The sequence below is a fragment of the Somniosus microcephalus genome, chromosome 6 (assembly GCF_052327205.1).
Source record: "Somniosus microcephalus isolate GS21.2 chromosome 6, FLI_Smic_1.0, whole genome shotgun sequence".
Classification (NCBI taxonomy): Eukaryota; Metazoa; Chordata; class Chondrichthyes; order Squaliformes; family Somniosidae; genus Somniosus; species Somniosus microcephalus.
Window position 1 is genome coordinate 113101951 of NC_140992.1, and position 72089 is coordinate 113174039.

The 72089-nt window shown below is 48.3% G+C and overlaps 1 protein-coding gene across 1 annotated transcript; it reads right to left on the minus strand.

The window, feature by feature from the left end:
* Window positions 1-11083: 11083 nt before the first annotated feature.
* Window positions 11084-21730, minus strand: LOC147116003 (uncharacterized). Its single transcript, XM_085990713.1, has 4 exons — window positions 21215-21730; window positions 20837-20997; window positions 20646-20734; window positions 11084-12480 (listed from the first exon to the last, which is right to left on the minus strand). Exon 4 carries the CDS (start codon window positions 12353-12355, stop codon window positions 11915-11917), a length of 441 nt encoding a protein of 146 aa, XP_085846839.1. The 5' UTR covers window positions 12356-12480; window positions 20646-20734; window positions 20837-20997; window positions 21215-21730; the 3' UTR covers window positions 11084-11914.
* Window positions 21731-72089: the final 50359 nt, after the last annotated feature.

Below are 72089 nucleotides of genomic sequence, written 5' to 3' on the forward strand. Positions count from 1 at the left end.
TCTATTTTATTTACTTTCCAGTTTTGAAAAAGGGTTTTGACCCGAAACGTCAACTCTAATTTCTCTCCACGGATGTTGCCTGGCCTGCTGAGTTTTTCCAGCATTTTCTGTTGTTATTTCGGATTTCCAGCATCTGCAGTATTTTGCTATCATGTTAAGGATAGTATTGGATTATAATGTTGTGAAGAATAGTAGTAAGCCTGAGGATTGGGAGAGTTTTAGAAACCAGCAAAGAAGGATCAAAAATTGATAAAAAGGGAGAAAGTAGAATATGAGAGTAAACTAGCAAGAAATATAAAAACAGATTGTAAGAGCTTCTACAAGAATGTAAAAAGGAAGAGAGCAGCAAAAGTAAGTGTTGGTCCCTTAGAGGCTGTGACAGGAGAAATTATAATGGGGAATAAGGAAATGGCAGAAACTTTAAACAAATATTTTGTATCTGTCTTCACAATAGAAGACAGAAAAAGCATACCAAATATAGTGGGGAACCAAGGGGCTAATAAGAGAGAGGTACTTAAAGTAATTAAGATCAGTAGAGAAAAAGTACTTGAGAAACTAATGGAATTAAAAGCCAACAAATCCCCTGGACCTGATGGCCTACATCCTAGGGTTCTAAAAGAGGTGGCTGCAGAGATAGGGAACTACAGGCAAGTTTGACTGACATCAGTCATTAGGAAAATGCTGGAATCCATTATTAAGAAAGTGATAACAGGGAAGTTAGAAAATCATAATACGATTAGACAGAGTCAACATGGTTTTATGAAAGGGAAATCGTGTTTAACAAATTTATTAGAGTTTTTTGAGGATGTAACTAGCAGGGTAGTTAAAGGGGAATCAGTGGATGTAGTATATTTGGATTTCCAAAAGGCATTTGATAAGGGCCACATACACGGTTATTACACAAGATAAGGGCTCATGGGGTTGAGGGTAATAGCATGGATAGAGGATTGATCAACAGACAGAAAACAGAGAATAGGGATAAAGTCATTTTCGGGTTGACAGGTTATAACTAGTGAGAGGCCACAAGGATCAGTGCTTGGGCTTCGGATATTTACAATTTATATTAATGGCTTAGATGAAGGGACTGAGTGTAATATATCCAAGTTTGCTGATGATACAAAGCTAGATGGGAAAGTAGGCTGAGAGGAGGGCACAAAGAGCCTGCAAATGGATATTGACAGATTAAGTGAGTGGGCAATAAGGTGGCAGATGGAGTATAATGTGGGGAAACGTGAGGTTATTCACTTTGGTAAGAAAAATAGAAAAACAGGCTACTTTTTAAATGGTGAGAAAGCATTAAATGTTGGTGTTCAAAGAGATTTAGGTGTCCTCGTACAGGAACCACAGAGTTAGCATACAGGTACAGCAAGCAATTAGGAAGGCAAATGGCATGTTGGCCTTTATTGCAAGGGGGTTGGAGAACAAGAGTAAGGAAGTCTTGCTACAATTGTACAGAGCTTTGGAGACCACACCTAGAGTACTGTGCACAGTTTTGGTCTCCTTACCTGAGGAAGGATATACTTGCCTTAGAGGCGGTGCAACGAAGGTTCACTAGGTTGATCCCTGGGACGAGAGGGTTGTCCTATGAGGAGAGATTGAGCCTATACTCTCTGGAGTTTAGAAGAATGAGAGGTGATCTCATTGAAACATACAGAATTCTGAGGGGGATTGACAGGGTAGATGCTGAGAGGTTGTTTCCCCTGGATTGAATAGTCTAGAACTAGGAGGCATAGTCTCAGTATAAGGGGTCGGCCTTTTAAGACTGAGATGAGGAGGAATTTCTTCACTCAGAGGGTTGTGAATCTTTGGAATTCTCTACCGCAGAGGGCTGTGGATGCTCAGTCGTTGAGTATATTCAAGGCTGAGTTAGATAGACTCAATCAAGGGATATGGGGGTTGGGTGGGAAATGGAGCTGAGGTCGATGATCAGCCATGATCTTATTGAATGGTGGAGCAGGCTCAAGGGGCCATGTGGCCTACTCCTGCCCCTATTTCTCATGTTCTTACCCACCGCCTGCCCGCCTAATATGGGCAAATGTTGAAAATTGCCTTCCATCTCTTTAGATTGCAATCAAATGTAATATGGACACGCACCAGGGTCAAAGGTCACTCACTAGGGTCAGATGTTACTTTGCCCTTTTTTGTGATTTCTGAGGCAGACAAGTCCAAAGTAACCCTCACGGGATTTAAAACATTTTTTTCACTTACCAGTCTGCTGTACACAAACTCCTCACAGGGCACAAGAGTCCAACACCTCGCATATCTGCAAACATTATAATGTGGGATTTCGTGAAGGCGGGCGTGAGCTCGGAGAGGAGCCAGAGGCAGCGGGAGGACGTGCCAGGCGTTGTCAGCCAGCACTGTCAAACGCTGGCGGTTGGCACCGCACGCCCTTCGTGCTTTCTTTCACATTCTCTTCCACTGACTATTACTTTTTTCCCGCCACCGGCTTCACGTTCCCAATGCGGGGAGTCTTGCCCAGCGCGAGTCATCCTGGCCGACCGTTAATTTAAACGGCTATAAAATCGCGCGCTGCCGCCCGTGACCGTATTTCTGGTGCGTGCTCGCAGGCAGGGCAGGTGGGTGAGCAAGGGTGCCCAGTCTTGTTCGGTTTATATATATAAAACTAGCTGGGGGAGCCCGGCGGTGCCGAGGCTTTCTCGAGGGCATGTTGTTGGAAGAGAGAGAGAGAGCGAGTTGGGGGGAAGAGAGAGAGAGAGAGCGTGAGTTAGGGGGAAGAGAGAGAGCAGGGGAGGCAGGGAGGGGGGTGCGGGAAGGAGAGAAAAGGATGGGGGGGGAAAGCGGTTTAGGAGAGAGGGGGTACTCAAGAACCCTGTGCCATGTTTATAAAGCTGTTTATAAAACTGTTGGGATTGAAGAACTCTTCCCAAGCACCAGGAGTGATATTACATTATTCACAAAGATTCAGTGAATGAGTTGAATAGTGAAATAAAAGATACAATCGCAGACATTTACAGGTCAGTTTAGAAATCAACAGTGAACATTTATTTCAATAATGTAGAACAATAGAACATTTTACAATATGCTGGAGTTACAACCAAAGTCTAAGTGAATACTCCTTCTGGTAAAAGTTTGAAAACCTTACAGGTTTGGTATTGTACAGAGTGTACAGAGTGATTTTATAATCAATAAGAGTTCTGTTGAGTGCTTCAAGTGCCCTCTTGTGGGCCTTTGTACTCATCCCACACAATGAGCTTAAACTTTTGAAGCAGCTAAGCAGCACCAGTTCCTTTGCTAATGTTACACACTGGGTGTTGTTGTCTTGTCAGATCCAGAGGGAGAGCAAAGGTTGAGTGGGCAGTGTGACCTCCTTGGAGAAAAGTTGCAGCGGGTCCTGATGAGGCAACAGCCAGTGCAATGAATCTTGTCAGATCCAGAGGGAGAGCAAAGGTTGAGTGGGCGATGCGACCACCTTGGAGCAGAGTTCCAGCGATTCCTGATGAGGCAACATTGAATGTTTGATTAAGCAAGGAGAAAATCATACACAAAAAGGGGAAAAATACGTTTAAGGCAGTGAAATTACTTGGTGGGATATATTGGTGTTATTTTACACCTTTCTCTTTAGTTAAAGTTGAGATTAACCGTGCTGGTGTGTGTTAAAGTGTATTATCTGCTATATAGCATGCTGTACAGGATAACACTGCATCTTACCTGAAAGCATTCAGCTTTCTATTTGAGTGGGCAGTGCGACCTCCTTGGAGAAGAGTTGCGGCGATTCCTGATGAGGCAACATTGAATGTTTGATTGAGCAAGGAGAAAATCATACACAAAAAGGGGAAAAATACTTTTAAGGCAGGGAAATTACTTTGTAGGATATTTGTGTACAAACAATTAGTGAGTTTGAGGAATTAGACTATTTATTTTAAATGGGCTAAGGCATAATTTCAGGTCCCAAAAGGCTACCCAGAGATCACATGCAGTATGTAATAATAAATTACCAGTGACGGAGAATTGGTGTTATTTTACACCTTTCTCTTTAGTTAAAGTTGAGATTAACCGTGCTGGTGTGTGTTAAAGTATATTATCTGCTATATAGCATGCTGTACAGGATAACACTGCATCTTACCTGAAAGCATTCAGCTTTCTATTTGAGTGGGCAGCGCGACCTCCTTGGAGAAGAGTTGCAGCGATTCCTGCTGAGGCAACATTGAATGTTTGATTAAGCAAGGAGAAAATCATACACAAAAAGGGGAAAAATACATTTAAGGCAGTGAAATTACTTGGTGGGATATATTGGTGTTATTTTACACCTTTCTCTTTAGTTAAAGTTGAGATTAACCGTGCTGGTGTGTGTTAAAGTATATTATCTGCTATATAGCATGCTGTACAGGATAACACTGCATCTTACCTGAAAGCATTCAGCTTTCTATTTGAGTGGGCAGTGCGACCTCCTTGGAGAAGAGTTGCAGCGGTTCCTGATGAGGCAACAGCCAGAGCAATGAATCTGGTCAGATCCAGAGGGAGAGCAAAGGTTGAGTGGGCAGTGCAACCTCCGTGGATAAGAGTTGCAGCGATTGCTGATGAGGCAACATTGAATGTTTGATTAAGCAAGGAGAAAATCATACACAAAAAGGAGAAAAATACTTTTAAGGCAGTGAAATTACTTGGTGGGATATATTGGTGTTATTTTACACCTTTCTCTTTAGTTAAAGTTGAGATTAACCGTGCTGGTGTGTGTTAAAGTATATTATCTGCTATATAGCATGCTGTACAGGATAACACTGCATCTTACCTGAAAGCATTCAGCTTTCTATTTGAGTGGGCAGTGCGACCTCCTTGGAGAAGAGTTGCAGCGGTTCCTGATGAGGCAACAGCCAGTGCAATGAATCTTGTCAGATCCAGAGGGAGAGCAAATGTTGAGTGGGCAGCGCGACCTCCTTGGAGAAGAGTTGCAGCGATTCCTGATGAGGCAACATTGAATGTTTGATTAAGCAAGGAGAACATCATATACAAAAAGGGGAAAAATACTTTTAAGGCAGTGAAATTACTTTGTAGGATATTTGTGTACAAAAAATTAGTGAGTTTGAGGAATTAGGCTATTTATTTTAAATGGGCTAAGGCATAATTTCAGGTCCCAAAAGACTACCCAGAGACCACATGCAGTATGTAATAATAAATTACCAGTGACTGAGAATTGGTGTTATTTTTCACCTTTCTCTTTAGTTAAAGTTGAGATTAACCGTGCTGGTGTGTGTTAAGGTATATTATCTGCTATATAGCATGCTGTACAGGATAACACTGCATCTTACCTGAAAGCATTTAGCTTTCTACTTGAGTGGGTAGTGCGACCTCCTTGGAGAAGAGTTGCAGCGGTTCCTGATGAGGCAACAGCCAGTGCAATGAATCTTGTCAGATCCAGAGGGAGAGCAAAGGTTGAGTGGGCAGTGCAACCTCCGTGGATAAGAGTTGCAGCGATTGCTGATGAGGCAACATTGAATGTTTGATTAAGCAAGGAGAAAATCATACACAAAAAGGAGAAAAATACTTTTAAGGCAGTGAAATTACTTGGTGGGATATATTGGTGTTATTTTACACCTTTCTCTTTAGTTAAAGTTGAGATTAACCGTGCTGGTGTGTGTTAAAGTATATTATCTGCTATATAGCATGCTGTACAGGATAACATTGCATCTTACCTGAAAGCATTCAGCTTTCTATTTGAGTGGGCAGTGCGACCTCCTTGGAGAAGAGTTGCAGCGATTCCTGATGAGGCAACATTGAATGTTTGATTAAGCAAGGAGAAAAACATACACAAAAAGGGGAAAAATATTTTTAAGGCAGTGAAATTACTTTGTAGGACATTTGTGTACAAACAATTAGTGAGTTTGAGGAATTAGGCTATTTATTTTAAATGGGCTAAGGCATAATTTCAGGTCCCAAAAGACTACCCAGAGACCACATGCAGTATGTAATAATAAATTACCAGTGACTGATAATTGGTGTTATTTTTCACCTTTCTCTTTAGTTAAAGTTGAGATTAATCATGCTGGTGTGTGTTAAAGTATATTATCTGCTATATAGCATGCTGTACAGAATAACATTGCATCTTACCTGAAAGCATTCAGCTTTCTATTTGAGTGGGCAGTGCGACCTCCTTGGAGAAGAGTTGCAGCGGTTCCTGATGAGGCAACAGCCAGTGCAATGAATCTTGTCAGATCCAGAGGGAGAGCAAAGGTTGAGTGGGCAGCGCAACCTCCGTGGATAAGAGTTGCAGCGATTTCTGATGAGGCAACATTGAATGTTTGATTAAGCAAGGAGAAAATCATACACAAAAAGGAGAAAAATACTTTTAAGGCAGTGAAATTACTTGGTGGGATATATTGGTGTTATTTTACACCTTTCTCTTTAGTTAAAGTTGAGATTAACCGTGCTGGTGTGTGTTAAAATATATTATCTACTATATAGCATGCTGTACAGGATAACACTGCATCTTACCTGAAAGCATTCAGCTTTCTATTTGAGTGGGCAGCGCGACCTCCTTGGAGAAGAGTTGCAGCGATTCCTGATGAGGCAACATTGAATGTTTGATTAAGCAAGGAGAAAATCATATACATAAAGGGGAAAAATACTTTTAAGGCAGTGAAATTACTTTGTAGGATATTTGTGTACAAACAATTAGTGAGTTTGAGGAATTAGGCTATTTATTTTAAATGGGCTAAGGCATAATTTCAGGTCCCAAAAGTCTACCCAGAGACCACATGCAGTATGTAATAATAAATTACCAGTGACTGAGAATTGGTGTTATTTTTCACCTTTTTCTTTAGTTAAAGTTCAGATTAAGCATGCTGGTGTGTGTTAAGGTATATTATCTGCTATATAGCATGCTGTACAGGATAACACTGCATCTTACCTGAAAGCATTCAGCTTTCTACTTGAGTGGGTAGTGCGACCTCCTTGGAGAAGAGTTGCAGCGGTTCCTGATGAGGCAACAGCCAGTGCAATGAATCTTGTCAGATCCAGAGGGAGAGCAAAGGTTGAGTGGGCAGTGCGACCTCCTTGGAGAAGAGTTGCAGCGATTCCTGATGAGGCAACATTGAATGTTTGATTAAGCAAGGAGAAAATCATACAATAAAAGGGGAAAAATATTTTTAAGGCAGTGAAATTACTTTGTAGGATATTTGTGTACAAACAATTAGTGAGTTTGAGGAATTAGGCTATTTATTTTAAAAGGGCTAAGGCATAATTTCAGGTCCCAAAAGACTACCCAGAGACCACATGCAGTATGTAATAATAAATTACCAGTGACTTATAATTGGTGTTAATTTTTCACCTTTCTCTTTAGTTGAAGTTGAGATTAACCGTGCTGGTGTGTGCTAAAGTATATTATCTGCTATATAGCATGCTGTACAGAATAACACTGCATCTTACCTGAAAGCATTCAGCTTTCTACTTGAGTGGGCAGTGCGACCTCCTTGGAGAAGAGTTGCAGCGGTTCCTGATGAGGCAACAGCCAGTGCAATTAATCACTTAGAGCGAAGTATGTTTCTGTCATTGTTGCATGTCAATGAATGTCATCCTCAAAGATTACTCTCCTGGGGCAAGCTTTTATAAAGGAGGTACAGAGATGGCCAGTCAGAGTTTTGAGGTCATGAAATGATGTTCGGCTAGCAACCTCATGGAGGAGTAGATGAAAGTGAAAGTACTGTGTATTATTGCAGAGCCAGATCATAGACAACATTTTCTGTTTTCCCTGAGGGTGTTAAAAGGAACAGATTTCTTGATGTGCCAACTCTTGAACATGCCATGTACAACTGGCCATGTGAAAAACAGGACGTCAGTAAGTTGATGCCAGCAACCTTCAAAGTCTGCCCTTGTGCCTTGTTTATTGACATTGCGAAACAAATTCTCACAGGCAACTGTTGCCTTCTGAATTGAAATGGAAAGTCAGTTGGTACCATAGGAATTGGAGGAATGAGAACATCCTCCCCTCTGGCACAGCCTGAGATGATGGTAGCCTCAATTACATGTGGCATGAGCTTTTTGACTACCAGTCTGGTTCCATTGCACAACTCCAGTGCAGATAAGTTTCTTAGGAGCATGATGGGGGTGCCTTCCTTTAGTACCAGTTTGTGAGCAGGCGTTCCGGAAGGCTGCAATGAGTTCAATAAGTCAGTGGTGTAGTTTACCCCATCAGCACGGTCACAAACAGTATCAACGCTTTTATAGATTTGCTCTTGGCCAGGGAGTTTTTCAAGAAGCAGCGTGTTGATGTCGTTGACAGTATCATTCCTGGGTGCAAGTATTGACCGTTCACACAGCCAGTTGTGATCTTTCAAATGATTGAGGAGGTTTGGATACACGTTTGAGATCAACTCATCAACTGTTTTTACTTGACAGGCAAAGTCTGGAGGAATTGTGAGTTGTCCACTGCTGTCAACGGGCAACTTTCCTTCTCCTAATTGTAGTAAAAGTCGCGCAAAGGATTCTGACATCTCGTCACCATGCATATGAACACGCATGTTTGTGGTCAAATGGACTGTTTGCACATTTCGCCACAGATGGGATGCCTTGAGACATGCATTGATTTCATCCACTGGTGTTCCTCTTGGGACAACTGGCAGGATTTGGCGGAAATCACCTGCCAGCAACAGGGGGATGCCACCCATCAGGATATCGTTGCCTCTCAGATCTTTAAGAGTTCTGTTGACTGCTTCAAGTGACCTCTTGTGGGCCATTGTACACTCATCCCACACAATCAATCGAGACTTTTGAAGCATCTCAGCAGCACCAGTTCCTTTGCTAATGCGACACACTGGTTCTTCTTGTGTTGTCAGATCCAGAGGCAGAGCAAAGGTTGAGTGGGCAGTGCGACCTCCTTGCAGAAGAGTTGCAGCGATTCCTGATGAGGCAACAGCCAGTGCAATGAATCCCTTAGAGCGAACCGTGGCCAGCAAAAGATTGATCAGGAATGTCTTTCCTGTTCCACCAGGGGCATCGAGGAAGATAATGCCAGGAGTGTTGTTTTACACCATATCGAGAACCAACCTGTAAGTCTGTTTCTGCTCTGGAAGCAATTTAGGCTCAGTGACTGTGACAAAGGAACTCAGTTCCTCAACATTGTAGGTGGTTTCTCTGAGGACCTCTCTGCTGAGACCTAGAGAATCATTCCTATTGGGAGATGTAAGGTTCAACTGAGTCAGAGACTTGCCAACCAATTTCAAAGTCTGGTCCTCCAAAAGGATCAATGCCTGATTGTACATCGCAGCAGTGTAGTTGAGTGCCATTGTGGGGTTGGCTCTGGCGAGTTGGCGTAAGATGTCTTCTGTGAGGCAGTCTTTGTGATCTGCCCACAATTGCTTTGGATTGGAAGGTGTGCAGAAGGCAATTATAAGGGCAAAGAGTTTCCGTAGGCGATTGGCGGGGTAACACAGAGCAGCTTCTCTCATCGCTGCATCCCAATGAGTGTCACCCTCAATGAGGCCTCTCATGCGGCAAGCTTCTTGAAAAGAGTCACACAGATGGCCATTGACAGTCTTGAGGTCATTAAATGATGTCGGGCCAGCAACGTCATGGAGGAGCAGACGAACGTGAAAGCACTCTGTGTTGTTTGGATGGACTGTGTAGACTCTGCCAAGTGCATCCGATGAGTACACCCCTGTATGACCAGGAACTTCCTTTTGACCTGCCCCAGGGCGGCGAGCCCGCCATGTCTTGTTTGGCTGCCAGGTGTAGTACTTGGGCACCTGATAATACAAAAGTGTCTTGGCAAAGTCATTTGTTTGGCACAACTGAAAGAATGCTGTAAGTTTTGTCTTTGGATGTTCCTCAGGACATTGCCTGGCATCTCCTGGTCGGAATAAAACCCTTTGTCCATTTTCCAAGTGAACATCTAATTTAGTGATAGTGGGGTAACGCTTGTGGATGTCAAATCCAAAAGTTCGCCAGGCTGCCTCATTGCTGCAGATGTAACGGCCCATCAAATGTGTGGTGATCTCATCATTTTGATTTTGTTGTCCAGCCATTTCAAGATCAAAGACAGCTTGGTCACTGCCCTTATGGATGTACTTGCACACATATTTGATAGACTTAACTGAGTGGCAGTACTCCACATTGATGTGACATTTGAAGAGCCTGGATAGGAGTGGACAATAAGGAACAATCCAACGGTTGTCAACTTCAAATGTCTGTCTTTCCTGTGTTGTCTCAGTTGACGGACCAGGTTGAGCTGAGTCGCTAGATTTTCTAGTTCGCATTTTAATGTGAGTGCTGAAACCGCCACTCTCTTTGCACCTTCTCCTGTAGGAAGGATAGCCATCCTCGCCATGCTGAGTTTGTTCGCACAGTGGCTTTGGGTAGCCTTTTGTACATGCATTGTTTTTCATGCAGGGAGAAGAAGGGTTGTGTCGGCCACAAGGACCATGAATCATATGTTTTACAATAACATTAAACAGGATTGGATCCTTGTCCTTATCGGGTAGCTCTGCAGAGGTGAAAGAATCAAGTTGATTGGGGTGAATCTTTGCCTGAAGCCAGAGTAAAAGATGAACATGAGGAAGTCCTCTCTTCTGCCACTCAATGCTATAGATGTAGCAATGGTGTGCACCAAAAAGTTTGCCCATAATCACGAGTTTCATCAGGTTTTTAACTTTGAGGTTGAAGACCCGTGCTATCAGGTCATGCCTTTCAGTACCAGCTTTGGGTGGGAACTCCTGCCATTGGGGATTGCAAGTCATGGTGATGAAGAGGTCAGGTCTGCCATAGTTTCTGACATAGGTCATGGCATCTTGCGTGTGCTCATGCATGTACCTAGCACCTCCAACGAAGGTGGATGGTAGGATGACCAGTTGACCAATGTCCTCAGTGTTGCCATCATTGGCCACAGCATCTCGTAAGTGTATATAGTCTGCGACTCTCAAATGATTTTGGTTATGCCGGAACCAATTAAGCCGCTCTCCTTCTATTTTCGCAAACATGTCAGTGAGGAACTGCTGCAGAAGTCGTCCAGAGTGAAGCAGGTGGTTTGAAGCAGTTTGTCGTTCCATCAGCCTGTATGAATAGAATTCCATGGCAGAAACCATCTTTTGCCTTCGGGCTGTAGGTGGCACACCAGTTTCGGGGTCAATATGTGGGATCTTGTTATAGACATCGTATCCATCTTCCCCATGGCAAAACAAAAGTGGGTATTGCAGAGGATCATATGACCTGTGAAGCTCAGAAATTCTTTTAAGTGGACCACCTCTCATATGCAAGACAATGTCCCGTTGTTCAAATTCTTGGCCCACAATGACAATGGCTACTTCATTGGTGGTCGGAGCATTGAAACGTCGCTCATGTTCACCTGCAGGAGTCTTGTTAGCTTTGATGACAATTTTGAGGTCTTGATTTGTAATTTGTTCCATAGCTGTTTTGAAACTCTGAATGTATGGGTTTTGCTGATGAAGCATCCACTGTAACGCAAGCAAAATATCCATTTTGATGTGGTGTTGTTGTGCGGGGAGAACAGCAGCTTCCCTGCGGCGATTGGCTTGCTCTTCATCATCACCCAAGAAGTAGATCTGCAGAAACTGAGGTCTTTCATTTGGTAGAGGAAGTAGAGAGCCAATTGTATGGTACACCTGTCCATGAACTTTAAAAGTTGGGCAAAATCCAGATTCACGCACTCTGTTTGCACCAAAAGAGGTCATTGCAAAGCAGTTGTTATACTTTCTGATGTGAGTGAGGAAATGTGTTGAAGCTGCAGTTTGGCCAAACAGAAGTGAGTGCAGGGGTTCAGGTGGAGCTGTTAGTGTTGCAAGTTTAACCTTTCCTCCATTGCAGCATATCCCATGAGTTTCCTCCTTCCACTTGAGAGCGCCACAGTGAGGGCAAATGATGGTCATCTTGCCAATGATGATTGTGTGGTCGGCTTCATAATTGATGGTGGGTGTATAGGAGAAGGCTGCTCCAACCCAATGATTCAAAATGTCAGATGTGGCAATGCCCCTGTGTCGACTGTCGGCTTGGCGACGTGACTGAGTCTGGTCAGGAGTCTCAGCTGATCTGGCTGTGGCATGTCTTTCTCTGTTAGCAGCAAGACGTCCCTCAGATTGTTCGGAAGTCTCAGCTGATCTGGCTGTGGCATGTCTTCCTCTGTCAGCAGCAAGACATCCCTCAGATTGTTCGGAAGTCTCAGCTGATCTGGCTGTGGCATGTCTTCCTCTGTCAGCAGCACGACGTCCCTCAGATTGTTCGGAAGTCTCAGCTGATCTGGCTGTGGCATGTCTTCCTCTGTCAGCAGCAAGACGTCCCTCAGATTGTTCGGAAGTCTCAGCTGATCTGGCTGTGGCATGTCTTCCTCTGTCAGCAGCAAGACGTCCCTCAGATTGTTCGGAAGTCTCAGCTGATCTAGCAGTAGCATGTCTGTCGTGGTCAGCCTGAAGGCGAGCCTGTCTCTGCTCCTCAGTTTCAGCAGCTCTTTGATCCTTTCGCCGGGAAGCAGCAGAAGTGTTGCGGCCAAGTCTTGGATGTTTCCTTGGTGGCATTCTGTTATGGAAAAAGAAAAATTAATTCTTCTATATGCAAATGAGTGTGTGTCTGTCTGTGTGGGAAGGACAGAGAAAGAGGGGGAAGCACAGACACACAGCAGGGGAAGGAGAGAGACAGACAGACGGAAAGGGAGGTGGGGGGAAAGGGAGGTGGGGGAGGGAGGGAGACTGGTGGGTGGAAGAGAAAGAGAGAGACTGGGGGGGAGGAGAGGAAGAGGAGGAGGAGGAGGAGGAGGAAGAAGAGGAGGAGGAAGAGAGAGAATCAGACTGGGGAGAGAGAGAGAGAGAGACGGGGGGAGAAGAGGAAGAGGGAGAGGGAGAGAGAGAGAGAGAGAGAGAGAGAATCAGACTGGGGGAGAGAGAGAGAGAGGGAGAGAGAAAGAGATAGACTGGGGGGAGAGAGAGAGAGAGACAGAGACAGAGAGAGAGAGAGAGACTGGGGGGAGAGAGCGAGAGAGAGAGACTGGGGGGAGAGAGAGAGAGACTGGGGGGAGAGAGAGAGAGAGAGAGACTGGGGGGGAGAGAGAGAGAGAGAGACTGGGGGGAGAGAGAGAGAGAGAGAGACAGAGAGCTTGCCATAAACAGAGGGACAACCATTAAATCTAAGAATAGAGTATATACAAATTGTAAGAGCCATAAAAGCTTAAGAAAATACTTTAAAATAGTGGTTAAATGGCATAATACAGTTAATTTACCTGACCGACTTATTGTATTAAGAAACCCCCTATGTTCTTGCTCCAGTAGTATAGTCCGAGACACCCCCTTCATTCTTGCCACAATGGAACAGTCCCTAAGCCACACATGGGTGCAGCCATTTTACAGTTTAAACTGCACGTGGTTGAAGGAGGCAGAAGCTGTGAGGTTTGGAGCAGTACAGTTTTTGACCGTGTTCGTTTATACGTGTTTGCTTTGTAATTCCGTTTGTTAAGTGTTATAGTAAACAGTTTAAAAGACAAAGCTACGTTTGGGAACGTTTTATTTCGACACGCGTCTACTCGTTGTTAAAAACCCCACAGCTCAGTGGCTGCCTGTTTGGAAACTAAGAAGCGCCACTACATTAGTCAAAAACTTGCTCCCTAAGAAGGAAGGGACGGAATCGTCGGCGAACGTATACCCGAATGGTCACGGAGCCAGACGACAATATAAGAAAGCGAAGGTACAGTGACTGCTACTTGCTTTGTTCATTCTATTGAGAAGCTAAATAAGAGCTGCGGGTAAAATGGCCGAGGCCTTACGGAGCCAGGAGCTTCCATCAGCCAGAAAGATTGCTGGCCAAAAGAGGGAAATAAAGCTCACCCCAAAGGCAATGGAAGAGAAGTTACATAGAAGCATAGGCGCAAGGAAGGCTAAATTAGCTCAGATAACTGGAAAAATGAAGATAATTGATCGTCTCATGGAAGATAATGCTAATATTAAGAAAGCTGAAGACATAATGTATTACGATTTCTCCAAGCTGCATGAAGAATTTAATGTACTCAATGAAGATGTATTAGCACTTCTGTCTGAAGAAGAGGGAAACGCTGATCAGCACAACTGGTTTGATCTTAAATCAACCAGCATTAAGGACTATATCAAGGCCACGGAACAGTGGATGTTAAAGATTCGTCAAGATGCTGATACAGCAGAGAAAGATAAAGTTGACGATGAAGTCGGACCAGACGATAGCATTTCAGAGACTTCCGCCAGACCGAGCAAAAATCGAAAAGAAGGTAGCTCTGTTTCTGGACGCAGGTCAGCCGCTTCTACCACAAGCTCGTCGCGACGCATGAGAGCGGAGGCTGAACGGGCGGCATTGATGGTGCGTGCAGCATCTTTAGCGGAGAAGCAAGCTCTTGAACGGGAAGAGGCCCAACTGCAGGTCCAAGAGGCACAACTGCAGGCCCAACGGGCCCAGGTGCAGGCAAAGAAAGAACAGCTGGAGATAAAAACAGCTATCGAGGTCTCAGACGCCAGGTTGAGTGCGTACGAAGATTATGAAGGCTCACGGGACGGCGGGAGCCACTGCCAGTCAACGTCATCACATAGAGTTGGATCCAGGGCACCTTCAAGAGTTACAACAGAGCCCGAAGGCAATCCCCTGGCATTACAGCGTGGAAGAGTGGCCTCTCCACTAACAGGAGCACGTGATGCTACCCCAGGCATCAGACGGTCTAGACTAGACCCTGCTGATGACCACCAGAGGCCTGAAGACACAGGGAGAAGCCTATACCGAGTGATGCAACGTCAGAACGAAATTACAGAGATGCTTGTAAAACAACAGAATCTGTTTCGACTCCCTCAAAGAGACATACCAGTGTTCCAAGGCGACCCACTCAAGTATAAGCCCTTCATCAGATCCTTTGAACAAGCCATTGACTCCAAAACAGAGAGCAGCAGTGATAAGTTGTACTACCTGGGACAGTACACCAGTGGTAAACCACAAGACCTGGTCAGAAGCTGTGAACACATGAGACCGGACCGGGGATACATAGAAGCCAGGAAGTTGCTGCAGGAGCACTATGGTAACGAACTGAAGATAGCCACTGCATATATCGAAAAGGCTACCAAGTGGCCACAGATCAGATCGGAGGATGGAGAGGCATTGAACGCATATGTTCTTTTCCTCATAGGATGTCGCAACACCATGGAGGATGTTGAATTCATGGAAGAGATGGACAATCCTACGACTATGAGAATCATCATCTCCAAGCTTCCTTACAGGATGAGAGAACAATGGAGAAGAACAGCCTTTGAGATAATGGAGAGACGGAAAAGTAGAGCCAGGTTTGCAGACTTAGTGAACTTCATAGACAAACAGGCTAAAATTGCTAGGGACGCATTGTTTGGAAACATCCAAGATGTCAGCCCGACCACCGATGGAAGAGTGAAAGCCAAGCCTGTTGAATCAAAGACTCGCAGGAAAGGTGGTTCCAGGGGAAGCAGCTTTGCAACTATCGTCACCCAGGCCGAGGAAGAAAGGCCCCAGAACTCATCTCCCAAAAAGAGCAGCACAGTGACGTCTGCTAATGCCTTTCAGAAGCCATGCTTATTCTGCCAGAAGAATCATACATTGGATTTCTGCAGCGACATCAAAGCACAGCCACATAAGGACAGAATCGAATTCCTGAAGTGCAACGGCCTATGCTTTGGATGTCTCTCTCAGGGGCACCTGAGTAGAAACTGTAAGCAAAGAACAACATGCAGAGAGTGCACTCGGAAACATCCCAGTCTGCTGCATATCCATAAAGAAGAACAAGTCTCTAAGAAGAGTGAAGAAAACAATACCGACGAGAAGGTTGTTTCAAGTGCTCTGGTGTCGCTAGAACCAGAGACTTGTGGACTCACTGGGGCCGGTGACAGTGATTGTATTCTTGCCATCGTACCAGTAAAGATCAAGTCTAAGAGGAGCGAGAAGCTTGTGGAGACTTACGCCTTCATGGATCCAGGTAGCTCAGCAACGTTCTGCACAGAATCACTCATGCGACAGCTGAACGTTAGAGGCAGAAGAACAGAAATCCTATTACGCACCATGGGTCATGAGAAGTCAATGCAAAGTTATATCCTGTCAGACCTAGAAGTGTGTGGACTTGAAGAGAAGGACTTCATAGACCTGCCTAATGTTTTCACACAGAGGGAGATTCCTGTTAGAATAGGGAACCTAGCCCTGCAGAAGGACGTGGATAGATGGCCTTACCTAGAAAAGGTGCGTCTCCCATACATTGAAGCAGAAATTGGCCTATTAATTGGAACCAATGCCTACAAAACTATGGAGCCATGGCAGGTGATAAACAGCAAGGATGACGGACCCTACGCCGTCAGGACAGCCCTTGGATGGGTAAGGAGAGATGATGGCCACAAGTCGAACAAGGAGGAACGACAAAACGTCACAGTTAATCGCATCTCTATTGCAAGCATTGAAGAGCTGTTGATACAGCAGTTCAACGCAGACTTCTCAGAACGCAGCTGTGAGGAAAAGACAGAGATGTCACAAGAAGACCATCAGTTCATGGGTTTGATGACAAGGTCTACACAGTTCATCGATGGCCACTATCACATTGGTTTGCCACTGAGAAGACAGACCGCGAAGATGCCGAACAATCGCCGCATAGCAGAGCAACGCGCCATCAGTCTAAAGAGAAAGCTGAACAAGAACCCCGACTTTCACGAAGACTACAAAGACTTCATGAGAAACATCATAGCGAAAGGCTATGCTGTAAAGGTGCCCGAGGAACAGTTGAACAGAGACGATGGAAGGGTCTGGTACATTCCTCATCACGGGGTGTATCACCCAAAGAAGAAAAAGATCCGTGTAGTGTTTGACTGCGCCGCCTCATTCAGAGGAACTTCACTGAATGACCAGCTGCTTCAAGGTCCTGATCTTACTAATACCCTCATTGGCGTCTTGACTAGGTTTAGACAAGAGCTCGTTGCCATGATGGCAGACATAGAATCAATGTTCTACCAAGTTAGAATCCCTGATGAAGATGCTGATCTTCTGCGCTTCCTTTGGTGGCCAGATGGCGACGTTAGTCAAGCGATGGTGGAATGTAGAATGGCCGTACACTTGTTCGGAGCCACATCATCTCCCAGCTGTGCAAGCTACGCTCTCAGAAAAACTGCAGAAGATGGCAAAGGCAAAGCACCATCAGAGGCTGTGGAGACAATCTTCAGAAACTTTTATGTCGACGACTGTCTGAAGTCCGTGTCAACAAAAGACGATGCCATCGCACTGTCAAGAGACCTTAGAACTCTGTGTTCGAATGGAGGATTCCATCTGACTAACTGGATAAGCAACAGCAGAGCAGTTCTAGCTTCTATCCCAGAAAAGGAAAGAGCCACCGAAGTCAAGAGATCAGTCACAGTAAATCTCATAAATACGAAAGAGTACTTTGACACAGTGAACAAGCTTGTTAACCATTTCTCAGGATGGCACCAGTTGAGGAAAGCAGTTGCATGGTTTCTAAGGTTGAAAGAGTTGCTGCTACACCTGAGCGGTAAGAGGAAAGAGTACCGAGCCACTATCAGTCAGTCTGAAAGTAACCCTGATAAGCAGAGAATGCTTCTACAGCAGTATATGCATCATCACAAGGCCACATTGGGCAAGAATTCATTGACCGTGGAGGATTTGGCCAAGGCTGAGAAGGAGATAGTTCGCTTCAGTCAAAGACAAAGATACCCAGAAGAAATCGAAGCTCTACAGCGAAATACTCCAATCAAGAAAGGTAGTCATATCTACAAGCTGGACCCTACACTGCAAGATGGAGTACTGAGGGTGGGAGGGAGACTAAACAAATCTGCTATGCCAGAGGAGGCCAAGCATCCTGCTATCCTTTCTAAGGACCTCCGGGTTGCTACCCTCATTCTTCAGCATATACACCAGAGTATTGGACACAGTGGGAGGAATCACGTGCTTGCGAAGCTAAGACAAAGATACTGGATTCCAGGAGCTAATTCCGTAATAAGAAAAATACTCTCTGAATGCATTGTTTGCAGACGGTTACACGCTAGAGCTGGGGAGCAGAAAATGGCAGACCTGCCTGAAGACCGTTTGTTACCAGACAAGCCCCCATTTACAAACGTAGGGGTGGACTATTTCGGGCCTTTCGAGGTAAAGCGAGGACGGAGCCTTGTCAAGAGATATGGTGTGCTTTTCATTTGTTTGACCATCAGAGCTGTTCATATTGAGGTGGCACACACGCTTGACACTGATTCCTGTATTAACGCCTTGCGGCGCTTTGTCTGTAGAAGAGGACAGGTGTCCATTATGCGTTCTGATAATGGCACTAATTTCGTCGGAGCGGAGAGAGAACTACGGGAAGCTATTGAAGGTTGGAATCAACTTAAAATACAGGAAGCCATGATGCAAACAGGAATTAAGTGGATCTTCAATCCTCCGGCTGCATCCCACCACGGAGGTGTCTGGGAAAGACAGATACGCACCGTAAGAAAACTACTCAGTTCTGTACTGAAGCAGCAAGCGCTTGACGACGAGGGACTCCAAACCGTTCTGTGCGAGGTCGAAGCCATCATTAATGACCGACCGATAACTAAGACATCAGATGATCCCAATGACCTCGAAGCCCTGACTCCGAACCACCTGTTGTTGTTGAAAACACAGCCAGCCATGCCCCCGGGAGTCTTCAAAAAGGAAGATCTGTATGCCCGTCAGAAGTGGAGGGAAGTTCAGTATATGTCAGACCTTTTCTGGACCAGATGGACAAGAGAATACTTACCTCTGCTACAGGAGCGTCAAAAATGGTCCAAAATAAAGAGGAACTTCATTGTCGGAGACATTGTCTTAATTGTGGATGATTCAGCCCCTAGAAATTCTTGGTTGATGGGAAAAATAATTAAGACCATGCCAGACTCCAGAGGCGTCGTTCATCGCGTTTGTTTGCAAACCAAGACCAGTACCCTGGAAAGACCGATCACAAAGCTCTGCCTGCTACAAGAAGCAGCGTGAAAGGTTCCCGAACGAAAAAAGTGGACACTTATATTGTAAATATGTTGAACTCATTAGTTTATGACTCTTAATGTTTGAGTAATTGATATGCTTCATGTGCCTAGTCAATTAGGGGCCGGAATGTAAGAGCCATAAAAGCTTAAGAAAATACTTTAAAATAGTGGTTAAATGGCATAATACAGTTAATTTACCTGACCGACTTATTGTATTAAGAAACCCCCTATGTTCTTGCTCCAGTAGTATAGTCCGAGACACCCCCTTCATTCTTGCCACAATGGAACAGTCCCTAAGCCACACATGGGTGCAGCCATTTTACAGTTTAAACTGCACGTGGTTGAAGGAGGCAGAAGCTGTGAGGTTTGGAGCAGTACAGTTTTTGACCGTGTTCGTTTATACGTGTTTGCTTTGTAATTCCGTTTGTTAAGTGTTATAGTAAACAGTTTAAAAGACAAAGCTACGTTTGGGAACGTTTTATTTCGACACGCGTCTACTCGTTGTTAAAAACCCCACAGCTCAGTGGCTGCCTGTTTGGAAACTAAGAAGCGCCACTACACAAATTATATGAATGTATATTTATACACTCAGGGATATATCTGTTTATACACTGTATGGATAGGTCTGCGTTTATGTGTTCAACCATAAATGTTTTTTTGATGCTAACAGAGGGACAACCATTAAATCTAAGAATAGAGTATATACAAATTATATGAATGTATATTTATACACTCAGGGATATATCTGTTTATATACTGTATGGATAGATCTGCGTTTATGTGTTCAACCATAAATGTTTTTTCGATGCTTTGGCAACATAAGATGTACCTTGTCATGCCAATAAAGCGATTTGATTTTGAATTTGAAGAAAGAGAGAGGGAAGGAAAGAGAGAGAGAGAGAGGAAAGGAGAGAGGGAGAGAGAGAGAGAGGGGGAAGGAGACAGGGAAAGAGAGAGAGGGAAGGAGACAGAGGCAGAGACAGAGAGAGAGAGAGAGAGACGGGGGGAGAGAGAGAGAGAGAGAGACTGGGGGGGAGAGAGAGAGAGAGACAGACTGGGGGAGAGAGAGAGAGATGGGTGAAGGGAGAGAGAGACTGGAGAGAGAGAGAGACTGGGGAGAGAGAGAGAGGGGGAAGGAGACAGAGAAAGAGAGAGAGGGAAGGAAAGAGAGAGAGAGAGAGAGAGAGACTGGGGGAGAGAGCGAGGAAAGGAGACGGAGAGAGAGAGAGAGAGGGGGAAGGAGACAGAGAAAGAGAGAGGTAAGGAAAGAGAGAGAGAGAGAGAGAGAGAGACTGGGGGGAGAGAGAGAGAGAGACTGGGAGAGAGAGAGAGAGAGAGACTGAGACTGGAAAGACAGAGAGAGAGAGAGAGAGACTGGGGGAGAGAGAGAGAGAGAGATGGGTGAAGGGAGAGAGAGACTGGAGAGAGAGAGAGAGAGACTGGGGAGAGAGAGAGGGGGAAGGAGACAGAGAAAGCGAGAGAGGGAAGGAAAGAGAGAGAGAGAGAGGGAAGGAGAGAGGAAAGGAGAGAGAGTGAGGGAAGGAGAGAGGTGATTGCCCAGTGGTGGGGGGAGGAAGGAGGAAATGGCGCTGAGTCTCTCTCACACACCCCGAGCCCCCTGTAATAGAGCCAGCTTCCCGCTCTCGGATTGCACAGTTGAGAACGCGGGGAAGGGGTAGGAGCACCCGTACGCGGCGGCTCCCGCTCTGGACTGCAGCCGCCACTCACCTTGCTTTCGGTTGGGCTGACCCCTGATAAGCTCCTGCTCCGGGCCCCCAACAACCGTCCCCTGCTAGATTTATTTCTAGCTGTCAGGCCTACGAAAAAAAATTAAAATTAATATCTTATTTTTTTAAAGGAAAAGACTGAAGTAAAAATTTTTTTAAACGGTAACTAAATCGGCGAGAAATCCGTTAAACCTTCTCCCCCTCATCTGCCTCCGAATGAAAACCGCAGCGTCTGTCAGAAAATGCTCCCAGTTTAAGCCTCTTGTAGCACCAGCCCGGCAACGGCGGGCTGACCCCTGATGAGCTCCCGCTCCAGGCCCCTGACGACGGTCCCCTGCTCGATGTATTTCTACCTACGGAAAAAAATTAAAAATAATCTATTTAAAAAGTTAATAAAAAAATAACCGTAACTCCTAACTACATCACCCGGAATTTTTTTATTTAAAAAAAAACATAAAAACCCGAGAGAAATAAGGAGCTATTAACAGAGAGTTTTTTTATGTTTTAAGGAAAAGACTGAAGTAAACTTTTTTAAAAACGGTAACTAAAGTGGCAAGAAATTCATTAAACCTTCTCCCCCTCGTCTGCCTCCGAATGAAAATGGCGACGTCTTTGGCAGAAAGTGCTCCCGGGTTGAGCCTCTTGTAGCACCGACCTCAGACCGCCAATTGCGTCTTTCTGGCTGTCAGGCCTACGGGAAAAGTGTTAAATAATCTATTCAAAGATTTTTTGAAAAAATAACCGTAACTCTTAACTACAACACCGGAAAAAAAAATTTTAAAAGATAAAACCCCGAGAGAAATAAAGGAGCTATTAACAGGGAGTTTATTTATATTTTTAGGAAAAAAATGAAGTAAAATATTTAAAAATCGGTAATGAAAGCAGCGAAAAATCCTTTAAACGTTCTCCCCCTCATCGGCCTCCGAATGAAAACCGCGGCGTCTTTGTCGGAAAGCGCTCCCGGGTGGAGCCTCTCGTGGTGCCGGCTTTAGACCACTGATGAGTCTTTCCTGCTGTCAGGCCTACGAAAAAAAAATTAAAATACTCTATTAAAAAGTTTTTCAAAAAATAAACATAACTCTTAACTACAACACCCGAAATTTTTATTTTTAAAAGATAAAGCCCCGAGAGAAATAATGAGCTATTAATGGAGAGTTTATTTATTTTTTCAGGGAAAGACTGAAGTAAAATCTATATATAAAGAGAGAATAACACACCATGTGCCGCCACTCACCTGCTCGCTTCCCTGTCCCCTGGGATCCCTGCAGTTCCCGGTATTAAAGTTTAGGTTTTTAAGAACAGTAGAGAGCTTTACTCGGTAAATAACCAGTGCTGTGGTTGCACTGGCAGTTTGATTGTGCAATGCATCAGCAGATTTACTCTAGATCTAACCCAGGCCCCGCCCACTAATGAGCGTTAGGATTGGTCAACAGCTAATCAGCGGATTTAGTCTGTTTTTTGAACATTTTTTTAAAGTAAACACGACTATGACACTCCCCTGATTGGTCAACGGCTAATGAGGATTGCAATTCAACTCACTGTTTCTCTCAACAACAGCGAAGCTCTCCTGATTGGTCAACGGCTAATGAGGTTTGCAATTCAACTAACTGTTTCTCTCAACAACAACATAACTCCCCTGATTGGTCAACGGCTAATGAGGTTTGCAATTCAACTCACTGTTTCGCTCAACAACAACAAAACTCCCCTGATTGGTCAACGGCTAATGAGGTTTGCAATTCAACTCACTGTTTCGCTCAACAACAAAACTCCCCTGATTGGTCAACGGCTAATGAGGTTTGCAATTCAACTCACTGTTTCGCTCAACAACAACAAAACCCCCCCCCGATTGGTCAACGGCTAATGGGAATAGAGAGCGACTGGTGGGGGGAAGAGAGAGAGAGAGACTGGGGGGGGGGAAGAGAGAGAGAGAGACTGGGGGGGAAGAGAGAGAGCGACTGGGGGGAGAGAGAGAGAGAGAGAGAGAGAGACTGGGGGGGAGAGAGAGAGAGACTGGGGGGAGACAGAGAGAGAGAGAGAGAGACTGGTGGGGAGAGAGAGAGAGAGACTGGGGGGAGAGAGAGAGAGAGAGAGACTGGGGGGGAGAGAGAGAGAGACTGGGAGAGAGAAAGAGACAGACTGGGGGGAGAGAGAGAGAGAGAGAGACAGAGACAGAGAGAGAAAATGCTAAAATGCGAAAAATTCAACACATCAAGAAACATATTATTCAACAAGCTAAGCCAAACAACCCCAGATTTCAAGGAATTGGATGATCTGTCAAAATTGAGATTAGTCCTAGGAGAAGGAGACAGACCATACCTTGGGGCTAAATATGTAACAACATGTCACAACCTGAGGACTGTTTAAAAGTAAGACTGTTTAAAATTAATATTGAACGTACCAAATGAAGTAGAAAGACTGTTTAAAATTAATATTGTTTAAAAGTAATATTGTATATACCCAACAAATGTCAAATCGATTGACACCTACAGAATGTTGGAAAACTGTACCTTTTTGCAATGTAAGCTTTGGCAATATGGTTCTCTGTAAACTTTCATGCCAATAAAGCATTTGAACTGAACTGAACTGAGAGTCTTAGGAGAAGGAGACAGACCATACCTTGGGGCCAAATATGTAACAACATGTCACAACCTGAGGACTGTTTAAAATTAAGACTGTTTAAAATTAATATTGAACGTACCAAATGAAGTACAAAGACTGTTTAAAATTAATATTGTTTAAAAGTAATATTGTATGTACCCAACAAATGTCAAATCGATTGACACCTACAGAATGTTAGAAAACTGTACCTTTTTGCAATGTAAGCTTTGGCAATACGGTTCTCTGTAAACTTTCATGCCAATAAAGCATTTGAATTGAATTGAATTGAATTGAATTGAGAGAGAGAGACTGGGGGGGAGAGAGAGAGACAGAGACTGGGGGGAGATAGAGAGAGAGAGAGAGACTGGGGGAGAGAGAGAGAGAGACGGGGGAGAGAGAGAGAGAGAGAGAGAGAGACTGGGGGAGAGAGAGAGAGACTGGGGGGGGAGAGAGAGAGAGAGAGACTGGGGGGAGAGAGAGAGAGACAGAGACAGAGACAGAGACAGAGAGAAAGAGAGACTGGGGGGGAGAGAGAGAGAGACTGGGGGGAGAGAGAGAGAGACTGGGGGGGAGAGAGAGAGAGACTGGGGGGAAAGAGAGAGAGAGCGAGAGAGAGAGACTGGGGGAGAGAGAGAGAGAGAGACTGGGGGGGAGAGAGAGAGAGAGACAGAGACAGAGAGAGAGAGACAGAGAGAGAGAGAGAGACTGGGGGTGGGAGAGAGAGAGAGAGACTGGGGGGGAGAGAGAGAGACAGAGACTGGGGGGAGATAGATAGAGAGAGAGAGACTGGGGGGGAGAGAGAGACTGGGGGAGAGAGAGAGAGAGGGAGAGACTGGAGGGAGAGAGAGAGACAGAGACAGAGACAGAGAGAGAGAGAGAGAGACTGGGGGGGAGAGAGAGAGACTGGGGGGGAGAGAGAGAGAGACTGGGGGGGAAAGAGAGAGAGAGAGAGAGACTGGGGGGTGAGAGAGAGAGAGAGAGAGACTGGGGGAGAGAGAGAGAGAGAGACAGAGACAGAGAGAGAGAGAGAGAGAGACTGGGGGGGGTGAGAGAGAGAGAGAGACTGGGGGGAGAGAGAGAGGGACAGAGACAGGGGGAGATAGAGAGAGAGAGAGACTGGGGGGGGAGAGAGAGAGAGAAAGAGACTGGGGGGAGAGAGAGAGAGACAGAGAGAGAGAGAGAGAGAGAGAGACTGGGGGGAGAGAGAGAGAGACTGGGGGGGAGAGAGAGAGAGACTGGGGGGAGAGAGAGAGAGACTGGGGGGAGAGAGAGAGAGACTGGGGGGGGAAGAGAGAGAGAGAGAGAGAGAGACTGGGGAGAGAGAGACTGGGGGGAGAGAGAGAGAGAGAGAGAGAGACTGGGGGGGAGAGAGAGAGAGACTGGGGGGAGAGAGAGAGAGACTGGGGGGGATGGAGAAGTGAAGTCCCTGTTCTATGCGGATGACCTGGTTCTGCTGTCTCCCACAGAACAGGGATTACAGCAACAACTAGACCTACTCGACAAATACTGCCAAAATTGGGCCCTAACAGTAAATCTAAAGAAAACCAACATCATGATTTTTCAAAAAAGGCCCAGGTGTCAGGAAAACAAATACCAGTTTACTCTCAGTGATACCATCATAGGGCACACTATGAGCTACACTTACCTTGGTCTAGCCATTACAGCATCAGGGAGCTTCAGCATAGCAGTGAATGCACTAAAAGGAAAAGCCCGAAGAGTCCTATATGCAATAAAAAGAAAATTCTACAACATCCAAATCCCAATCAAAATCTGGCTCAAAATATTTGACAGCATAATCCTGCCCATTGCGCTGTACGGTAGTGAAGTATGGGGCCCGCTCAATCACCATAACTACACTAAATGGGAAAAACACACAATAGAAGCCCTACATGCAGAATTTTGCCGAAGCATTCTTCGCACCCAAAGGAAAACACCAACAAATGCATGCAGAGCCGAACTAGGCAGATACCCACTGATAATATACATCCACAAACGAGCACTAAACTTCCTAAATCACCTCAAATCTAGCTCCCCAGACACCCTTCATTTTAAAGCCTTTCAGACCCAAGAGCTAAACCCAGAAAAGAGTCCCCTGAGTCAGCTGCTACTGAAACTAAGTACTCCTACTCAGCCGGACCCTGACCAGTCCCAGACCAACACTGCCGTCCAAACACCAATCCGAGTGAACCAAATCATTAAACAATGCAAAGAAACCTACCTGGAACATTGGAACAAAATAACCAAAAGCCAAAGCAGATTAGAATGTTACCGGGCCCTAAAAAGAGAATATAAACTGGCAGACTATCTCTCGACCATCAGAGACACAAAACAGAGACAGACCCTCACCAGGTACAGACTAAGCGACCACCAACTAGCAATTGAAAAAGGAAGATACAAGAAATCCTGGCAGCCTAGAGAGAATACAATATGTGATCAATGTCTGGCCGGGCGAGGTTGAGACAGAGATGCATTTCCTCCTAAAATGCGAAAAATTCAACACAACAAGAAACATATTATTTGACAAGCTCAGCCAAACAACCCCAGATTTCAAAGAATTGGATGATCTGTCAAAATTAAGATTAGTCCTGGGAGAAGGAGACAGACCATACCTTGGTGCCAAATATGTAACAACATGTCACAACCTGAGGACTGTTTAAAATTAATACTGAATGTACCCAACGATGTTCAATGACTGTTTAAATTAATATTGTTTAAACTAATATTGTATATACCCAACGAAGGTCAAAATTGTTTGACACCTACAGAATGTTGGAAAAATGTACTTTTTGTTATGTAAGCTTTGGCAATATGGTTCCCTGTAAACTATCATGCCAATAAAGCATTTGAATTGAAAAATTGAATTGAATTGAGAGAGACTGGGGGGGAAAGAGAGAGAGAGAGACTGGGGGGAGAGAGAGAGAGAGAGACAGAGAGAGAGAGAGAGAGAGAGAGACTGGGGGGGGGAGAGAGAGAGACAGAGACTGGGGGAGATATAGAGAGAGAGAGAGACTGGGGGAGAGAGAGAGAGAGAAAGAGAGAGACTGGGGGAGAGAGAGAGAGACAGAGACAGAGAGAGAGAGAGAGAGAGACTGGGGGGAGAGAGAGAGAGACTGGGGGGGAGAGAGAGAGAGAGAAAGAGAGAGACTGGGGGAGAGAGAGAGAGAGAGACAGAGAGAGAGAGAGAGAGACTGGGGAGAGAGAGAGAGAGAGAGACTGGGGGAGAGAGAGAGAGACAGAGACTGGGGGAGATAGAGAGAGAGAGAGACTGTGGGAGAGAGAGAGAGAGAAAGAGAGAGACTGGGGGGAGAGAGACAGAGACAGAGACAGAGAGAGAGAGAGAGAGAGAGAGAGACTTGGGGGGAAGAGAGAGAGAGAGACTGGGGGGGAGAGAGAGACTGGGGGGGAGAGAGAGAGAGACTGGGGGAAAGAGAGAGACAGAGACTGGGGGGAGAGAGAGAGAGAGAGACTGGGGGGTGAAGAGAGAGAGAGAGAGAGAGAGAGAGACGGGGGGAGAGAGAGAGAGACTGGGGGGGAGAGAGAGAGAGAGAGAGAGAGAGACAGAGACAGAGAGAGAGAGAGACTGGGGGGGAGAGAGAGAGACAGAGACTGGGGGAGATAGAGAGAGAGAGAGAGACTGGGGGAGAGAGAGAGAGAAAGAGAGAGACTGGGGGAGAGAGAGAGAGACAGAGACAGAGACAGAGAGAGAGAGAGACGGGGGAGAGAGAGAGAGACTGGGGGGGAGAGAGAGAGAGAGAAAGAGAGAGACTGGGGGGAGAGAGAGAGAGAGAGACAGAGAGAGAGAGAGAGAGACTGGGGGGGAGAGAGAGAGAGAGAGAGACTGGGGGAGAGAGAGAGAGACGGAGACTGGGGGGAGATAGAGAGAGCAAGAGAGACTGGGAGAGAGAGAGCGAGAAAGAGAGAGACTGGGGGAGAGAGAGAGAGACAGAGACAGAGAGAGAGAGAGAGAGAGAGAGAGAGAGTGAGACTGGGGGGGAGAGAGAGAGAGAGACTGGGGGGGAGAGAGAGACTGGGGGGGAGAGAGAGAGAGACTGGGGGGAAAGAGAAAGAGAGAGAGAGAGAGACTGGGGGGAGAGAGAGAGAGAGAGACTGGGGGGGAAAGAGAGAGAGAGAGAGGGAGAGACTGGGGGAGAGAGAGAGAGACTGGGGGGGAGAGATAGAGAGAGAGAGCGACTGGGGGGGAAGAGAGAGCGACTGGGGGGGAAGAGAGAGAGAGACTGGGGGGGGAAGAGAGAGAGAGAGACTGGGGGGGAAGAGAGAGAGTGACTGGGGGGAGAGAGAGAGAGAAAGAGAGACTGGGGGGGAGAGAGAGAGAGAGAGAGACTGGGGGAGAGAGAGAGAGAGACTGGGGGGGAGTGAGAGAAAGAGAGAGACTGGGGGAGAGAGAGAGAGACTGGGGGGGAGAGAGAGAGAGAGACTGGGGGGAGAGAGAGACTGGGGGAGAGAGAGAGGGAGAGACTGGGGGGAGAGAGAGAGAGAGAGATAGAGACAGAGAGAGAGAGAGAGAGAGACTGGGGGGAGAGAGAGAGAGACGGGGGGAGAGAGAGAGAGACTGGGGGGGAAAGAGAGAGAGAGAGAGAGAGACTGGGGAAGAGAGAGAGAGAGAGAGACTGGGGGGGAGAGAGAGAGAGAGACAGAGACAGAGAGAGAGAGAGAGAGAGACTGGGGGCAGAGAGAGAGAGAGAGACTGGGGGGAGAGAGAGAGAGACAGAGACTGGGGGAGATAGAGAGAGAGGGAGACTGGGGGAGAGAAAGAGAGAGAAAGAGACTGGGGGGAGAGAGAGAGAGACAGAGAGAGAGAGAGAGAGAGAGAGAGACTGGGGGGGAGAGAGAGAGAGAGACTGGGGGGGAGAGAGAGAGAGACTGGGGGGAGAGAGAGAGACTGGGGGGGAAAGAGAGAGAGAGAGAGAGAGCGAGAGAGAGAGACTGGGGGGAGAGAGAGAGAGAGAGACACCAACGGGGTCTCGGTCTTCAAAAGGGAGATGGACCGGATGGTTGACCCGAACGCGCTGCAGGCCACCTTCCCCTATCTAGACAACGTCAACATCTGCGGCCATGACCGGCAGGACCACGACGCCAACCTAGAAAAATTCCTCCGTACGGCCCAACGGCTGAATCTGACATACAACAGAGAAAAATGTATGTTCCGCACCGCGCGCCTCGCTATTCTTGGCTGCGTGGTGGAAAACAGAGTCATCGGCCCCGACCCCGACCGAATGCGCCCCCTCCTGGAACTACCCCCCCCCACTGCCTAAAAGCCCTGAAGAGATGCCTAGGGTTCTTCTCTTACTACGCCCAGTGGGTGCCCAACTATGCGGACAAAGCCCAGCCCCTCATCAAGTCAACCTCCTTCCTCCTGACGGCAGAGGCCCGTGCGGCCTTCACCCTCATAAAAGAGGACATTGCGAAGGCCACAATGCACGCAGTGGATGAGTCCATCCCTTTCCAAGTGGAGAGCGATGCATCCGTCTTCGCCCTAGCCGCAACCCTTAACCAGGCGGGGAGACCCGTGGCCTTCTTTTCACGGACCCTCCAGGGCCCCGAAATTCGACACTCCTCAGTCGAGAAGGAGGCCCAGGCGATAGTGGAGGCTGTACGGCACTGGAGGCATTACCTGGCCGGTAAATGTTTCATCCTGCTCACTGACCAACGGTCAGTAGCATTTATGTTTAACAACAGACAAAGGGGGAAAATCAAAAATGATAAGATATTGCGGTGGAGGATCGAGTTATCCACCTACAACTATGATATCTTATACCGGCCCGGGAAACTTAATGAGCCCCCAGACGCCCTATCCCGTGGGACATGTGCCAACGCACAAGTCGATAGGCTACGGACCCTCCACAATGATCTCTGCCACCCGGGGGTCACCAGGTTCTTCCACTTTATTAAAGCTCGCAACCTGCCTTACTCCATCGAGGAGGTCAGGACCATAACCAGGAACTGCCAGGTCTGCGCCGAATGCAAACCGCATTTTTATAGGCCAGACAGGGCACACCTGATTAAAGCCACCCACCCCTTCGAACGTCTCAGCGTCGATTTCAAGGGGCCCCTTCCCTCCTCTGACCGCAACACGTACTTCCTCAATATTATTGACGAGTACTCCCGTTTCCCCTTCGCCATCCCCTGCCCGGACATGACCAGCGCCACAGGCATCAGGTGCCTCCACGACCTGTTCGCCATATTTGGCTTCCCCAATTACATCCACAGCGACAGGGGCTCGTCGTTCATGAGCGACGAGCTGCGCCAGTACCTGCTCGAGAAGGGCATAGCCACGAGCAGGACTACCAGCTACAACCCCCGGGGTAACGGACAGGTAGAGAGGGAGAACGCAACGGTGTGGAAGACCGCCATGCTCGCCCTAAAATCCAAGGGCCTCCCAATCTCCCGCTGGCAAGATGTCCTCCCCGATGCGCTCCACTCCATACGATCACTGCTCTGTACTGCCACAAATGCCACCCCTCACGAGAAGATGTTCGTCTTCCCCAGGAAATCCACCTCGGGGACATCACTACCGCCATGGCTGACGTCTCCGGGTCCCGTCCTGCTCAGGAAACACGTGAGGAGCCATAAGACGGACCCCCTGGTCGAAAACGTTCACCTCCTCCACGCCAACCCACAGTACGCCTATGTGGCGTATCCTGACGGGCGGGGGGACACAGTCTCAATTCGAGACCTCGCACCCTCAGGTACCACCCGAAACACCATCGATCACCATCCACTACCTCCACCCACCACCACTACCCACGACGCACCACCGGGGTGTCTACCACGAACTGACGACATGCCGGTGCCATCCCTACCCCGAGAGGACGACACGCCAGTGCTCCGTCCCATGCGAGAAGCGGCCGCGGGCAAAGAACCGCCGCAGCCGGCACCACGAAGATCATTACGGCAGACAAGACCCCCAGAGAGACTTTCGTATACGAACTTTTGAAACACTTCACCCCGCCGGACTCTTTTTTAAACGAGGGGTGAATGTGGTAAACCACTGTTAACCTGTACATGCCTGTGTGGTAAACCACTGTTAACCCTGTACAAGTCCAGGCATGTCTCAGCCCCTGGCTCCACCCCTAAGCCCGGGTATAAAGGTGACTCACCGCCCTTCCCCCGGGAGCTCTTCGGATGGATTCACTAGCAGAGGCATGCTCTAGTTCTTAGTCAATAAAAGCCTACTTCAAGTCCATCTCGTAGCCTTTGGTATTGTTGATAGCGCATCAGATAGGTTTAAGGGGGTGGGCATTTTGGGTATAATTAACATGAGTTGTTGTCCCTCGATGTTCCGTGTGTTTCCCCATTTCATGATGACTTTTGTAAAGTGTAATATGCCTGTATCTATTTTAGTTAGTACTGTATTGTTATGATTTGTTTTTCCCTCCCATGTACCCTCTTATTTGCTTGCATTTGATTTGTTTTTCCATATGCAATAAAATGTCATTTCGTTTCATTAAACTTGGTCTATCAGAGTATTCTCTGCATTGTAGTTCCTGCACCTAAGTCCAGTGTCTAGAACCTAAGGGGCGAGTGGGTCGAACCACTCAAGGTTTTACTGTGCAAAAGAGAGAGAGAGGCCTCTGGTGAGAGAAACCTTTGCGATCTCAGAAAGAAAACCCCTTACAACGTGATTGAGATATTTAAGATTATGAAAGGATTTGATAGTGTAGACATAGAGAAGATGTTTCCACTTGCTGGGGAGACCAGAACTAGGGGCCAAAAATATAAGATTGTCACTAATAAATCCAATAGGGAATTCAGGAGAAACTTCTTTACCCAGAGAGTTAGAATATGGAACTCGCTACCACAGGGAGTAGTTGAGGTGAATAGCATAGATGCCTTTAAGGGGAAGCTAGATCAACACATGAGGGAGAAAGGAATAAGGTTATGTTGTTGGGGTTAGATGAAGAAGGGTGGGAGGAGGCTTGTGTGGAGCATAAACACCGGACCTGTTAGTATTTACAGCACAGAAACAGGCCATTTAGCCTATGTAACTACTATACTATGTAACTACTACAGAATCAGTTCAATGTGTTATATACAATTATGGCTATTTTACTTAGTGTACCTATTCTTACAGCCCTGAGTACTAGAACCGAGTCAGGCTCTGAGTACTTGTACTAAATCAGGCCCTGAACATTGCAGTTGAGTCAGAACCAGAGTACTAGAACCGAGTCAAGCCCTGATCACTAGAACCGAGTCAAGCCCTGATCACTAGAACCGAGCCAAGCCCTGATCACTAGAACCGAGTCAAACCCTGATCACTAGAACCGAATTAAGCCCTGATCACTGTATTGATTTCCTTGTGGGTTCAATGATGAGACATTTCTAAAAGAGAATGACTTTTAATCTAAGGTTTGTTCAAGAATTCATACAGCTTTTCAGGACACACCATGCTTGAGCTGTAGCTAAAGTGAAACTAAAAGCTCAGCCTGCTTGTCTGCGTCACATGACCTCTGCTGCTCAGACACAAGCAATCGAACACAGACAAACATGCTGTAAGGCATAAGTAATCAAACACAGACAAATATCATCACTATTTGCTGATATCATTACATCTCCCTTTCTTAAAACAAAAGTATTTTACTTTTAACTAACAACATGTTTTCTTTGTATTAATCTGCATTTTAACTGTAACATTTAATGAACTTACATTATCATTATCATGATCAAGGTTTTTTACCCTTGCTTTGTATGTTCACATGAAGTATGTCAATACACTAGAACTTGAAGAAAGAATAAGATAACATTACTTCCTTCTATAACAATAGTCCTTAAATTTGCTCAATGAGTCTCTCAGGAGGCTTCACGTGTCTTGAGGATTTTCTGATTGATTGTCCTTGAATCTGAGTTGTTGCCTCAGATGATTGGTTCTCAGCTGTGTGATCAGGTTGTTCAACAGTATCAGTCTCTTGACCTGCTGTGGCTGGTTCCATGAGAAGATCTCGACGATTTCTTCTCAGAATAGCACCCTCATCTGTCTGAATGGTGTATGATCTTGGTTGAACTTCACTCAGGACAGCTCCCTTCTCCGTCCATGTGTTTGTTTTGTCTTTGAACCTTACTTGGTCACCAGTGTGGCTTTCAGGTAGGTTTTGTGTTCCTCTGTCATAATAGTACTTTTGCTTTTCTTTCTGTTGTTCTTTGAACTTCCTCACTTTCTCCCCCTCTTTTGTTTTCAGGAGGTTCTCCGGGATGGGTAGGTTTGACCTTAGCCGACGTCCCATCAGGAGTTGGTCTGGTGACATACCACACTCGAGCGGCGTTGTGCGGTATACAAGCATGCTTTGGTAGAAGTCAGTTCCACTGTCTTTTGCCTTGTACTTCAGTCTTTTCACTGTGTTTGCGGGCTCTCCTGGGTCAACAGCTCTGGACAACGTGTCTGCTGTATACCTCAGCTTACCCGGTGTGTACGCAACATTCAGTTCATCATAGACTGTCTCTCCTTCGCTTTCCACAACGAGGACTCTCTTTACCAGGTTCAGTCTCTCACAGGCTTTTAAACCTAGTATGGCTTGCACATCCTTTGGCACCATGATTAATGCTAGCGTGTGCTCTCTGTCCTTGTGTGTTACTTTGACAATGCATTTTCCTTTCACTGGTATATCAATACCTGAGTATCCGGTCACTTTCACTTGTATTCCATGTAACTTTAGTCTGGGTCTAATTCTCTTAAAATCCGTCTCTGATATCACATTAACTTGTGCTCCAGTGTCCAATTTAAATGGAATGTGTATGTCATTCACTTTTAGTGTCAACATCCAGTCTCTTTCTTCTTTTTTTTTCGATTTTTTTTTTTTTCGATTTTTTTTTTTCCGATTCTCTTTCAGCCACTTCTGACACCATGTATTGATTTCCTTGTGGGTTCAATGATGAGACATTTCTAAAAGAGAATGACTTTTAATCTAAGGTTTGTTCAAGAATTCATACAGCTTTTCAGGACACACCATGCTTGAGCTGCAGCTAAAGTGAAACTAAAAGCTCAGCCTGCTTGTCTGCGTCACATGACCTCTGCTGCTCAGACACAAGCAATCGAACACAGACAAACATGCTGTAAGGCATAAGTAATCAAACACAGACAAATATCATCACTATTTGCTGATATCATTACAATCACTAGAACCGAATTAAGCCCTGATCACTAGAACTGAATCAGGTCCTGAATACTGCAGCTGAGTCAGGGCCTGTGTATTAGAACTGTCAGACCCTGAGCACTGGAGGTAAGTCAAGGCCTGATTATTGGAATCAAGTCAGGGCCTGGGTACTTAAGGAAAGCAGGCCCTGAATACTGGAGCTGATGTGAGGAATGATTACTGCAGGTGAGTCAGGGCCTGAGTACTGGAGATGTGATGCTCTAGGGACATTGAGCCCAATTGTAGCAATCCTTCTGCCAACCCTATTGAAGGCAATACCCCTGCACAGACTGGGGATGGAACCTAGGGCCTACTGGTCAGTCTGGCTCTGTTATTCAGTAATTGGGAGCTGCTTTGTTATCCTTTAGTTGATTCAGAGAGACATTACAGTTAGATTCATGTTTCAGAATTTCTTTTAAAAAGGTAGTGGCCTAAACGAAATGGTGAAGAGACACAAACAAAAATGTGCACGTTCAAATAAAGACACAGCAGATGATTTGTAAAACCAGGTGGCACTCTACTCCGACATTTGGGAGACATATTGGTCACCTTTGTCTCAAACGGCCATAATGTCACGGTTGTGTCAAATACTCCAAGGACAGAAATGCTTAATTAAATATGGAAGAAACAACAAATGGTTGCCTAGGCATGCCGGTTTTCCCATACGAGTAGGTGAGGCTGCGCAAGCCCAGGTGTCCTTGGTCTGTTTGTCAGATGTGTGGGCTGAGATCAGCACTTGGCATCTTTGATATTCTGGACCATGAATGGGAGTTTTTCTGAATTCAGGTTTAATACTCCTCCCCTAGTTTGGAGGAGGAAAAGTAGGGAAATGAAGCAGTCCATAGTGTTTGCAGAAATAAAAACAGAAAATGCTGGAAATACTCAGCAAGTAGAGGGAACCGTAGCACAGTGGTTATGTTACTGGACGAGTAATCCAGAGACCCGGAGATGTGAGTTCAAATCCCACCATGGCAGCTGGGGAATTTAAATTCAGTTAATTAAATAAATCTGGAATAAAAAGCTAGTATCAGTAATGGTGACCATGAAACTATCGGATTGTCTTAAAAACCCATCTGGTTCACTAATGCCCTTTAGGGAAGGAAATCTGCCATCCTTACCTGGTCTGGCCTACATGTGACTCCAGACCCCACAGCAATATGGTTGAATTTTAACTGCCCTCTGAAATGGCCTAGCAAGCCACTCATTTGTAAAAAAAAAAAAAACTGCTACGAAAAACAATAAGAATAAAACCGGACAGACCACCTGGCACCGACCTCGGCACCAGCTACAGACACGACAATGGCACACCCAGCCTAGTCGACCCTGCAAAATCCGCCTCACCAACCTCTGGGGACTTGGGAAATTGGAAGAGCTGTCCCACAGATTAGTCAGGCAACAGCCTGACATAGTCATACTCATAGAATCATACCTTTCAGCCAATGTCCCAAACTCCTCCTATCACCATCCCTGGGTATGTCCTGTCCCACCGACAGACCCACCAGGGGTGGCGGCACAGTGATATACAGTCGGGAAAGAATGGCCCTGGGAGTCCTCAACATTGTCTCTGGACCCCATGAAGTCTCATGGCTTCAGGTCAAGCAAGGAAACTTGCTAATTACCACCTACCGCCTCACTCAGCTGATGAATCAGAACACCACTTGGAAGAAGCACTGAGAGTAGCAAGAGCACAGAATTTACTCTGAGTGAGGGACATGAATGTCCATCACCAAGAGTGGCTTGGTACCACCACTACTGACTGAGTCCTGAAGGATATAGCAGCCAGTCTCGGCCTGCAACAGGTGGTGAGAGAACCAACAGGAGGAAAAAACCTACTTGACTTCGCCTCACCAATCTACCTGTCGCAGATGCATCTGTCCATGTCCCATCTTCACACTGAGGACACCCTCCATCGTGTTGTGTGGCACTACCACTGTGCTAAATAGGATAGATTCAGAACAGATCTAGCAGCTCAAAACTGGGCATCCATGAGGCGCTGTGGGCCATCACCAGCAGAATTGTATTCCACCACAATCTGTAACCTCATGGCCCAAAATATTCCTCACTCTACCATTGTCATCAAGCCAGGGGACCAACCCTGGTTCAACAACGAATGTAGAAGAGCATGCCAGGAGCAGCACCAGGCGTACCTAAAAATGCGGTGCCAACCTGGGGAAGCTGCAACACAGGACTACATGTATACTAAAAAGCGGAAGCAGCATGCTACATACAGAGCTAAGAGATCCCACAATCAATGGATCAGATCAAGGCTCTGAAGTCCTGCCACATCCAGTCATGAATGGTGGTGGATCTTTAAACAATTAACAGGAGGAGGAGGCTCCATGAATATCCCCATCCTCAATGATGGTGGAGCCCAGCACGTGAGTGCAAAAGACAAAGCTGAAGCATTTGAAACCATCATCAGCCAGAAGTGCTGAGTGGATGAACCATATCCTTCTGAGGTCCCCACTACCACAGAAGCCAGTCTTCAGCCAATTCGATTCACTCCACGTGAGATCTAGAAACGGCTGAGTGCGCTGGATACAGCAAAGGCTATGGGCTCCAACAACATCCAAGCTGTCATGCTGAAGACTTGTGCTCCAGAACTAGCCGCGCCTCTAACCAAGCTGTTCCAGTACAGCTACTGTATAACACTGGCATCTATCCGACAATGTGGAAAACTGCCCAGGTATGTCCTGTTCACAAAAAGCAGGACAAATCCAAACCGGCCAATTACCGCCCCATCAGTCTACTCTCAATCATCAGCAAAGTGCTGGAAGGTGTCATCGACAGTGCTATCAAGCGGCACACACCAATAACCTGCTCACTGATGCCCAGTTTGGGTTCCACCAGGACCACTCGGCTCCAGACCTCATTACAGCCTTGGTCCAAACATGGACAGAAGAGCTGAATTCCAGAGGTGAGGTGAGAGTGACTGCCCTTGACATCAAGGCAGCATTTGACCGAGTGTGGCATCAAGGAACCCTAATAAAACTGAAGTTAATGGGAATCGGGGGGGAAAACTCTCCACTGGCTGGAGTCATACCTAGCACAAAGGAAGATGGTTGTGGTGGTTGGGGGTCAATCATCACAGCCCCAGGACATCGCTACAGGAGTTCCTCAGGGCAGTGTACTAGGCCCAATCAACTTCAGCTGCTTCATCAATGACCTTCCCTCCATCATAAGGTCAGAAGTGGGGATGTTTGCTGATGACTGCACAGTGTTCAGTGCCATTCGCAACTCCTCAGATAATGAAGCAGTCCATGCCCGCATGCAACAAGACCTGGACGATATTCAGGCTTGGGCTGATAAGTGACAGGTAATATTCACGCCACACAAGTGCCAGGCAATGACTATCTTCAACAAACGAATGTCTAATCACCGCCCCCCTGACATTCAACGGCATTACCATCGCCGAATCTCCCACCATCAATATCCTGGGAATCACCCTTGACCACTGATGCACTATCAACAACACCAAAGAATACGAGTTGAACTTATACGAAGTAGGCTTTTATTGACTAAGAACAGGAGCATGCCTCTGCTAGTGGATCCATCCTAAGAGCTCCCGGGGGAAGGGTGGTGAGTCACCTTTATACCCGGGCTTAGGGGTGGAGCCAGGGGCGGAGACATGCCCGGACCTGTACAGAGTTAACAGTGGTTTACCACACAGACATGTACAGAGTTAGCAGTGGTTTACCACATTCACCCCTCGTTTAAAAAAGAGTCCGGCGGGGTGAAGTGTTTCAAAAGTTCGTATACGAAAGTCTCTCCGGGGGTCTTGTCTGCCGTAATGATCTTCGTGGTGCCGGTTGCGGCGGTTCTTTGCCCGCGGCCGCTTCTCGCGTGGGACGGAGCACTGGCGTGTCGTCCTCTCGGGGTAGGGATGGCACCAGCATGTCGTCAGTTCGTGATAGACACCCCGGTGGTGCGTCGTGGGTAGTGGTGGTGGGTGGAGGTAGTGGATGGTGATCGATGGTGTTTCGGGTGGTACCTGAGGGTGCGAGGTCTCGAATTGAGACTGTGTCCTCCCGCCCGTCAGGATACGCCACGTAGGCATACTGTGGGTTGGCGTGGAGGAGGTGAACCTTTTCGACTAGGGGGTCCGTCTTATGGCTCCTCACGTGTTTCCTGAGCAGGACGGGTCCCGGAGACGTCAGCCATGGCGGTAGTGATGTCCCCGAGGTGGATTTCCTGGGGAAGACGAACATCTTCTTGTGAGGGGTGGCGTTTGTGGCAGTACAGGGCAGTGATCCTATGGAGTGGAGCGCATCGGGGAGGACATCTTGCCAGCGGGAGATTGGGAGGCCCTTGGATTTTAGGGCGAGCATGGCGGTCTTCCACACCGTTGCGTTCTCCCTCTCTACCTGTCCGTTACCCCGGGGGTTGTAGCTGGTAGTCCTGCTCGTGGTTGTGCCCTTCTCGAGCAGGTACTGGCGCAGCTCATCGCTCATGAACGACGAGCCCCTGTCGCTGTGGATGTAATTGGGGAAGCCAAATATGGCGAACAGGTCGTGGAGGCACCTGATGACTGTGGCGCTGGTCATGTCCGGGCAGGGAATGGCGAAGGGGAAACGGGAGTACTCGTCAATAATATTGAGGAAGTACGTGTTGCGGTCAGAGGAGGGAAGGGGCCCCTTGAAATCGACGCTGAGACGTTCGAAGGGGCGGGTGGCTTTAATCAGGTGTGCCCTGTCTGGCCTATAAAAATGCGGTTTGCATTCGGCGCAGACCTGGCAGTTCCTGGTCATGGTCCTGACCTCCTCGATGGAGTAAGGCAGGTTGCGAGCTTTAATAAAATGGAAGAACCTGGTGACCCCCGGGTGGCAGAGATCATTGTGGAGGGTCCGTAGCCTATCGACTTGTGCGTTGGCACATGTCCCACGGGATAGGGCGTCTGGGGGCTCATTAAGTTTCCCGGGCCGGTATAAGATATCATAGTTGTAGGTGGATAACTCGATCCTCCACCGCAATATCTTATCATTTTTGATTTTCCCCCTTTGTCTGTTATTAAACATAAATGCTACTGACCGTTGGTCAGTGAGCAGGGTGAAACGTTTACCGGCCAGGTAATGCCTCCAGTGCCATACAGCCTCCACTATCACCTGGGCCTCCTTCTCGACTGAGGAGTGTCGAATTTCGGGGCCCTGGAGGGTCCGTGAAAAGAAGGCCACGGGTCTCCCCGCCTGGTTAAGGGTTGCAGCTAGGGCGAAGTCGGATGCATCGCTCTCCACTTGGAAAGGGATGGACTCATCCACTGCGTGCATTGTGGCCTTCGCAATGTCCTCTTTTATGAGGGTGAAGGCCGCACGGGCCTCTGCCATCAGGGGGAAGGAGGTTGACTTGATGAGGGGCCGGGCTTTGTCCGCATAGTTGGGCACCCACTGGGCGTAGTAAGAGAAGAACCCTAGGCATCTCTTCAGGGCTTTTAGGCAGTGGGGGAGGGGTAGTTCCAGGAGGGGGCGCATTCGGTCGGGGTCGGGGCCGATGACTCCGTTTTCCACCACGCAGCCAAGAATAGCGAGGCGCGTGGTGCGGAACATACATTTTTCTCTGTTGTATGTCAGATTCAGCCGTTGGGCCGTACGGAGGAATTTTTCTAGGTTGGCGTCGTGGTCATGCCGGTCATGGCCGCAGATGGTGACGTTGTCTAGATAGGGGAAGGTGGCCTGCAGCGCGTTCTGGTCAACCATCCGGTCCATCTCCCTTTGGAAGACCGAGACCCCATTGGTGACGCTGAAGGGGACTCGGAGGAAGTGGTAGAGGCGACCGTCGGCCTCGAAGGCCGTGTACTGGCGGTCCTCAGGCCTGATGGGGAGCTGGTGGTATGCCGACTTCAGATCAATCGTCGAGAATACCCGGTATTGTGCTATCTGGTTGACCATGTCAGATATGCGGGGAAGTGGGTATGCGTCTAATTGCGTGTATCGATTGATCGTCTGGCTGTAATCAATAACCAGGCGCTGTTTTTCGCCGGTCTTCACTACCACCACTTGGGCTCGCCATGGGCTGGTGCTGCCCTCGATAATCCCTTCCCTCAGGAGTCTTTCTACTTCTGATTTAATAAAGCTCCTATCCCCGGCACTGTACCGCCTGCTTTTAGTAGCAATTGGCTTGCAGTCTTTGGCGAGGTTAGCGAACAACGGGGGGGTTTGACCTTCAAGGTGGACAGGCTGCATACTTTGCGCGGCGCCGTGTTTAAATTCTGCTGGCTGCAGACTGTAAGTGGGGGCAGGGGCCCGCCATATGCCATCGTGACGCTCTCCAGATGGCACTGGAAGTCTAATCCTAGCAGTACGGGAGCGCAGAGCTGTGGCAGGACGAGGAATTTAAACTCTCTGTACTCCACGCCGTTCACTGTCAGAGTCGCTACAGAGTAGCCGCCGACGTCCGCCGTATGGGACTTTGATGCCATAAAGACCTGGTGGCGTGTGGGCATAACCGATAGGGTGTAGCGTCGCACCGTGTCGGGGTGGATGAAGCTCTCCGTGCTTCCGCAGTCGAAAAGGCAATTTGTGGCATGGCCATTTACCTTTACGTTCATCATGGACCTGGCTAGTTGATGGGGCCTAGATTGGTCCAGGGTGATGGAGGCCATCGTCGAGGTCGGTGGGTCACTGTAGTATTCGCCCGCGCCGGGGGCCTGGTCTCGAATTGGTGTCCAAGATGGCGGCTCCCCCGCGGCTGGTGGTGTCCAAAATGGCGGCCCGCACGGCTCACACGTTGTTGGTGGGGTCCAAAATGGCGGCCTGCATGGTTCACATGCGGCGCTGCTGGAATTGGGGGTCGATTTCGCCCTGCACACTCTCGCGTAGTGGCCTTTCTTGCCGCATTTGGAGCAGGTCACGTCCTTTGCTGGGCATTGCTGTCTGGGGTGCTTGGCCTGGCCGCAGAAGTAGCATTTCTGGCCTCTGGTCATTGCAGCTGTAGTTGGGCTGCTGGCAGCTTGTGGCCTTACCGGGTCCCAAGATGGCTGCTCCCGTGACATCCACGTGGCCATCCGGTCAGGGGGGTAGGCGTCCATGTTCTGGAGGGCCACGTCTAACGAGTTAGCGAGGGCCACCGTCTTCTGCAGGTCGAGCCCCCTCTGTTCCAGCAGCCTCTGCTGAGTATAGTTGGACCTGATGCCGGCTACGTAGGCGTCTCGGATCAGGTCTTCCGTGCATTCCTTGGCCGTCACCACTTTGCAATTACAGGCCCGGCCGAGGACTCTCAGTGCCAGTAAATATTCGGCGCCCGATTCCCCGGGGCGCTGTTTTCGGGTAGCCAGGAGGTGTCTGGCGTAGACCTCATTAACAGGCCTCACGTATTGTTCCTTTCGCGTCGCGATGGCGGCCGCGTAATTTGTGGCGTCTCGGATGATCGAGTAGACTCGGTGGCTCACCCGTGAGTTCAAGACAAGCCGTTTCGCGTCATCTGTAGTGACAGTAGTGCTGGAGGCCTCCAGGAAGGGTTCGAAACAGCTCAGCCAGTGTTCAAAGTTATTGGCTGCATCTGCTGCTTGAGGATCCAGGTCTAAACGTTCCGGCTTCAAGATTTGCTCCATGTCGAAAATTTAGTCAATAAAATTGATGCACTATCAACAACACCAAAGACTACGAGTTGAACTTATATGAAGTAGGCTTTTATTGACTAAGAACTGGAGCATGCCTCTGCTAGTGGATCCATCCTAAGAGCTCCCGGGGGAAGGGTGGTGAGTCACTTTTATACCCGGGCTTAGGGGTGGAGCCAGGGGCGGAGACATGCCCGGACCTGTACAGAGTTAACAGTGGTTTACCACACAGGCATGTACAGAGTTAGCAGTGGTTTACCACAACCAGAAACTTAACTGGACCAGCCACATAAATACTGTGGCAACAAGAGTATGTCTGTAGGGGGTTTCTCTTGCTCGTTCTGGTCTCCTGCCAGGCTTCGTGCAATAATTACCCTTGAGTGGTTCGACCCACTCCCCCTACGGTTCTAGACCTTGGACTTAGATGCAGAGAACAGTAGTGCAGAGAAAGAACTCAGTAGACCAGGTTGAATAGCACGAAATGGATGCTTTTATTTTTAAACAGTTTGAAGCATTACAAAATACATGTCATAGGCACAGATTAAAGTTACTATAATCATACACAAATTTATGAACTTAACTCTATGGAAATGGGGAACACACGGCACATCGTAAAAGGGGAAACACATTCCGATTACCCTTAACTCCCTCCCCTATACCTAAACTAAGTTTCGACCTGGGGAACTTGGGATCATGCTCACCACTCTTGTAATCGTGAAAAAGGGGGTTCGCAGCCTTTTGGCACCGCTTTCCGTCGTCACGTGGATTTGGAAGCTTCGGGCGCAGTCGATATTCTCTCTCCCTCGAGGCGGTGGGGTAGACACAGCCTCGATGAGCGCTCGTCAAGGTTGAGACCCACTATCGTGGATTTGGGTTCATGGAGCAGACCTCAGATGCAGGCTGTTGAAGAAGTGCATGTACATGGAAGAATCTTTCCGGCCTGGATCGCCGGTTCTCCAGAGGGTTTCTTCTCCGTCGGCCTGGGTCGCCGATGATCTCCCGACCCCAGTACCCGGGCCACCCTTGTCGTCTTCTCGTCGTGGCCGAGCCTTGTTCGGCTGAACACCGACCACGTTGTCTTTTCACCGAAGTCGTCCGTCTTTAAAAAGATGAAAACGTCTTCATCGATTCCGCATCTGCCGAAGTGGAAGAGGCGCCTAGCCTGGCACCGTCCGTCCTTCGTTCGTTCCTTGTAGAAGAAGTCCTTGAAGAAGTAGAAGTCTGAAGTCGCCCAGCGTAGCAGAAGTCGAGGAAGAAGTCCGAAGTTGTTCCAGTAACTTAGATGGACTTTCAATCCATAGTTATACCCTTTTGGGACAGTCTTATCTCCCGCCAAATCATAGTCCTGTCTTTGTATTAATTTTGGCGGGCAGAAATCTCTGCAGGGGCGCTTTGTCTTGTAACGGAGCCGGTGATAACTTAAACTGGCCTTCCTGGCCGATAATGTCTTTCAATGTCTTTTTCATTGTCACCGCGACTCGGTTCGCATATTGATCGGTCCGGAGATTTTCCTTGATGGCTGCTAAACGGTTTCTCCTTTGTACAATAAATGGGTATAAGTGTTTTTGCATTGTCCGCCCATATCTTGATGGGCCCCATCCTGTACTTAGAATTCATTGAATATGTATGCTGTTTCTCTGAGTTTCAGTTCCCAGATACTGGCTTTCGCGGGCTTACTGTCTTCAATCCACAAGCCTGTCTGGCTTGCAGTAACAGAAATAAAATGGTTCAGAAACTGATCACGGGGCCCGGCGGCCATTTTGTATGCCCTTTTATCAAAGGTTTTTCTGTGCAAGCTTACTTTGGTCAATAAACAGTCTTATTTTATCCGGTTATCTCGTGTGATTTTTGCTGAAAATTTCGAATCTTACAGGCCCCCCTGTGATACTGATAGCTTGCTTAAAGTATCAATAATCCTTGGTGAGCAAATTTTCCCTGATTCCCCACATCCAAACATTCCTGGCACTTAACTATCTATGACCCTCACGACACATGCAGTTCCCATTTCCGAAGAAAACGAAAATTAACCTTTGTACATTTGGACAATCATAGACAGCATATCATAAACTATAACACATTCATCTGTCAGATGTGCGGGGGTTGATACCCCCTCGCGCCATCTGTATACACCTTTTATTAATCCAAAAACTTAAGAACGACTAATAACATAACAATACTTATTTCCTTATAACCCAAAACAAACACAAAAAAAAAAAAACGCGAATGGTCAAAAAAAATTTAAAATGGAGGGACACTTAATCTTATACTAGCAGCTTAAAGTGGGGTGTCTTCTTCCCCCATTCGCACATAGCGTTCTCTCCATTCTCCTGCGTTCTCGTGCCTCTGGAGGTGTTTGCCTCTCTTGCAATGCACGAAGAGCAAAAATATCACAATCAAAACGTGACACACTACTAGGATGTGGGATGCTATTCTAATCCAGGCTGGGACCTCTATGTTAGTGAACAAGTCCCACCATGGTGGGATGGTTATGTCCAATATGTCTTTTCCTATCTCTAAAGTCTTCTGCTCCAGTGTGTTGAAATGTTTCTGTGAAACTATAACGGCTTTTAAAATCTTTGTGAGGTGTTCGGGAAGAGGGGGAATGACATAACCAAAATGCGTGACAAATCGTTGCAAGTCTCTGAAATTCTCTTTGATAGTGATGTGAACGGTGGAGGGCGCAGGAATGGGAACAATTCATTGTTGTGCCACTTGAACCTCGGCCCTGGGTTTGAAACAGAAACTGCTATCACCGATCGAACACCACTCGTGTTGTCCGTATCGGTACTGAGGCGCTGCAGTGGTGACGCAGTAGGTCCCACCCCCGATATATGCTACCTGCGGGGGCACATGGTCCTCTGCCATTGCCTCCATGGTGCAATTTACCGGCTTCGTGCTAGCAGTTCTGAACCCGCACTGTGGCTTCAAAAAGGCATTCAAGTGCTGGGGACACAGGATGATGTGTGTTCCCCGGCTCTGACATCCCGAGAGGTCGGTGCCTGTCATCGTACGCTCCCATCTGATGACGTAAGGCGGGACCACTGCGTAACGAATGTGTGCGCCCCCCTGAATGACTCCAATGTTCTCTACCCTGTATACCGGGGCGGGCTTTGCTGCGGGACCCAACACCGGCATTCTTACCACTATTCCCATGTAACTCAGAACCCACTACCTTATTTTCGTCTGTCAGTATGTTCCTTAACTGGGCTTTTAAACCGTTGATCTGTGTCTGCAGCTCCACGTTGTCTAGAGCGTTGACAACAGATGTCCCGGTATTAAAAGCAGTGAATATGTCATTTACAGTACCCCTTCGTTGTCTCCCGACTCGATCCAAAACTTCTGGCGGTGTGGTGTATAATTTGTCTTTGTCGATGTCGGCAAAATCAAATTCGTAAAATTGTCTAAACGTTCGGGTTAACAGGACCTGGTATAATTGTTCTGTTTCTTTGGGACACCACTCCGGCAATCGTACCTCAGTGAGATTTAAAATCACTGAGGCCACCGCGTAGTGTACCCCTTTGTACAGCACCTGACCGGTGGGTACCAATACTAAACCGTTCCCGGGTCCCTTGGTGGTGGTTGGGCACCCTCCTTTCTGGGCAAGTGCTACCGGAAGCGTGGGCAGGGGCTTGCGTGGGCGGGTGATGAGTTCAGTGGCGTTTACCGGAATAGGGGAGTATGGGGCTCCGCACGCTCGAGTGCTGACATCCCATCTCATCCCCTTTCCTTCATCCTGCCACTGCCTCTGGAAGAAGATGGATACGCCCTTGGGGCAAACGTGTCTCGAACCCCACATACAGACATATATTCCTTCATCTGGTTCCCACCATTTGTCCCAACACACACGTAATTGTCCGTGAGTCCCCGTAATAGTCCGATGGGTATTATTACCCAGTCGCTCCCACTCGACCGTAGAGTTTCTCATGTCCTTTCCCAGCTTTCGTAGCCACCACCATCGCCTTAGTGGTACGTTCCCGTTGCACACCAGACAAATCCTCTTTCCCACGGTAACGCTGACTCTGGGTGCAAGGATCCTCACCCGAGGGCACGTTAACAAAGTCTCTTGGTTGGCAAAACCGAAATTGCTGGAATATTCCGTAGAATTCGTTCCCAGCCAACCTGGCCATCTCCCTTGGTGGAAGTAGGTGGCGGTTTCCTCAACCTCTCGCTCCCCTGTCCCATCCGTTGCGATGGGGGCCGTGTCCCCGGAGCACCCGAAGATGATGACGTCCTTGGTGCGGCCTCGGTAGGCCCAGCCGCACCCGATCGCCATGAACGCGATGAGAATCTTTTCCATCATATCCCATGTTTCTGCAACCAATAAAATGATGTAGCCGGGCTCCCAGTAGGTGCTGGCCTAATTAAATGGACGCGCGGGTTCCTGGACCCCGCTCCCAAACAAACACACATACCGGGCAGATTCCAAAATTGTACTCTTAACACATCTTAACGCTATATACATTTCCTTAAATTATCGCCATAATTACCTAACTTAACTTATGTACAGCGCCGCCCTCCGCGGGGCGGCTTGCCTAATCCCTGTGAGGTCTGTCGTGTGCCACACCCTGCGGTGGGGCTGCACTGACCTTCGGCTTTGATCCCCCGCAGCCTGTCGCTGTTGAACGGGGACCATGCCTTCCTGGGGCTGTTCTAAGCCGTGGTTGGGAAAAATGGGGAGAATCTGGCCAAAACTTTCTGGGCTGGGGCGCTCGAGCCGACCTACGAGGGGCTGCTTTGGGTTGGGCTCCCGGGGCTGATGGACCGGGGGTTGGGACTGTTACCGTCACAGCCTGTGGTTCCTCCACAGCTGCCGGCTCCAGCTCCCCTCCCTCAGGCTCCGCCCCCCCGGGGTCGGGATCTGTGGCTTCCGACTCCACCTCACCTGTCCCTACAGGTAGTGAGTCTCCGCCCCCATTCCCTACCTCCCCCAAGCTTGAGTCGAGGGCGGGATCGTCGTTCTCTGACTCTTCCTCCTCCGTGATTGGGTCTAAGGCGAGGTCGAGCTGTTCGTGCTCTCTCCTGCCGAAATCCCATTCAAAAGGTGAGACCTCCCACTCCAATGGGATGGCCTCTCCCTTCACGCAGGCTACTGTTCCAGCCTGTGTGGTCTGTGACTCTGTTGCAGGCTGAGGATCTTTGTTCTCAGACCTGTTCCCCTTTGATGGCCCTTGTGCACCCGGCTTAAACAGTTTACACTGGTTGATGTGAAACCATTTGGTACGTCGGGGCATCTTCACTGCATAAACCATGGGGCTGGCCTTGTCCACAATGCTGTAAGGCCCCATGTACAGTGGTTCTAAACTCCCTACCCTGGCGTAGTTTCGGACCATGACCTGGTCTCCGACTACCCACTCTTGTTGTTTACGAGGTTCCAATAACAGTTTATTTCCCTGGTGCTGTCTTCCCATGTTCCCAGCCGCCGGCCCATAAATCTGTTTCAGGCGCTCAAAAAGGTTTTGGATGAATTTGTCTCGTTTCACCTCTCGGATCTGGCCCTCAGTGAGCACCGGGGCTAGTACATGGGTGGGTGTTCGCATGATCCTTCCAGTCATTAATTCGTGCGGGGAATACCCTGTACTTTTGGACTGGCTGGCTCGGATCCCCATGAGGACTAAAGGCAGGACCTCCGCCCATTTCTGGGGCGAGCCCATTGTCTCCTTCCTCAGCTTTTCCTTGAGGGTCCGATTCATGCGCTCAACAATCCCGGATGATTGGGGATTGTATGCTACGTGCCACTTCCCCTCAATGCCCAAGAGCATGAGGGCGTTCTGCATTACTTGACCGGTGAACTGACTCCTTTGGTCGGACTCTACAAAACGGGGGAGTCCCCACCGTGAGAACACTTCCCGAACCAAGATCTTAGCAGCACCCAGTGCCGTAGCTGTTCTGCACGGGAAAGCTTCTACCCATTTGGTGAACACATCTACCAGGACAAGGCAGTACTTATAGCCTCCCTGGGCGGCGGGCAGGGGCCCTATGTAGTCGACCTGAATCGACTGCCATGGTCCCTCTACCCTCCTGATGTGCCCCATGGGCACCTTCCTTTTGTGGGGGTCTGGGTTGTTAGCAGCGCACACAAGACAGCTTGTGCAGAACTCGCGGACATCGTCCCGAAGTCCCGGCCACCATCCCGCCTGCTCTACCCGCTGCCAGGTGACCTCAGGCCCGGGGTGTCCCGCTCCTGGACCCTCGTGGGCCAGTTGCAGGAATTCCCTCCGGTGCTGCTGCGGCACAACCCACTGCTCCTCTCGGAACAGCATACCTTCTTTGACTGTGAGGGCTGCCGCACTGTACGGACCCTCTACCTGCTTGCCTTCTGTGATGGCTTTTAGGACTGCTTTTAGGGCGGGATCCAGGGTTTGGATGGTCTTTAGGTCTGGGGGCGGTGTCACCCCTGTGTTCCCTGGAATTCCCTCCCTGCCTTGGATCGCCGCCACGGGTTCGGGTCCATAGGGGTCCCAGAGAATGCCGTTGCGGGCACCCTCCCTGGCTAACGCATCCGCCTGCTGGTTGCCCTGGCCGCGGGGTTCTGTGGTGGAGTGAGCCTTTACCTTATGGATGAACACCTCCCCTTTCTCACCCACAGCTGCTAGGATCTTTTCCAGCAAGGGCTTAACCGTTAAAGGCCGCCCGTGCGCGGAGGTATATCCGCGTCGGGACCAGATGGCGAGGTACTCTGTACACGAATTGCAGGTGAACATGCTGTCTGAGCAAATCGTGTATGGGGTTGGGAAAATCTCGGGGTGGGTAACCACGTACGCCACCGCGGACAGTTCAGCCTGCTGTGCGCTCATAGTGCTGGGGAGCTTAATTGCCAGGGCAATGTTTGCCGCAGGGTCATAAACTCCACACCCTGTGAGTCGTTCGCCATCAGATACAGTGCTAGAACCGTCTACGTAGATTTCGCGGCCTGTGGGATGTATCCCGGCCCGTAAACCTATGTCGACTTCCCATACCCCTTCTACGGAACATCGATGGGCTGTCCCGGGATATGCCATATTGGCTGCGAGCCTTGGCGTGCAGAGGCCTTTAACTTTGAGATCCATCTGGGAAAGGAGGAGGGTCCAGCGCGCAATCCGAGCGCTGCTTACGGTCCCATCCTTAATCCTTCCATCCAGAAGCATCTTTGTGGGGGTGTGATGGGTGAGGAGCGTGATGGGAGAGGTTCCTGTGAAGATCACTGATCTGTTCACAGCCCAATGCGTGGCCAGGAGATGCCGTTCGCAATTGGAGAAACTCCTCTCTACATCCGTGAGCACCCTGGAGGAATAAACTACTGGTCTCAGCTTGCCGTGCCGCTCCTGGAGCAACACTGCGCTCAGGCTGTCCCCACTAGCGGCTACCTCCAGGAAGAACTCCTCTCCCCCATCTATGGCCCCTAGGGCTGGCGCGGTCTGCAGATCTCTTTTCAACTTCTCGAATGCTGCCTGGCACCCCTCATCCCAAGACCACTCGACTCCCTTGTGTAAGAGTCGGAGTAGCGGGGCTGCTGTGGCAGCATAGTCCTCGATGAAATCTCTGCAGTACCCGGTCAATCCCAAAAAGGACCTTACACCCGTTACTGTGTTGGGAATCGGCAGATCTTGTATTGATTCCCTTCTGGCCTTATCTATGGCTCTTTCCCCAGCGCGGATGGCCAGACCTAGGAATTTGACTTCCTGCTGGCCGATCTGGGCTTTCTTTGGGTTTACTTTGAAACCCTTCCTTTCTAACAGTTCCAACAATTCGGCTAATAGTGGGCCGTGCTCCTCCCTTGTGTCCGTGAACAGGAGTAAGTCGTCCACATACTGTACTATCTGGTTGGGCTGGCTGAACTCTTTTAAACTCCCCGCCATGCACTGATGGAAAATGCTGGGGCTGTTGTGAAAACCCTGTGGTAAGCAGTTCCAAGTGTACTGTTGCCCTTTGAAAGTAAAGGCAAACTTGTACTGATCCTCCCTCCGCAGCGGGATGGACCAGAAACCGTTCGAGATGTCCAGCACCGTGAACGTGGTCGCCGATGCTGGAATACTCCCTATTAGGTCTGCAACTGCTGCTACCGTGGGTGCGCAGGCTGGGATGTTACTATTGAGGACTCTGTAGTCCACCGTGGCTCTCCACGAATTGTCCGGCTTCTTTACCGGCCATAATGGGGAGTTCACGTGAGTGGCTATGGTTCTCAATACGCCCTGCTGCACCAATGAAGATATTGCGGTCTCCATGTCGGGTTCTGCCTCCTTGGGGAAATTATACTGCTTTTGGGGTCGGATCATGGGGTCCCCGTCTACGCTGACCTCAAACCCAGTGACTCTCCCACAGTCGTGCTTGTGGGTGGCAAACGCGGTCAGATTTTCTGACACACACGCCTGCAAGTCCGTTGGGACGTTCGTTACCATGAGCCCGAGATCGTAACCTCCTGACGGCTTCATGGTGCATAGGGCCCCCTTTTCTTCCTTCCCTGGGATTACGACTACCTTACCTAAACTGCTCTCGGCTCCCCAGAGACAGTGATTTCTCAGGTCCACGAGGATCCCATGTTCCACCAAGAAATCAGCCCCGAGGATGCCTTTTCCACCCCCCTCATTCCACTTCAATAGGATGCACGTCCATGTGGTGTGGAGTGCTCCCAACTGAATGGAGAGCGGGATGGAGTACGCGCCAGCCTGTTCTCTGCCTGTGAAACCCGCTACTGAGTATGGAGCCTGGGCGGACAGAGGTGAAGCAAAAGGTTTATCTGTGTGGATCACGGTACACGAAGCTCCCGTATCCAGCAGGTAACTACCCTTTTGTCTTTCCACCTCCATCTCCACCACAGGTCTTCTCCAGGCGTCATAGCGGAGCGGACACAAGTAGACGGGCTGCACGGGCGTCAGTCATTTAGGTGCTTCGGTTGGGGTCTCGGGAGCGATAGGGCTGTTGGCGACCGCTACCTTCCCCTGCCAGGTCATCAGAGACCGCATAGTCTCCAAGACTGACTCAATCGCAGCGGGATCCACAACCGCACCACCCCCTGTGGTTGGGGCAGGGGCTACGGTTGGGTTCGGGACTGGTGTTGGGGCAGCGGCCTGGGCTTGGGCCGGTGCTGGTGCTGGGGTAACGATCTGGCCGTGGGCGACTTGGGCTTGGGCTCGGTCTTGGGCTTGGGCTGCGGCGAACGCTCTCTCTCTCTTATCCTTCCATGGATTCCTACAGTCCTTGCGCCAATGACCCTCCTTCCCACACCCGTAACAACTGCTGGTGGCTTGGGGAGGGCAATTTCCCTCCTGACGCCATTCCCTTTTAGCAGAGGCTGCGGGCCTCACCTCATGCACCTTTCCTTTTACAACAGGCGTTTTCTTGCCCTTGTTGTTCCTATAACTGATCGTGAGCTGATCTAGTACTAGATCCTCCGTGGAGCGGGCGTTAGTGGGGTCAAACCATGCTTTGGCCTGCTCCCTCACTACTGGCAGGCAACCTGCTACCAGGCACCGAAGCCAATGAGCTCTCTGTTCATTATTCAACCCGGCCCGGGCCGGCCCGCCCAGGCAGCTGCGCCGATACAATGGCCACAACCTTTCGGCGAACACCCGTGGGGGTTCTCCCTCTAGCTGCACTGTCTTTTCTAAACGGAGGAACGGAGTTCCGTCCCCCTCTCCCATAATCTCCAGAATCTCATCCCGTAGCAACTCATAGTCCCTGTGCCCTCTCTTGCTCTCGTCAGGGAGACACTGGAGGAGTGAACTGTCCAGGGAGAACAGCAGCATTTTAGACTGTTCAACCCCGTCGCAGTCATTGACTGCTGCGGTCTGCTCCACGTCCCTGAAATGCACGGAGGGATCTCCTGACTCGGAGAGTTTTGGGATGTGACTTATCATTTCTCTTAGCTGTCGTGCGCTATGGGGCATTACGATCTGACTCTCAAGGGGTCCGTCATCGCCATTTGCGTCATTTGGACCGAGCCTCCGGTGTCGAGTTGGACACACCGGCGCCGGCCCTGGCTCTACTATCTGGGGTTGCTCTACCTCAGGATTCTCTTCCTCTACCGTCTCCGTCTCCTTCCCCGGAGTCCAAGACTCATCATAAGCAGGCGGCGCAGAGGGTTCGGGAGTCGGTACCCCAACTGCCTCTTGTGGAATCGGTCTTTTGGATTCCTTGGCTAACAGTAGCTGGCTCGCTGGTGGGTTTATGAGGCACACCAACCCGTTTGCCTTCGCTAGGGCCGTTCTCAGGTCCTCTAGCTCCCTGTGGCAAGCGCTATGGTCGGTGTTCTCAGACCTATCCTCCATGGCCATCTTATATGCTGCCCTGGCTCCCAGAAGTTTTTCCTCTTGGGTCTCTATCTGCTTGGCTAGACGGAAACACCTGTCTCTCATTCTACCTTCACTGGCCTTGGCTTCAATGACCTGACATTTTATATATTCTACCCGGGTTTCGTGGCAGCGAATTATGGAGTGGCGTTCCTGATTCAGCGCGTTAAGCGCTTCAATCAGTTGTTGACCTCCCGCAACCTTCTCCTCTACGTCTTTAAGCAAACCGTTGATCTGGGCTGTCTGTGCTGCAACGACCTGGTCCAAAAGCTGGACTTGCTTCTTGTAGCACATCAGCCAGACCGCCTTCTCTACAGATTTCTTATGCTCTTTACCCACTGTCCACTTGATGGCTGCGTCTAGCGGGCGCCTATCTCTCAACAGGTCAGATATCCATTGCTTTGTGAGGTTGACTTTTCCAAAAACATAATCGGCTATTCTTTCATCCATCACATCTCGTTTATTCAGACCTTGATCTAACACACTACTTTCCTGCTGCCAAGGTCCTGCCGCGGTCGCCATTTCTGTAGGGGGTTTCTCTTGCTCGTTCTGGTCTCCTGCCAGGCTTCGTGCAATAATTACCCTTGAGTGGTTCGACCCACTCCCCCTACGGTTCTAGACCTTGGACTTAGATGCAGAGAACAGTAGTGCAGAGAAAGAACTCAGTAGACCAGGTTGAATAGCACGAAATGGATGCTTTTATTTGTAAACAGTTTGAAGCATTCCAAAATACATGTCATAGGCACAGATTAAAGTTACTATAATCATACACAAATTTATGAACTTAACTCTATGGAAATGGGGAACACACGGCACATCGTAAAAGGGGAAACACATTACGATTACCCTTAACTCCCTCCCCTATACCTAAACTAAGTTTTGACCTGGGGAACTTGGGATCATGCTCACCACTCTTGTAATCGCGAAAAAGGGGGTTCGCAGTCTTTTGGCACCGCTTTCCGTCGTCACGTGGATTTGGAAGCTTCGGGCGCAGTCGATATTCTCTCTCCCTCGAGGCGGTGGGGTAGACACAGCCTCGATGAGCGCTCGTCAAGGTTGAGACCCACTATCGTGGATTTGGGTTCATGGAGCAGACCTCAGATGCAGGCTGTTGAAGAAGTGCATGTACATGGAAGAATCTTTCCGGCCTGGATCGCCGGTTCTCCAGAGGGTTTCTTCTCCGTTGGCCTGGGTCGTCGATGATCTCCCGACCCCAGTACCCGGGCGACCCTCGTCGTCTTCTCGTCGTGGCCGAGCCTTGTTCGGCTGAACACCGACCACGTTGTCTTTTCACCGAAGTCGTCCGTCTTTAAAAAGACGAAAACGTCTTCATCGATTCCGCATCTGCCGAAGTGGAAGAGGCGCCTAGCCTGGCACCGTCCGTCCTTCGTTCGTTCCTTGTAGAAGAAGTCCTTGAAGAAGTAGAAGTCTGAAGTTGCCCAGCGTAGCAGAAGTCGAGGAAGAAGTCCGAAGTTGTTCCAGTAACTTAGATGGACTTTCAATCCATAGTTATACCCTTTTGGGACAGTCTTATCTCCCGCCAAATCATAGTCCTGTCTTTGTATTAATTTTGGCAGGCAGAAATCTCTGCAGGGGCGCTTTGTCTTGTAACGGAGCCGGTGATAACTTAAACTGGCCTTCCTGGCCGATAATGTCTTTCAATGTCTTTTTCATTGTCACCGCGACTCGGTTCGCATATTGATCGGTCCGGAGATTTTCCTTGATGGCTGCTAAACGGTTTCTCCTTTGTACAATAAATGGGTATAAGTGTTTTTGCATTGTCCGCCCATATCTTGATGGGCCCCATCCTGTACTTAGAATTCGTTGAATATGTATGCTGTTTCTCTGAGTTTCAGTTCCCAGATACTGGCTTTCGCGGGCTTACTGTCTTCAATCCACAAGCCTGTCTGGCTTGCAGTAACAGAAATAAAATGGTTCAGAAACTGATCACGGGGCCCGGCGGCCATTTTGTATGCCCTTTTATCAAAGGTTTTTCTGTGCAAGCTTACTTTGGTCAATAAACAGTCTTATTTTATCCGGTTTTCTTGCGTGATTTTTGCTGAAAATTTCGAATCTTACAGGTCGCAGGAAGCAGCGGTCCGGCAATCAGGCGGAGGGATAGTCAGCATTTGGGGTTTACAGGGTGGTCAGGTCGGTTATGAGCAAGATTTGAAGAAACAGCCATGGGGGCCTTGCGGGTGGGGGGGGAATTCGGGGGAATTAGCGATCATGTCAGAGGGAGAGAGAAGCCGCGATCGGCAGAGGGGAGGCTGAACGCTTCCTTGTGGGGATGGGGGTGCGGTGTGGGGGCACTCTGGCTCCTCCTGGCCCACAAGGAGTGCTGTAAAATGCCCTTACCTTGTGGAGCCAGCAGCTTCTGCCTCCCTTTCACTGCCAGGTTTCCCGACGCCTAGGAACCCTGTGCAGCAAAAATTTAAATCGGGCTCCCAAATGTGTTAAGTCTGTGTGTTATAATGAGAATTATTACACAGACCACAAGAGTAAATTTTAACAGGTCTTTACTAGTCGAAGGTCAGGGCGGAACTGCCCAATAAATCCTTACACAGCACTTATATACCGGTGTGGTCACCGCCGGTATTACAGTATACAGCAGCCAAGATAAAGTAGTGCTACCCTTAAAATAGTTCTCTTAAAGGTGGAACGGTTACATACAAATAGTTCTCTTAAAGGTGGAACGGTTACATACACTACAATCCTCCCTTTTTAGCTTAACAGTATATATATTCCCCATTAGACATAACATCATAACATATATACACGACTTCATGTAAAAACAGTTCACAGATTCAGTCTCTGCGGAGGCGCCTCCTGCGCTTCCTGACTCGGTCCGGATAAAGCCTCGGTGGTGTAGTAGTTCTCGGTGGTGTAGTAGGTTCTCGTTGCTGGGGTGACTCATCTAATAGTCCTTCACTGGACTTAACAGCTTGAACTTTCGTAACTTCAGAACCAGCATTGCTGACTTCTAAAGGCTCGAGTACCTTGGGAAGTTTTTCTACTTCCAGACTGATTTGGCTCAGTTCGGAGGGACCACGTGCGTGACCTGGTAGGGGTGATAATGGTTCAGATGAGTCATCATCTTCGGCTTCTTCTCTATTGTCTTCTATTTCCTCCATCACTTCAGCCTTTGCCTCTGCCACCAATCCCCTGAGTGGCTTATTACTGCTGACACTGCTCACAAAAGGGTGCTCTTTCTTCTTAGCTTTCAACTGATCGAAGAATTTGACATATTCCCTTTCTTGCTCAGCTTTGATTCGTTTGGCCTTATCGCGCAGACGGTTTGTGTGTTCCTGATACATTTTCTCAATCAGCTGCTTCTGTTGTCTTCCCAGATTCTCCAACTCCGTGTCAAAGGACTTTTTCTTTGCATTCATCTCTTGCTCAAAACGGCGAATCATTTGTTCTAATTGTTGTTGTAGTTTGAAATGGAGTTGAGTTCGAGCCCGGTGTTCCTCAGAAATGTGCATGTCTGTAGACTGGACAGACTCAGAATTCTCTGTCAAACTATGTTGTTGTTGTTCAGTGGAATTCTGTTCTGATACTTCGTTCTCTTCTGAAGCATTTATGCACTCCTTCGTTTTTCCATCATTAGTCTGCAAGTCCATTTTAGACTTGTCTTTTGCACATGGGCTGGTCTTACCATCATCAGTTCCAGAGTCTGAGCTGATTGTCTTCACCGAGTTCTCACTCTCTGCTTTGTCACTGTCACTGCTGCATATGCCCTCATCCAGTACTCTGGACAATCGTTCAGGTTTGACATCTTTTCTTTTTCCGGAATCCACCGTCATTGCTTTTAGGGGGTGCCAGTCCATATTTATTTTCCTGATCCACTCCCGTCCCAGAAGTGGTGGACCTCCCTCAGGTAGTACATATAAGTCCATTCCTTGGTGTTCTTTGCCCTTGTGTCTCACCTTGACTTTTATCTTTCCGATGGGGTATACTCTTTGCCCCGTGTATGTCTGCAATACTATCTCCGTATCCCGTAGGGGAATATGTGTGAATAACTTTTTGTAATCGTGCTTATTCATGACTGTCAACGCCGATCCGGTGTCCAATTCCATCTTCACGTGGACTCCTGCTATCTGCAGTGTGACCCAGATAGTTTGTCGGTCAGCTTCCTTACTCACATTGTGAATTCTCAGACTACCCAGTTCCTTGCTGTTGGAGTCTGAATCCGAATTCTGTTCATCCGAACTCTTCTCAGCCACCTTATGTACCTTTCTGCACTTTTCCTGCGGTGACTTTTTGTTGCCGGTCTTCTTTCCTGACCGGCATACTTTAGCTATGTGACCAAGCTTGCCACATTTTCTACATTCCTGGTTTTTAAACCAGCATTGGTTCTGATCGTGTGTTGTCTTTCCACAACGATAACATTTCATTGTACCCAAAGCCATTTGATCTACGCTGAGTACCGCTGCCTTCAGCTGCATTTCCGCAGTGCCTCTCGCTGCGGCTTCGTGCGATGCTGCAATAGTGACAGCCTTATCAAGTGTAAGATCATTCTCTTCAAGCAACCGCTTTTGTGTTCCTTCTTTCGACAATCCACACACGAATTTGTCTCTCAGTGCCTCTGTCAGTCTTTCCCCAAACTGACAGTATTTCGCTAACTTACACAGTTCAATTAAATACTCCGCGTTGCTTTCCTCTTTCAGTTGCGTTCTCGCATAAAATTTAAATCGTTCCGCTAACATCAGCGGTGTGGGGTTCAAATGATTCTTCAGGACAGCAACAATATTAGCGAAAGTCTGATCCGCCGGTTTAGCTGGTGATAGAAGATGCTTCAATAGCCCGTATGTCTTCGCACCCATTGAGTTTAGTAAGGTTAATGCTTTATCTTCATTTGATATTTTATTTGCCTTACAATATATCTCTATGCGTTCTACATACGTGGCCCAATCTTCAACATCGGGATCGAAATCGTTGATGTTACCATGCTTAGGCATCCTCGCAATCTTCTTGAGAAACAAAAATAAATTTTTCTTTAACTTTTTTTTTTAAATGGCGGTTTCCCGTGCTCGTCTTCTTCCCCGCCTACGAAAATGGTGGCTTCCCACGCTCGTCTTCTTCCCCCGCCTACGAAAATGGCGGCTTCCCGCGTTTGCCTTTCTCCCCCGCTGGCTGTAATGGCGGTTGCCGTATTGCTGCGTTCGCCCTCCCCAGCGGTTTTCAAATCGTGCCTCCCAGCCCCTCTTGCAGTCCGGTCCTTTCCCCCCCCGGCTGCGGCTGAGTTCTCCGCGTTTTTTTTTATTTTCTCCCGCACTTACGCTGTCCCGGTCGCTGCGCCTCGCGGCCCCGGTAGCTGCCCGGCCTTTTTCACCGGTCGCGGTCAAGCTCTCTCTCGACGCTGTTGCGTCTCCCAGCCCGTTATTTTCTCCCGCGCCTTACGCTGTCCCGGTCGCTGCGCCTCGCGGCCTCGGTAGCTGCCCGGCCTTTTTCACCGGTTGCGGTCGAGCTCTCTCTCGACACTGTTGCGTCTCCCAGCCCGCTTGTAGCCCGGTCTCTCACACCGGCTGCGTTTGCATTCACCGCGTCTTCCGTGCCTTACGCTGCCCCAGTCTCAGCACCTCTGGCCCCGACTTCTGCCCGGCTCTTTTCCCCGGCCGTGGTCGAGTTCTCCGCCCTTATATCCTCCGTTTCTCCCTCCCCTACTTCACAGCAAACGTGGCCGACTGGCTGCTCGTCGCTGATCGGCTTACCCACCACTGTGATAGAAGGGATGATCACTGCCTGTTGCTGATGGAAGGCTTCGTGTCAGAATTCTTCCTTTGCTCTGCAGACCCGAGTCTTTTCTCAGCAGAATGATGAGGGCGGATGCCTCTTCTCGACGCCCGTTAGACTGCCTTGGATGTATCTCTGCCGCAGGGTAAGATCGTACTCGTCGCCACTGTTAAGTCTGTGTGTTATAATGAGAATTACTACACAGACCACAAGAGTAAACTTTAACAGGTCTTTACTAGTCGAAGGTCAGGGCGGAACTGCCCAATAAATCCTTACACAGCACTTATATACCGGTGTGGTCACCGCCGGTATTACAGTATACAGCAGCCAAGATAAAGTAGTGCAATCCTTAAAATAGTTCTCTTAAAGGTGGAACGGTTACATACAAATAGTTCTCTTAAAGGTGGAACTGTTACATACACTACAAAATGCACTGTGGGAACCCAATTTAAATATGTTAATGTAGTGTCCCATCTCTCCACGGCAGGAGACTCAGACGCCTCAAAACCCACCAGTGTAAAAATGACATCCAGCGCCTACATGCCTGGTTGGGGTCATGTTCCCCGTTTTTTTCATTTTTAACCTCCACCTGCAACCCTCAACCTTCCTGTCATGGGGGGACTAATATCGAGGCCTATGTATAGGCAGGCACTAAGGCCCTGAAGCAAAAGAGAATTAAAACCATCCTCCCCGTAAACTATCATGTGACAACAAAGCTTCAAGTGGAAAAATGACCATGAAAACAATTGAAACGCACAAGCAGTATGGCCCGTAAACCACAGCAGATGGAGATCGAGCAAACGGCAAAAACAGTGGTTAATAATAGAGCCCAGAACCTGTCAGCTCTGAAAATAGTGGTTTGTCCAACAGATGTCAACCTACTGTGTTTAACACAGAAAGGACAAATTTAACCCACCCCAGCCGGCGGGAACGGGGCAGCCATGCAGTTAAAATCACCTCCAAAAACTTATCTCCGCATTCCTGTTTGATCCCTGTCTGCCACCACCTCACTGGGTCCTCTGTTTAGGTGGCCAAGGTGCCCACCTGATTCAGGCAGCATCCTCATTAATATGTGCATATCAGGGTCCTATGATGTCATTAGGACCTTGATGGGATTCTAACTGCCAACTGAGGGGATGCACATCACTGCCACCCCGCTCAGTGAAACCTGCTCTGCAGGAAGATGAGGTCCTGTGAGGTAAGTGTTTGACTTTCCTTTGTGCGGCCAGGAGGAGCAGGATTGCTCCTCTGGTATCTACAATAAAAGTTTGAGCCTCTGCTGCCCCAGGCTCCCCCCACCCTCCCTACCTGCGAGACACTGCTGAACAGCCCCCCCCACCCCGCCCCCACCTGCCCCAGCGACTTACTTGAGTGCAAGTGGACGGCCGATCCGCTACTGCCAATTTTGCACCCCAACCGAAATTGAATTTCACTCCCAGGGTTTCTGAGTTTTCTCGGAGTTTCTTCAAGTTTTGTGACTCAAAATCCTGGTCATGCACAGGAAGCGATTAACAGCAAGCGGAGAGATTTGAAGTGCGCAACCTTGCCTGATTCTGCAGCTTCGCAACCAACCATCCCTTCCTACCCTGGTTTAAACTTTCCAAAGGAGTATATCGAGGTAGTTTTTAACTTTTGGGCAGCTGACCAGGTGGAGTGCGCTCGTCGCCCGCCCATACCAGGAGCTAAGTGGTTGGAGCCATTTTGAAGCCCAGACCTCATTTCAATAGAACTAGCTGATTCACCGCCCCAAAGAAGCATCCCGATACAGTTCGCCAGTTTTGGGCTGGATCAATAGCGGGCAGCCCAGAGGCCTTCCAGCTGGCAACAAGGTAAGTCCAGTGGCATTGAGACTGCCGAGGCTGGAGAGCCCGGTGCAACAGCGGTCCAAATTACCTTTGGAGGCCCCGTACAAATTTCCATGGTAATGCTATTTTAAATGTGGATGAGCTCCCAATATTTCATTGGGAGCTCATGAGTCCATTAGAAGACAGGAACTTGCATTCTTGTGGTGGAATTGAAGTCCTATAGCTGCTAAAATGGACAGATATATTGACCTTTTATATTTGTGAAACAGGACGTTTCTGGGTAAAAACAAAGTCCTCTGGGTTGCCCGCTATTGATCCGGCGAGCTGTATCAGGGTGCCTCTTTGGGGCGGTGAATCAGCTGGTTCTATTGAAATGAGGTCTGGGCCTCGAAATGGCTCCAACCACTTAGCTCCTGGTATGGGCGGGCATCGAGCACACTCCGCCTGGTTAGTTGTCCAATTTACCTAGTCCTCTGGCCCTGTTCAGGCCAAGCTGTGCCCAAATTTGGTGGGCCGGGCTGTTAACATGGTCTGGTTGCACCTATGGTGTGAGCCCACCCTCGGCAGGGCTTTGCACTGGGAAACATGGACCATAGCTGCAAATCTGGCTACCAGCCTTAGGGCCTTCTGGCAGCTGTTGATGAGCAGTAGCTAAAAGGCCTCAAGCCCCAGCGATCCAGTGATTCACTTGAAAAAAACGTTTTATCTGTGGCGGTACCACTGGTTGTCCCTTACATTGAGATACATAATTCCCTTTAACTTACCTTACTGTATGTGTCTGTTACTATACTCAGGCTTCTCTCCTGTACTCTGACGTCATGACATCAGAGCTCGGAACCTTCCAACAGTAGAGCTCGGAACCTGCTTGCAGTTGGGCTCGGAACCTGCTGGCAGTTGGGTTCGGAACCTGCTGGCAGTTGGGTTCGGAACCTGCTGGCAGTTGAGCTGGGAAACTTCTAGTCAGTCCTCGTGGCATCCCTGCTGGGGAAAGACCTACACCACGGTGCTCCTACAGTCAGCCATCTTATCGGCTACCTTACCTGTTGTATTTAACCTGTTCCTGTAAATAAACAACTTGTTAATAGTTCGTCGAAGTCAAACTCTCTTATTTAGTGGCGATCTACACAAACTGCTACATATCCAACATTAAGGGTCACCTTTGCCTTTTTGCCAGGCTCTCTTAAACCCTCCAAGCGGAGGGCGGACCTAGCGCAAGGCCCTCACCCAGCATTTTGGAGTGCATGGGCAGGATTTTCATTGGGCCGTGGAGGCGGGATTGGAGGTGTGAGGGGGGTTAAAATCTCAAAATCAGGGGGCACGAACCCATCCGGCCCCCAACCTGCCTCCATGCCAGTTTCAAAGGAGGCGGATACCCGACCTGTGCTGGGAGCTGCCTCCCCGAGGCGGGAAGGGGATTAGTGCCAATTACCTGCCTGTTAACAGGTAGTTTTTAGCCTAATCCCTATTTTTATTCCTGAAGTGTGGGATTCCCGACGGCTCCAAACCACGCCAAGTTAGCGAGGCAGACCGTCGGGCTGAAGGGCTTGGAGGGTTAGAGATGTCCGTTGTTCAGGTGAGTGATGGGTGCATGAGTGCAGAGGTAAGTGTGTTTGGTGTGTGTAAAGTGTTTAAAGAAGTTTTACTTACATTTACTTACCTTTACAGCCTTCCTTCCTTCAGGTCTCGGGAGTCCCTCATCTCACCGGCACAGAAAGCAGAATGGCCGCGAGCTGTCAAAAGTTGCAGCATTCAGCTTTCTGTTCTGGAGAGATCTCTAAATCAGCCTGAGAAGAAGGAATTAACTTGGAGTACAGATTGTCAGTGTTTGACAGCTTCAAAGAGCTGTCAAACGCTGATATTTCATCTGTCAAAAGCCGTTGACAGATGAAATGTCAATCTGTGACATCACCTGTTGCCGGGTGGCCCTTAATTGGCCTGCTGAGCCCACTGGGCGGGCTCAACAAGGTCAATCAAGTGAAAATTGCGTGGGTTGGCCACAACTCGATGGGGGCGGGACTACAACCCCAAAAGTTGTAGTCCTGCCTCCTACACGCCTCCAGTATTAAAATCCAGCCCCATGAGTCTGATGAACCTAACCAGATGAAGGGATAAGGAAAGCCCAGGGAGAATGCGAGCTGTAAAGCCCCAGTAAACAGTAACATTTTGACACCTAAGAGAGCATTTAGAATCATAGAATGATACAGCATGGAAGGAGGCCATTTGGCCCATCGTGTCTGTGCTGGCTCTTTGGTAGTGCTATCGAACTAGTCCCTCTCTCCCGCTCTTTCCTCATAGACCATGCAATTTTTTTCCCTTCAAGTACTTATCCAATTCCCTTTTGAAAGTTGCTATTGAATCTGCTTCTACAACCATCAGACAGTGCATTCCAGATCACAACAACTGTGTAAAAAATTGTTTCCTCATGCCGCCTCTAGTTCTTTTACTTATTACCTTAAATCTGTGTCCTCTGGTTACCAACCTTTCTGCCACTGGAAACAGTTTCTCCTTAGTTACTCTATCAAAACTGTTCATGATTTTGATCACCTCAATTAATCTCCTCTTAACCTTCTCTGCTCTAAGAAGAACAACCCCAGATTCTCTAGTCTCTCCACACAACTGAAGTCTCTCATCCCTGGTACTATTCCAGTAAATCTCCTCTGCTGCCACTCTAAGGCCTTGACATCCTTTCTAAAGTGTGTTGTCCAGAATTGAGGCCTAACCAGTGTTTTATAAATGTTTAGCATAAATTCCTTGCTTTAGTACTCTATGCCTCTATTGTGAAATGCCTTGTCCATATACATATCAAATACACTACCCTCGTGAACCCTCTCCATTACTTCATCAAAGAACTCAATCACGTTAGTCAAATATGATTTGCCTTTAACAAATCCTTGCTGACTTTCATTTATTAGCCCATGTTTGCCCAAATGCCAATTTGTCCCGGATTATTGTCTCAGAGCTTCCTACCACCTACAGGCTGACCTGTAGTTGTCGGGTTTATCCCTCCTTTTTAAATAGGGGTGTAACATTTGCAATCCTCCAGTCCTCTGGTATCAACCCCATAGCTAAGGAGGATTGGAAGCCTGTGGCCAGAACCTCCTTAATTTCCACCCTTACTTCCCTTCGTAACCTAGGATGCATCCCATCCCGACCGGGTGACTTTTCTACTTTGAGGACTGCCAACCTTAAATGCCTCCTCTTTATCTATTTTTATCCTATCCAATATCGCTACCAATGTTCCCATTCATTTTTTTTGGGTGTGCGGCCCCTTTAATGGGCTGCATGGCTCATTCAAAATACCGCATATGTGCGGTTTTTCCTATTTAAAAGCCGGTGAGCCGGCTGCGTGGGAGCTGCAGAGCGTCAGGCCCCCATGCAGCTTAAAGGGAACATTGATCGCTACTACCTCCTCCTTTACTGCTACATTAGCAGCATCCTCTTCTCTAGTGAAGACAGATGCATTGGGCTGGATTTTACATACCGAGACGAGTTGGGGGCGGGACTGCTGCCTTTCGGGTTCTAGTCCTGCCCCCAGCAACGTCTGATGAACTGACACTATTTTGCCCTGATTGGCCTTGTTAAGCCCGCCTTGTGGGCTTGCCGGCCAATTAAGGAAAAGCCGGTGTCAGATGATGTTAATTGATGACGCTTCATCTGCCAGTTTTCTTAAGGCATGTGCACCACACTTGTTTGACAGATGATTTGACAGTGTTTGACAGCATTGTGGTGCTGTCAAACACTGACAATCACTGTCCAAAGGTGAGCCCTTGCACTCAGGCTCTCCAATTACTCTCTCCTTAGGATAAAACAGATGGCAGCTGTAGCTGAGATTGCAGAAGCCATCTGTTACTTCTCCCGATGAGATGAGGCTACACAAGCACTTCACAGCTTGTCACCTGCAGAAACATCTAAACTTAAACATTGGCCCAGAAATTCAGGTCCCAACGCGTGAGTACGCACGGGGTACTCACGCGTGGACCCGATGGAAGTGCCGGTTTCTTGCATGCACTATGCATGCGCGGGAAACCGGCACTTCTGATCCTCTGAACGAAGGGGTTCAGAGGTTGAACGCGTGCGCACGGGAGTCTGCTCGTGCGCTTTGAACTTACGTTTTTTTTACAGGTTTTTCCGTAAGGGTAAGTCTTTAGATTTTAGAAATGTAAAAACCAGGCGTAAGGACTGCATTTTAAAAGGTAAGTGGTCAATTAATTAAAATTAAAACATTTTTTCCACAGGTTTATTATTTTTAAATACTTTAAAGCAAGGTAAGTTTATTTTTAGCCCCGTTTTTTTATAAAATTATTTTTTTCAAAAATTTAAATTATTGTTTAAAATAGTTATTTAATGTAATTTATAGTTTATTTAAAAAGTGTGATTTTTAAAAAATTTATTTGAAGGTTAACTACTGTTTTGGGCCCTCAGCATTCATACATTTTGACAGGTCTTTCTGTCAATCTTATGAATGGGCTTTTCCCTCCTCCGATTGGCTGCCCATGGCTCACGTGATCCCAGGGGACGCATCGCACTAACTACGCCCCTGGGACACGCCAGCACAGCGCGCCGGCCTCTGGGCCAGGCCCCGGAGAGGAATTCCACGCAGGCCCACAGCTCAACTGCCGGCGCGCTAGGCAAGTGTCGGTCGGGGGCTTGCACCCGCGGGAAGCCCCCGACCCGAATTTCTGGGCCATTACTTTCATAACATTTCCTTACCTCTGATACTAACCATTGTCACTTTGCATTCTTCACACCAATTCTGCAGCTGTCATCCAAACACCAGCAGCACAACAGACCCACAGCATGCCTCACTTACCCTGGCGGGGTTCCCCGACGTCGGGAAGCCCGCAGCAGAAGGCTCAAAATGGGAAAAAGCCTCTTAACTGCCTGTGCCTGTTAACTACCTGTTAACAGGCAGTTAAGTGGCTATAATCCTCTTCCCGCCGCTAGAAGTCGGGTCCCTGCGCAAATCGGGTACCCGACTCCTGGGAAGATTGGTTGGAGACGGGTTGGGAATGGGTTCGGGACCCGCTTCCATTTAAAAAAAAATTCCCAGCAGTCCCGCCTCCAAACCTGCCTCCTCGGCTGGTAAAATCCAGCCCAAAGTATTCATTTAATACCTCAGCCATGCCCTCTGCCTCCACAAGAATATCTCCTTTTTGGTCCCTAATAGGCCCCACCCTTCCTTTGACTACCCTTTTACTATTTATATGTTTATGAAAGACTTTTAGGTTCCATTTTATGTTAGTCGCTAATCTATTCTCATACTCTCTCTTTGCCCCTATTATTCCCTTTTTTAGATCTCCTCTGTACTTTCTATATTCAGCTTGGTTCGCTACTGTATTCTGTACCTTACATTTGTCATAAGCCTCCTGTTTCTGTCTCATTTTAATCTCTATGGGGGAGAAATTGGGTATAGCCCCGCTTGGGGCGCTAGAATTGGCGGAGTGCAAATTTTATCGCCAGGCGCAACTTATCGCCACCTCCAGAGATATTGGGTTTCATCGCCCCTGAAGGAGATTGCGGCGTAAAATCAGGCGCTGCACAGGACTCCTAAGGCGCTAACCTGGCGGCGCTACTCAATATCTGGGTGGACGGGCGCAGCGCAGGTGCTGTCAATAATCGATGACCACGAGACATGCTGGCCCTGGCCAGCTCTTAAAGGGGCGGGTCATTTAGGTTCAGCAGCCACACTCATCGCCCTGTAGGCCTCAAAATCAGTGCTCTGCAATCTGAGGTGTTACAAACTTTGACCAGATGGAGAGGGTGAGGCAGAGAGCGGAGCGCTTTACCGAAAGGACATTGGATGCTTGGGTTGGCGCAGTGGAGCGCCGGCGAGCAGTGCTGTACCCTGACAATGGCAGGAGGCCTCATCAGAACGAGTACCGCAGAGCTTGGAGGGAAGTTTGTCAAAGAGTCAACTCCAGCAGCGTGGTGCCCAGGACTCCTGTGCAATGCAGGAAGAAGTTCAACGATCTCACTCGGGTCGTTAGGGTGAGTGGCTTGTTCGCAATCTTCTTCATCCCTCCATCTGCACCTGACTTTATGGCCAGAGGGTGCGCGATGCCCCAATGGCCATCTGTCAGCCAGCACCCATGGCCCTTTCTGGGAACGCACACACACATTCAACTCAGGGCATAATGTAAGGGCTGATCCACCATGGGGGGCATGAGATGACAACTCAGGGCATAATGTAAGGGCTGATCCACCATGGGGGGGCATGAGATCACAACTCAGGGCATAATTTAAGGGCTGATCCACCATGGGGGGCATGAGATGACAACTCAGGGCATAATGTAAGGGCTGATCTACCATGGGGGGGCATGAGATGACAACTCAGGGCATAATGTAAGGGCTGATCCACCATGGGGGGGCATGAGAAGACAACTCAGGGCATAATGTAAGGGCTGATCCACCATGGGGGGGCATGAGATGACAACTCAGGGCAGCATGTTTCATAACTTCCCGTCCTTTCTCCTGCAGGGCGAGCTGGCCAGGAACTGGAGGGAACAGATTCGTACTGGAGGGGGCCCTCCTCAGCTGCAGGAACTCATGGACCTGGAGGAAAGAGTCCACCAGATTGTTGGAGGCCAGATGAGTGGTCCTGTCACCACTGGAGCTGCCGACCCCATTGTGCACAGCGATGGTAAGGTCATCACCTTTTTGAACTCTCTCCTTCTGTAGTGTATGTGCCTTTAAGAGCCCCCTGTGTACTGTAATGCCGGTAATGGCCACTCGGGCTATATAAGCCTGTATATTGTGTTGTATCAGTTAGTTCACCTCCAGACTTTGTTCAGTAAACACCTGTGAAACCAACTCCTGCCTTCAGTGTCTCTATTAACACATGGATACAACAGTGGCGACAAATTGGAAACGGACTTACCTGCAATTCGGCAGCACCTCAAGGACGTCGATTCCTCAGACGTCCAAAGCCGAAGAAAAGCAAGGAAAAAAACCAAAAAACTGTGGTTTCACCAGCTAGCCGAGCTGGTGGCAGGAACTGCAATAATCCTTCCTGGGCGGGCTGGGGCTCCATCGGCTGGCTCTGCGGCGAGGCCAAGCAGCGAAGGTGGAGGCAAGCAAAAACAGACCGGGGGTGCACTCGGGAGACGGCCGGCGCTGCAAAGCTGGTCGGCGTTCGAACCTAGCAGAGGGGGGGAAAAGTCCCAGCGAGTCCGGCGGGAACGAGTCTCCACCTGTAAAAAAAAAAAAAACCGCGGAAAACAGCGTTGTCAGCAGCAGCGGGAAAGCGCGGGAAGCGCCATTTTTTTTCCAGGATGCCTAAGGCTGCCAATATTGATGCTTTTGATAACGATATAGAGGATTGGACCACATATGTGGAAAGAGTGGAGGTATATTGCACAGCAAATGGAATAGAAAATGATAAAAAGGTGTCAGTACTTCTAAATCTAATAGGCGCAAAGACATACGGGCTGTTACGAAACTTAATCACTCCAGCCAAACCAAAGGACAAGAATTTTAAGGAAATTGTTGATACCCTACAGGAGCACTTAAACCCAACACCGCTGTTGATAGTGGAACGATTCAAATTCTTCAAGAGGAATCAGCACAAGAATGAAAGTAACGCTGATTACCTCACCGAATTAAGAAAGCTATCAAAGCACTGCCAATTCGGGGCAGGACTGGCAGATTCTCTTTGAGACAAATTCGTCTGCGGTCTCCTAAGTGAAGGAACACAGAAAAGGCTGCTTTCTGAGAAAGATTTGACACTGGACAAGGCTTTCAGTATGGCTGTATCATACGAAGCAGCCGCAAGAGGAGCTGCAGAGATACAGCAAAAGACACAGGACTTCGGCACCCATGAAATGACACAAGGTTTTGAGAGATGTTATCACTGCGGCAGATCCACCCATGACCAGAGGGACTGCTGGTTCAAGGACAAAGCATGCAGGTAATGTAGAAAGATTGGACACATTGCACGGGTATGCCGATCTGGACAAAAAAAATCCACGGACAGGAAAAAAAAAATCAATAAAGAAAAGTACAGAAAGGTACAAATGATGACGGACAGTAGCTCCGAAGACCAGAAGAGCGATAGCGACTCCGGAAACAAGAGACTAAGCTGTCTCAAATTACATAATGTAATTGCCAAAGAAGATTACCAGACCATTTGGGTTACCCTCACGATAGCAGGGTCCCCAGTTAAAATGGAGCTAGATACAGGATCAGCTCTGACCATCATAAATCGACGGGATTACGAGTGGCTATTTCCGCATATACCTTTAAAAGACACATCCATTATTTTGAAAACATATACGGGGCAGAAAGTATACCCCAAAGGAAAAATAAGGGTGCCTGTTGTATACAACGGCAAGGAAATACAGAAGTTGTATTTATACGTTCTACAAGATGGTGGTCCACCGCTGTTGGGACATGAATGGATCAGGAAGATACGTTTAGACTGGCACTCCATTCAGGCACTGACGGTTACCAGTAAGAAAAAAAATGATGATGACGTCATACCTGAACGATTAAAAGACATCTTGGCCAACGCCAAGGAAGTGTTTCAAGAGAAACTAGGAACCTTGAAAGGCATCACCGCCTCAATAAAAGTGGAAGATGCGGCAATTCCCAAGTTTTTTAAGGCAAGGCCGGGGCCATACGCAATTCGTCCAGCAGTTGAGGCAGAGCTGGAGAATTTGGAAAAGGCAGGCGTATTATCCAAGATAGATTGGAGCGAGTGGGCAACACCCATCGTCCCGGTCATGAAGAAAACGTTGAATAATGATAAATCTGAAGAACAGAGAAAAATTCGCATCTGTGGAGACTTCAAGGTGACTGTAAACCCGGTCCTTCACACGGTACAGTATCCTCTTCCGAGGATAGAAGATATTTTCGCCTCACTATCCGGAGGGAAATGTTTCACCAAAATTGACTTGGCACAGGCATATCTACAGATGGAGGTTGAAGAGGCCTCTAGAAAGTATCTCACGATAAATACACACAAAGGCCTGTACCAGTACAATCGACTGGTTTTCGGAGTAGCATCAGCTCCAGCTATCTGGCAAAGAGCTCTGGAGCAAGTCCTCCAAGGGATTCCGGGGACTCAATGCTACCTAGACGACATCCTTGTAACAGGAGAAAACGACAACGAGCACCTTGCCAATTTGGAGCAGGTGCTCACTAGGCTGAGAGAACGGGGCCTACGAGCAAATCGCCCCAAGTGCGAATTTCTCCAGAAACGAATATCATATTGTGGCCACATAATTAATAAGGAAGGGTTGCATAAGTCACCTGAAAAAATTGAAGTGGTCATAAAAGCCCCAGCACCTGAAAATGTTTCACAATTAAGGTAGTTCCTGGGATTGATAAGTTCAGTAAAAATTTATGATAGTAATTTATCAACTCTTCTGCACCCTCTTAATGAACTGCTACAAACAGGAGTAATTTGGAAATGGAGCGAAGACTGTAAACGTGCCTTCCATAAATGCAAAGACTTAATCACGTCCAAGGAAGTTTTGGCTCATTACAACCCATCACTGCCAATCAGACTGGTGTGCGATGCATCCCCTTACGGCGTAGGAGCGGTATTATCGCATAGATTCCCTGATGGCTCGGAACGGCCGATAGCTTTTGCGTCACGCTCATTGAACTCAGCTGAGCGTAACTATGCCCAAATCGACAGGGAAGCACTCAGCCTGGTATGGGGAGTGAAGAAATTCAACCATTACCTACACGGACAAAAATTTACCTTGTTGACTGACCATCAACCCCTCATCTCCATAATCAACCCTAAAAAGGGTGTTCCCATTATGACAGTGCAAAGGCTACAGAGGTGGTCCCTTTTTCTAGGGGCACACCAATATGACATAGAATACAAAGGATCAAAACAGCATGGGAATGCTGACGGTTTATCGCGCCTACCGTTGCCAACGGTAGAAGAGGCACCTACAGTAGACCCAGTGGAGATGTTCCACTCTACCATAGTCGAATGTCTACCAGTAACAAATTCTGCCATTGAAAGGGAAACGAGAAATGACCCGACTCTCTCACGAGTCTATGATTTAACAGTGAAGGGATGGCCAGCACATGGCGAACCACTGTTGCCAGCATTCTCGCAAAGAAGAGAACAGCTGTCAGTGTGCCGAGGAACCTTGATGTGTGGATCCAGAGTGGTGATTCCACCCAAACTCCAGGATAAAGTGCTAAAGGAGCTTCACGAGGGGCATCTGGGTGGAGTGAAAATGAAGAACCTAGCCAGGGCGTTTGTATGGTGGCCAGGTATCGATGGAGACATCGAAGAAATGACCAAGAGCTGCCTAGGATGCCAGAAGGTCCAAAACGCTCCACCACAAGCCCCTCTACATCCATGGGAGTGGCCCTCATCTCCATGGCAAAGGGTACACATCGACTTTGCTGGTCCATTTATGGACTCAATGTTCTTAATCGCGGTTGATGCACACTCCAAGTGGCCGAAGGTAATAAAGATGTCCTCCACCACCACGGAAAAAACCATCACAGTATTAGGGACCATATTTGCCAGGAATGGGCTGCCTGAACAGATCTGTTCTGATAATGGACCGCAATTTGTGTCTGAAGAATTCAGGACGTTCTTAAAAAACAATGGGGTTAAGCACTACACATCCGCCCCATACCATCCCGCCACCAATGGATTGGCTGAAAGGTTTGTCCAGACCTTCAAGAAGGCCATAAAGGCCATGGGTAATGAAGACATAAAACTTCAGCATAAGGTAGATAACTTCTTGTTTGCATACAGGAATGCAACACATATGGTTACAAACCAAACTCCCGCCATGATGTTCTTCAATAGAAGACTAAGATGCCGGCTGGATTTGATCAAGCCAAACATCAGAAGGGACGTGGAGAACCGACAATTTCAAGGCATGAATGAAAGGCCAACTGGAACCTTCCAGATAGGTCAACAAGTTTTGGCCCGGGACTACCGTACCGAGAAATGGCAGCCTGGAACTATTTGCACACGATTAGGACCGCTGATGTATACCGTGGACATTGGAGAAAGCATAATAAGGCGCCATTGCTGACCAGATCATAGAGTCATCCGAAAAGGGACAACCTACACCACAACTCTATACGCCTAATGATGAAGTAGAGATACCCATAGTATCTACCTCCGATCCAGTGATGCTGGAACCAGATGAACCCGACACTGGCATTCAAGCCGAATCAGCCTTGCCAAAAGAACCTACTACACCACCGAGGCGTTATCCGGACCGAGTCAGGAAGCCTCCAGAGAGATTGACTTGTAATTGATTAACTGCAGCAATGTGTAGATTATTGTTCTTGTAACATGTAATTAATGATTACTTAAAATATTATGTACTGGTTGGCTAAAAGGGGAGGAATTGTAGTGTATGTGCCTTTAAGAGCCCCCTGTGTACTGTAATGCCGGTAATGGCCACTCGGGCTATATAAGCCTGTATATTGTGTTGTATCAGTTAGTTCACCTCCAGACTTTGTTCAGTAAACATCTGTGAAACCAACTCCTGCCTTCAGTGTCTCTATTAACACACGGATACAACACCTTCCACTTGTTCCCCCCACCAGCATGCTTTTTCAGTCTGGACCCATGTCAGAGCATTGCAGCACTCTTGCATCCCTTGCTGCCACCCTGTCCTTTCGCTAAAGCCACTCTTCAACCTCCCTGCTTTCAGATGCTGCATCACCAGCTCGGGAGCCGGGCCATCAAGCTGCCAGGGACACTGACTCCGGAGGCGACGAGCAGGAGGAAGCCGGACCATCCGTCCCACCCTCAGGTGAGCCAGCCCATCTGCAGACTGGGGATAGTGCTTCCCTGGAAGGGAGCGGGGGGGAATGCTCTGAGGAGGAACCAGTTGCAGGAACCAGCGGCCTCCAGCAGCGCAAGGAGGGTAGGGAAGTTCGGGAGCCGTCTCCCCAGAGGGCTTAAAAATCAGTTCTACGGGAAACTTCAAACTGGCTGTGAATGAACTGAAAGAGAAAGCAAGAAGGGCTTTCTATGCCATTAAAAAATCAATCCAAATAGAAATCCCAATTAGCATTTGGCTCAAAATTTTCAAATCAGTAATTGAACCAATTGCACTCTATGGCAGTGAGGTGTGGGGACCGCTAACACAACAAGAATTTGCAAAATGGGACAAACACCCAATTGAGATCCTACATGCAGAATTCTGTAAAAGTATCCTCCGGACTCAAAGGAAAACAGTAAACAATGCATGCAGGGCAGAACTAGGCCAATATCCATTAATAATCACTATCCAAAAAAGAGCCACCAAATTTTGGAAACACCTAGAAATGAGCAACCCCCAATGCTATCACTACGATGCCCTGAAATGCCAAGAGATGACCATAAAGAAGAATACCCTCAGTCAACTAGTCCTGGGACTCAGTGAAGTAACTACTAACACTACTAACAATAACCAGCCCCAGGACAGTGACAGCGTAACACAAAGAATTCGACCCAACACAATCGACGCTAAGCAAAAGGAAAAATATCTGACCTATTGGGCAGAAACAACAAAAACCCAAAGCAAACTCAATTGCTACTTGGCCCTAAACAGACAATACAACATAGCTGATTACCTGACCATGGTAAAGGACAGCAAACTGAGAAAAATCTTGACAATGTACAGACTTAGTGAACATAGCCTGGCGATCGAAAAAGGCAGACACAGGCAGACCCGGCTACCAAGAGAGGACAGGATATGCTCTCACTGCAGTCAGGGAATGGTGGAGACAGAGATGCACTTCCTCACAGCTTGTAGAAAATATCAGGGCATAACGGAGAATTTCTACCCAAAATTTACAAAAATATGCCCAGAATTCAGAAATTTGAATGACGACCAAAAACTCCCATACCTACTAGGGGAAGAGAGAAATTGCGTAACACTAGCGGCACACTATGTTACAGCTTGCCATAAACAGAGGGACAACCACTAAAGATAAGATAAGAGTATATATAAATTATATGAAAGTATATTTATACACTCAGGGATATATCTGTTTATACACTGTATGGATAGATCTGTATTTTTGTGAACAAACATGAATGTTTTCCGATGCTTTGGCAACATAAGATGTAACTTGTCATGCCAATAAAGCGATTTGAATTGAATTGAATTGAATTGATGGCTGCAGTTGCAAGGATGTCTGAATCCATCGAGACACTGGCAAGGAGTCTGCAAGACTTCGGGGCAGCACAGGAAAGGATTGTGCAAGACTTCGGGGCAGCACAGGAAAGGAGTGCCCAGGGCTTCGGGGCAGCCCTGGAAAGGAGTGCCCAGGGCATCGCGACATCACTGGAAAGGACTGTCCAGGGCGTCGGTACATCACTGGAAAGGACTGCCCAGGGTGTCGGTACATCACTGGAAAGGA

Excerpts from the sequence above, each read along its gene's own strand:
- LOC147116003 (XM_085990713.1), bottom strand. The coding sequence starts at position 12,355 with ATGCTACTGCTAGATCAGCTGAGACTTCCGAACAATCTGAGGGACGTC.